This window comes from Heterocephalus glaber, unplaced genomic scaffold (assembly GCF_053883595.1).
Source record: "Heterocephalus glaber isolate CG9 unplaced genomic scaffold, H.glaber_assembly_v1.0 deba00000896, whole genome shotgun sequence".
In the NCBI taxonomy this organism is placed as follows: domain Eukaryota; kingdom Metazoa; phylum Chordata; class Mammalia; order Rodentia; family Bathyergidae; genus Heterocephalus; species Heterocephalus glaber.
The window spans coordinates 3,405,894-3,477,982 of NW_028258170.1; the positions used below are offsets into that span (position 1 = coordinate 3,405,894).

At 36.2% G+C, this 72,089-nt stretch overlaps 3 protein-coding genes and 3 pseudogenes across 3 annotated transcripts; 2 read left to right on the forward strand and 4 right to left on the reverse strand.

Moving 5' to 3' along the window:
• Positions 1 to 2,905: 2,905 nt before the first annotated feature.
• Positions 2,906 to 3,853, reverse strand: LOC101699214 (olfactory receptor 10AG1). Its single transcript, XM_087207875.1, has one exon. It carries the CDS (start codon positions 3,851 to 3,853, stop codon positions 2,906 to 2,908), a length of 948 nt encoding a protein of 315 aa, XP_087064001.1.
• Positions 3,854 to 7,667: 3,814 nt separating this feature from the next.
• LOC147828892 (olfactory receptor 10AG1-like) lies at positions 7,668 to 9,628 on the reverse strand (annotated as a pseudogene).
• A 155-nt stretch (positions 9,629 to 9,783) lies between these two features.
• On the reverse strand, positions 9,784 to 10,543 carry LOC101698611 (BCL2/adenovirus E1B 19 kDa protein-interacting protein 3). The gene has a single exon (XM_087207860.1). It carries the CDS (start codon positions 10,501 to 10,503, stop codon positions 9,919 to 9,921), a length of 585 nt encoding a protein of 194 aa, XP_087063986.1. The 5' UTR covers positions 10,504 to 10,543; the 3' UTR covers positions 9,784 to 9,918.
• An 11,238-nt stretch (positions 10,544 to 21,781) lies between these two features.
• Positions 21,782 to 22,687, reverse strand: LOC101698977 (olfactory receptor 10AG1-like; annotated as a pseudogene).
• Positions 22,688 to 46,820: 24,133 nt separating this feature from the next.
• Positions 46,821 to 47,789, forward strand: LOC101699337 (olfactory receptor 5AS1). The gene has a single exon (XM_004869090.2). It carries the CDS (start codon positions 46,821 to 46,823, stop codon positions 47,787 to 47,789), a length of 969 nt encoding a protein of 322 aa, XP_004869147.2.
• A 15,962-nt stretch (positions 47,790 to 63,751) lies between these two features.
• On the forward strand, positions 63,752 to 64,679 carry LOC101699699 (olfactory receptor 5J3-like; annotated as a pseudogene).
• The last annotated feature ends 7,410 nt before the right edge of the window (positions 64,680 to 72,089 follow it).

Sequence of the window (72,089 nt, forward strand, 5' to 3'; positions counted from 1 at the left end):
TAGTTACACTTGGAGGCTTTTTAGTAGTTAGGAAAATTTATATTATAAATCCCTTTGTAGCATACTATAGCATTGCATCACTTCAGTTTGTTTCTAGCCCCAAATTTAAATACATTTCTTCCTTATTGCCACTGACACATACTGTGCCCTCTAAAATCTTTGTACAGAAACCTTTCTGTGGAGGTTCCATGTGTAATCTTTCCATGTGTAATCTTTCTTCGGATTAAAAAATAGATAATAAAGTTAAGATTTCAATCATAAGGAAGAAAAATCCATGTACAGATGCCTTCAACATATAAAAGTTCTATAGTTATTCAATGAATATGGCCCAAGACCTGGTCATTCTTATTACTCTATTTTTCCCAGGAGAAGTTATCCAACCCTGATGTACTTACCACTGAACTCCATCCACAGCCAGCCCTCGCTCTTTCTGAGTTTAAAATGGGCTCTCTATGGTACCCAAGCTGGCATGAAAGATAAGGTCCTCCTTCCTCAGATATAAGTAGCTAAGATTAGAGCAGTATGCCAGCAATCCCACCAGACACATGGATTACTCTTTAATATCTGGTGTCTTATTTTTAAAATGATAATAAGAAAAGAACAATATCCTGTGATATTTAGGGGAAATATAATGACATAACTAACTAGACCACGTATCCTGCATTTTTTTAGTAAAGACTCAAATGCCATTAGTGACTATTGGAGTAATTAGAGTAATCTGATATACACAAGATTTGCTGAAAAGTTAATTCCTTATTTTGAATGGAACCTTTCCTAGTATCACTCTGATTTCAAAAAATCTAGTATAAAGTTAAAAAATATATAAGTACAGTCAATTTCAATTAAGATAGAAATTAAACTAGTAGCTGTATTTCTGACTAAGTAATGCCAAGATTTGATGGAGAAAATAAATCATTATATGTTGTGCAATAGCATTTTTTTCAAGGCCATAATGAGATCTTTATTTCTTTTTTAAAAATTATTTTATTGGTACATTTTAGGTATACAATATGTTTGCATTTATCATCGGGTGCTTGTACCTGTACTTGATGTATCTTTGTTCTTATTTTTTTCCCCATTACCTGTGTGCCCTTCACCCCCCTCCACCCTTCCCTACTTTTTTTTTAGTTCTTTTATTGGTACATTTTAGGTATACAATTCATTTACATTTATCATTGGGTGTTTGCACCTGTACATGATATATCTTGGTTCTTATTTTTTCCCCATTACCTGTGTGCCCTTCACCCCCTCTGCCCTTCCCTATTTACATAGATTTCATTTCCATTTTTTTTCTTTTCTCATAGTTTTTCCTTTCCCTCTTTTCCTTTCCCCTTCCCCTCCCTTCACTGCTTTGTCTTTGGACCTTTTTTCCTATTTTGTTTCCATTCTTTTTCTTTCTCATAATTTTTCCTTTCCTTTCTTTCCTTTCCCCTTCCCCTCCCACCACCCGTACACCTAGATTTTTATTTCTAAGAATATATAACTCCATGTCAAAGGTTAGGGTAACAAAGTTATAGAAAAATTAGAAAAATGTGTTTCTTCCAGGAGCACATTTGGGTTTGCGTCATAATCGTAATTTAAAAAGTCACCACTGAGATAGACCCATGGAGGAGGTTCTGATTTGTCCCAGTGTTGAGGATAACTTGAGGATGATGGGATTTTTTTTTTCCTGTAGGTGTCAAGCATCATCACAGAAGGCATCAGCAAAAACAGCATGACACTTGTGCTGACCAGTGTCTCGCTCACAAAAGTACCTTGCCAGCATAGCCTTAGTATTCAGAGAATGTCGCACAGGAAGGCATTGATTTTCATAGATCCATCAAACAACATGGGCAAAATCCGCAATTTACTCCATATCTGATGTCAAACTCTGCTGACCCCAGGGTCCATAGTTAGCTGGACACAAATCTTGAGGTCCCTAATGGAAGGCACGGGGCATGGATACCAGTGGTGCCCTGGCTGTCACAGGCTTCACTGTCCAGAGAAAACCCTTGTCTTTCAAGGACAAGGACAGAGTATGAGTGCACAGCACAGACAAGGAAACAAAATGCTTGCTGAGTCCATCAGGTCATGAATTTCTAAGAATATGAAATATAAAAGACACTCAATGAGAAAAATGCATGGAGTATGAACTGCCCGGCTGAACCTGGGTATGAAAACAGTTACAGTAAGTCCTGTTCTTCCCAGGATTCTGACATAGATTAGAAAATATTTTTAAACATCAGAGATTGAAAATATCAGAAAATCACCAAAGAATAAATTTCTTTATTGAAGTAAGTTTTATTTCTTCTCAGATTTGATGTATAAAAAGAGAAAAATAGGCATTTATTCCTTTTGGCTTATTTTCTATCAACTAGAGATGTTTGAGTAATTAGCATATAAAATTTATTCTCTGCATTGGTATTCTACCATTTTGAATTCTAGGTCAAATAGTACACTGGAAGTCTAGCAGTGAATAAGTGATGAATTTTGAACATATTGAAATAATTGTAACAGTGAAATATTAAAACCTTTTTGTATTATTATACACTTTAGAGATATAAGATAATATATAAAACTATATATATATATATATATATTTTTTTTTTCTGTACCAGGGGATAAAACAGAGGACCTTGCTGTTTCAGCTTGTAGATCAATATTCAGATAAGAGAAAAAGGACTGACCTGCAAAACGAGATCAATGATCGTCAAAAGTGTTAAAATTTTACACTGACCATATCAAGGTTTTAAGAAAAATATCTAAAACCAAGATCATTTTACATAATATTATTTGATAATCATGTTATAAATTAGCAATTTAGAGTTATTTAGGAAACATCTGAATATTTCTGAATACATCTGGAATGCTGCACAATCACCAAATTATTTCTAATGCAGCACATCAGCAAATTATTTCTGAGTTTTCAAGTCTTTACCCCATGCTGATGACATAGTAGCTTTCTCAGGGCCAACATGATGTCCTTGTTCCTCAGCGAGTAGATGATGGGATTCAGACTTGGGATCAAAATGGTGTAGAAAAGGGAGAGGAGCTTTCCCATGTCTTCACCCTGCCTTGGTTTGGGCTGTAAATAAGTGATGCTGGCTGTTCCATAGAATAAGACCACAACTGTCAGGTGAGAGGAGCAGGTGGAGAAGGCTTTGGCCCTCCCACCCGCCAAGGGCATTGTCAGAATGCTGGAGACAATTCTGCCATAGGAGATGATGATCAACAGAAAGGGAAAAGTGACAAACACCACCACCACCACATAGACTGCTGTCTCATTCGCAAATGTGTCCCCACAAGCCAGCTTGAGTAGTGGGGGGAGGTCACAGAAGAAGTGATCAATTTTGTTAGACCCACAAAAGGGCAAAGAGAAAATCCAGCATATTTGCCCAATCACAACGGGAACTGTACTGATCCAGGAGGCGGCCACGAGCTGCACGCAGAATTTGCGGTTCATAATCAGGGTGTAATGCAGGGGATGGCAGATGGCTATGTACCGGTCATAGGCCATCGCAGTCAGCAGGAGGCACTCTGTGCCTCCCAGGATGAGGACAAAGCACATTTGTGTAGCACAGGCAACCATGGAAATATTTCCTTTTTGGGTACAAATGTCCATGAGCATTCTCGGGATCGTGACTGTTACATAACAGATTTCCAAAAAGGAAAAATTGCTAAGGAAAAAATACATAGGCATCTGAAGAGCAGGGTCAACTATTGTTATTAGTATTATAAGGCTATTGCAGATCAGAATTGTCAGATACATGAGTAAAAATGTTCCAAAGAGGATCCACTGAAGGTTGGGAATATCAGAAAACCCCAAGAGAACAAATTCCACCAGTGTAGTGCTATTTGATATTTCTGTTCCCATTTGCATATCATCTGTAGATATGGTGTATTCAGGCTGGTCAATTCATTTGTATTTGAAAGGGCATGCCTTGTCATGTTACCTTACTTGGGTCTGTAGATATACTTACTTGATCTCTTATGCTATTTCTAATTTTCACTGCTTCTTCTATGACATGAGATTTGAAACTTCAAAGGTGAAGTGGCATGCAGTTAACTTTCATTCAAGAGATAAACTCTAACACTTTATTACACTTGGCTGTAATGATACTCAAGAGTATTGAGAAATGCACATTATTACCGATCTTGAGAGCACATAAGAGCGTTATCATCTCCTTCTTCTGCCCTTAATTAGAATTAGTTTACAGGTTTTTTTCTCTTGTTTGCCAAGGTTATTGTTTTTCTCTTTATTGATAATTGTATTACATCTTCTTTACTTTCAAGGCCATTCTCTGGAAGCTTTTAATTCTTAGTAAAAATTGGGTTTTACATCCTCCTTTAGCAGTGCAGTGGAAGCAATTTTCCTAAATCCGTTCTTCATTACAAGGCAAATAAGTGCATGATTACTGTTTTTCTATGTGTATCTCTCTCATCCAATATACAAAATATCAAATCTATTAAAGTCAGAATAATAGTAACTTTCTCTATTAACACCTATTTTCCCCTGAATTATAAATATTAACTAAGCTTGAACTTAATGAAAAATATGACTAATTCTCCATCATATTCTTCTATGTCCTGTCGTCTTTTATTGTTTCCATTATTATATACTTTCCTTTTAATCAAATGCAACTTCTTTTCTCTATATTCTTTTGCTAATATAGTCCTCTTACAATGTAAGTTTGATTAAATTTGATTATAAATAGTGACATACCCTGGCCATAGTAGTTCCAAAGTACAGAAATGGAACTAGAAATCGAAGCATATCTTCATTGTACTCTTTCCCTTTCCTCTATCCAAATTCTCTCATCCAAGTTCTCTTCGATCCCTTCCCATTTGCAAGATAACTATGTCTTTGGCTTGCAATGTGCATACTTTATTGTGCTACTCATTTGTGCTTTGCCTTGCTCAAGAGAGAGATACTGTAAATTAATAATATCAATATGAATAAATGAGGGAGAGAATTTATAGAAGAAGAAAGGGAGGTGGGATAGAAGAAGGGGATTAATAAATGAATCCAGCTGTACTGTGTACATGTACACACTCTCAAGAAGGTTGTAAAATGCATGTACTTCAAACACATGCTAATTAAAAATTAAAAATCAAGTAAAAATCTAAGCAAAGTTAAAACAAAACAGTCTTGCTGTTTTATATTAACATTACTCAATATGAGGCATTCTACACTGCTTTAAAATTTCTTAATTAATCCATTTTCTTAATGTTTCTTCTCCAAATTTGCAAAACTCTGTATTTTCCTTTCTTCTCAAATCCACTATACCTGTCTGTCCATTTGACTCCATCAAGCTTGTCTCATATAAATTATTTCAATTATTAATATAATTAACAATATCTGACACACACCTAATTTTATTTAACTTTATAAATAAGAAATTTTATAGATTCATGATTATATAAAATAACATATTTTCAGATAAAGAATTCAAATTTTCGTGCTTTTTTGTTTTATTAATTTGAAACCATCCTTAACAAAAACAGTCTCATATTTCTACCACAGCTCATCTTCACAAATTCACATTAAGCAGTCTAAGAAGGTGTAAGTAATATTTTACCTATAAATTTGCATGCTCTTTTTCTCAGGAAGTTGCGTGTAGGCTACAATACTTGTGCTTATTTTAAGAACTATTCCTATTCCTAATACCCTTAAATAGGAATAGTCCCTCTTACCCTGGGGACCATCTACTCTTTTGCATAAGTGTAACTTCTGGAAGCCAATTTCTATTTGGTAATTGTTCTGATTCATTATCAAGAGCTATTTTTTTAATAGAACCTTCATTGCCTTCTTCCTCTCTTTGCTGTCAAGCTCCCCCAATGTACGGAGAGTTTGCTGGGAGTGAAAAAGCACTTGATTACATTTCAGGGAAAATTTGAAATTTCTCGCTATTGCATTCAGGACCTTTAATAAGTGATATGTAGTTACCTCATTTACTTTTATTCTCACAATTCATGCAGATCCAAGTGTCAACCATATTTGTAATGGTGAAAGCCTACTGTTCTCATGGTAGGGTCATGAAGATAACACACATTACATTTGTGAAGATTTATTATGTTGAACTTAATACTCAGGTTTCCAAATTACCTAGAATTATTTTGTAGATAAATTAGGTAAACAAGAATCTACTTTTCTTTCTTGTCACATATTTACATCAACTTTAGGGTAGGGTATTTTATTAAATGGAAAAATTTATTAAAAACTAACTCTATTCTGTGGTTCTAATTTTTCTCATGTTCAACTGTGTTCACATGTTCAGTATGTCCAGTGTGGCACTCTCTGTTATATGTCACTGTCCCTGTGTCTATTATAGAATTTAGCTATTTTTCTGAATATTCTCTTCTCAGCAATGACTCACCCACCCTGTTCATGTTTTTAAGACCATTTAATATTTCCCCAATGCCCATTAGAAAACTAGCAGAGTGGTACATTATGACTATGCATAAAATAAGCTGTTTAAATCAATGTTGTGCTGATGGAGAAACAGACTTTAAAACAAAGCAGATTTTAAAAACTGACAAAGAGCCAAAAACTCAGATTAATCCTTTCTTAGGTTGATTGACAAATAGCGCAAATTGGATGATAGGCTTTAAGACATTTATTTGTTCCTTATGAATATTTTTTGTTTCTTTGGACAGTTTAATGATTTCAGTTATGTTTCCTGGGTTATTAGACTTTGCAAGCAGGACTATATTACAAATGAATTGAATTGCAGTGAATTCACCAATATTTCAGTTTTAATTTCCATTGATATTCTCACCCAAAAAATAAAAAGTCAATTTTAGAGCATGGTGAATATTTATATATGGTGTAAAAAATGCTGTAATCCAGTGCAGACTGCGTCTGCATAGAGCAAAGATGCACCCATTCTTTTCTTTAGTGAAAAACAAGATAAACACATTTCTGCAGTGTCACTATTAATGATTTTGTCAGAAACCATGTCTACAATGAGAGAAACAGGATGATATACACAGAAAATAGATGGGAGAAATGTGCAAAGCATCCTGCGTTTGCTCAGGCATTCAGCTGTAGTTGCTTTTAAGGTTTGTCTCTATCCCTGCTGTCACATTTTAGGGAATGGAAACACTTTGAAGATTCATTACCATACTTTCCAATCCACACAGTGTCATCTGTGGAGTCTAAATTTTTAAACTTTTCCTAGGTATTCTCTAACTAAGTAATGAAGAGGAATTTTCTTTCTTAAAAAAGGTAAAACATCTAAAAATATAAGAAATAGTTATATAGTTTTTCAACCAATGTTTTCCAAGTACCATATCTAGTACTTTTGACTGCAGTGATAACTTTAGGAAAGTAATAGCCATATAATGAAAACAACAAAGCATACATTTTCGTTTGTAGAGAAAAATATATGAGACACCAACTAGGAGGTAAGCAATTGCACAGTTTTTCACACATTCTCAAATCACTAATTAATTTGCGAGTAGACTAGACCACAAAATATGAGATTTGTTCCAAACTTGTCTTTTATTGGCAAAATTCTGGTAAATACAACCTTAGCATGAGAAGCCCAGCATAAGAGAATAACCTCAGAAAAGAGGAAAAGGAATCATTAGTAGGTCAGGAAAGTAAACCACAGGAAAGTTTCTTACATACAATTGCAGAATTAAATAAGAAACCAGTAAGTAAGATCAAATCCTCAGCACATGTATTAAACTTTAGTTAGCAGTTTCCTCAAGGCCATCATGACATCTTTATTCCTCAGCCTGTAGATCATAGGCTTGAACATTGGGATGAGAATAAGGTAGAAAAGAGCAAGAAGTTTATCTGTGCTGGAGAACTGTTCATGTCTGGGTCAGAAATAGGTAATGATTCCAGATCCAAAGAACAAAGCTACAACTACGATGTGAGAGGAGCAAGTGGAGAAGGTTTTGACTTGCCCTGTGGCTCAGGGCAACTTCAGGATGGTGGAGATGATTTTACTGTAGGAACCGAGTATGAACAGAAAAGGGGCCATGATAAACACCATGGCAACTGAAAAGAGCAACATCTCCTTTATGAAAGCTTCTACACAGGCCAGCTTGAGTAAGGGATGTAGCAGAAGAAGTGATTGATTTGCTTGGATCTACAAAACGGCAGGGAGAAAATCAGAAATGTCTATCTTATGTGGACCAGGATTCCCATGAGCCAGGAGGTGGCCACCAGCTTCCTACAGCTTGGGATTCATGATGAGGGGTTACTGCAGAGGGTGGCAGATGGCCACATAGCAGTCATAGGCCATCACAATCAGGAGGAGGCACTCAGTTCCTCCAAGCACAAGGAAAAAATACATCTGTGTAGCACAGGCAAACAAGAAATATTCCCTTTCAGTGTCCACATGTCAGTCAGCATTCTAGGCAGGGAGTCAGACACATAGCAAATTTATAAGAAAGAAAAAATTCTGAGAAAAAAAATCACATGGGAGTGTGAAGGGCTGGGTCCACTTTGGTTATGAGAATGATGATCCCATTTCCTGAAAGGATGATCACATAGATAAAGAAAAGTATCACAAAAAGAAACTTTTGTAGACCGGGAATATTAGAAAACCCCCTAAAAACAAACTATCATTGAAGTGCAATTTACTTCTTGTGGCATTCTTTAGCTTTTCACCTGTGAAAGTAGAAAGATATGTCACTTATACTCTTTGACCAATTTTTGAATTCTGCTGGACTCAGTGATGCTTGGACAATTAGAATATTGGTTTTCTAATCTACATTTAAATTCCAGTTTTTTATAGTAGAGATTCAAAATGCACAACTGAGGCATACTGAGGAATGTCTTCAATTTCTAAAAATATAACATTTATATCTATTGCAAGGTTTAATTTGAATGATAGTTATATGACATAATTATACCATTTCCTTTTTTTCTGTTTGAACATGGAACCAAACTTCTCTTTTCTACTCATAGTGATAGAATTTTTTTTTAAAGTTAAAATGTTACATTTATTTTAACACACCTGAATTAAGGGTGGAAAGGTGAAACCAATACAGTATAATAGACACAGCATTGTATCAAAGATGCAGCCTTTCTGAAAATCATACTGTAGAAAAGATAAAAGAATGACATAATGGGGAACAGGCCTGACTTAATCAAGAAATTTTCATATTTGATTCTTAAACTTATGTAAGTACAATAATCTCCAAAGTATTTGGCAATAATTTATTTTTTCTACTTCCAGACTTCTAAAGTAGACAGATTTGCTTACAATAAAGCTAATTTTAAGAGCACACAAAAGTTGAGCACAAACAGTAAAATTAAATCCAGCAATCCAGAGTAATGAAGGGTAAGAGACTGAATAACTGCCTTTGTCAGAAAACTGACCCCTAAGGTGACTACCTGGAGTCCTGACACTGGAAAGCAACAATTGCTTAGTGTACCAACTCACAGTGGAATTTCTAACTACCTTGTTCTCTATTAAAAACAATGTATATAATTAAGTGGTCTTTACAGACAATCTGCATCCATCTAAATTAAACATATTCTACAATAGTGTAATTATAAGGCCACAATATTTCTTTTGGGCAAACCCCTTAATATAGTGATTTTAATATCAATGTTATTCATTCTTTGAAATATTAAAGTGTTTTAACTGAATTAAAATTACATATTTTTAAATACTACATACATCATGACTAGTATATTAAAATTATTTATATTATTTATATCTAATAGCCAAAGAAAATTTACTACCAAATTCATACAGTAGATATTAGTCTGCCATGCTTATTAATTGATCCCATAGGTATAATTATAGATCAGCATGATTTTAGTGTCTATTCACTTTACTAATCAGGAATGCAGCGTGTACAGAGTAAACAAGTGGTGCAGCCACCCAAGGATCATGATAGCTCTTCACATCAGCTGTCACAAGCTCAGATACAAATCCCCACCACGTGAACAAAGCTGGATCCAATTCTTCATCAAAAAGTGCTGGTGGAGGTTGTCAGACGCCTTCCAATGTAAATCCCCAATCCAATGGGTAGTAGATGAGACAGGAGCAGAGATGGAAGAAAAACCTTCAGAAATTCTGCTGAGAAAATGCCCCCTTTCTTCATAACACTTGTGTTTCTCATGCTGAGAGTAGCTGTGTGCTTCAAGTGTTTAAAGAGGAACTCCTTAGGGGGTATATTTTCTGGCCAACTTGACCAATCCCATATCCAGTCTGAGTTTTTCTTCAAGATGCTTTCAACTTCTTTCTTTCTCTCAATATAATCCTCCTCAGACTGAGAGCAGTTTTTTTCTCCAATGCTATGTGTATCTATTTCAGAAGTTCTATTAGTATCTTGTGGTGTCTGTGAGCAAGGTGGGCTGTCACAGTGAGAACTCTTCGAGCTACTCCATCCAGATTCATGCTGGGCATCTAGCAGTATTTTTTCCATGTCACCATTATAAATAGAAACTGAGGCTGGAACACCGCTCCCATTCCCATTATTGCTGAAGTGCAATTCTACCCAGGAGCCCTGCAGGTTCTCCTCCTGCAACCCGGAGACCCCACTCTGCGACATGACACGAGGGGCTGCTGAACCGTGGAGCTCAGTGTCCAGCTGCGACAACACCTCAGCAGTGGTTGCACAAGAGCAGGCATGCGACGGACCCGCAGCTCTGCATTCCATAGTGATAGAATTTTGAGGCAGAATCATTTACATCATATTTTCCCAGAACTATGTCCACTTTCAAATATGTAGGTGTCATTCTGATAATGATTTACTGCTCCACAGGCTTTTTACAAGCATCATTTACAAGTAAGAACCCTGTAACACAGCTATAGCTCTACCATCCCCACTTTGGCATCAAGTTGAAACTGGATCTCCCTTTTATTTATGTACCAGAAAAACACAAGCAATATTGTAATTGTGCATTCCACTCCCAACACTTTTAATTACTACATTCTGTCAGGCAGTGGATATTCGATAGTTTTTTCTTTTACCTATCAGCTGGACAATAAAACCAACATGTCAAAAGGTCGGCACTGGTTGACCTGATTTCAGCAACTCTGCTTAGTTGATCTATGTCCATGGGTTTTGCCATCTGCCATGAGTTATTCTGCTTTTATCAATCAGGGGCATCTCTGGCACAGCCTCTCCACATCCCTGGGCTCACAGCACTGAGCAGAGGCCTTGGGAGGCTGGGAGAGGATGGGCATAGAGGGCAGCTCTCGGGCACAGCTCTGTCTGGCCTGGCTTTGTCTCTCTGCCCAGCCCTGCCTGCTCCTGGGGGGTCTTCTCCCCTCCTTCCACCTGGCTTCCTTGATGCTCCATGTGACCCTGCAGGTTCATGGTGATGTCCACTGACTGCCAAACCCACCAGGCACAGAGTCACCCATGGCTCACACTGCCAAGCACACAGAGCATGAGGGACCAGGTGAGGAGGGAGGCAACAACCATCCAGGCAGACTGCTCAAGTCACTTCTGAGACGTAAAAACCTAATTTGGAAAAGTAAAACTTAATCCTGATCTCATTCTGCCATTTTGGGGAAACAGAAACTCAACTCTGAAAAAACAGAACTGAGCTCAACATATCAGGCAGCCCTGCTTCATTCCCTCCCTTGTGTCACCCTTACCCATGTCTCAGGTCTCATAAACTCAAAGCCCCTCACCCAGAACCTAGCACCCCAGGCCCTGGGTGGCTCCTGGATGTAGGTCTGGGACCCTGGGCACGTTCCTAGCCAAGCCCACGGGAGAGGGAGGAGAGGCCTGGGACATTCTGTCCTGCAGCATCAAGAGGAACAAAGAGGGGGCCATTTCCCCTTCCTGGAAGAATAGGACTGGTGCTAACACAGATGGAATTGCTCAGAGCAAAGTTATCCTGGGAGATGGAAACAGTCTGAGCAGCCTGGCCTCTCTCCTCCCCCTGGCAACAGGGTGCTTTTGTATGAGAAGGAAGCACTGGATAGTGGAAATCCAGCCCTGGCCAAGGTTCCTGGAAAGGCTTTGGGCCTGTCTCCTGGCCCCTCAGGAGAGTCCTTTGCTGTGATGTTGAGACATCAGGCAGGCTCTGGAGGGGAGCCGGCCAGGAAGAGGACTCAGAGCCCAGACAGCACAAGGCACAGCACTCCAGAGAGCCCGGGGTCAGGATGCCCGGACACTCACACTGTGGGACAGGGGTGTTTCCAAGGCTGATTCTTTCAGGCCTTTTCCAGAATGGGATCCCTTTGACTCTGAGTTAAAGCCTGTGTTTTCAGAGCCAATGATAGAACACAAGAACCTGCTTTCAGGTATGAAATGAACTTCAAATGGCCTGCAGAGAACACTGGAGTCATGGGCTTTCTGACCTTTGAAATTAGGGAATCCCTTAAACCATAAAGAAGGTGCCAGCAGAACAATAAAAATAGAAGCTTACTTTTAAAAGTTGTCTTAGAATGATTTCTTTGGAATTAAGTATGTGCAATCAAAAAGTGCTGCCATTCAGCTCCTGCTGTGAGTTGTAGGGCCAAATTAAGGTAAGTCTACTGTAGACAGCTAGGTTAGGTGGAAATAGTTTAGGTGGTCAGACAGGACTGGGTCCTCCAGGGAGTCAGTGCAGAGGCTGAGAACTGATACCAACTGTGGATGGAGGCACATCTGTTGGAGGCCAGGCCTCATATAAAACAGAATTATCAGGCCTATGTCCCTCCTGAGGGATAAGCAATAAATTGAAGATTAGGCTGTAATTGGAATCACCTGGTCCAATAAAGTCCAGCGAGACATCAGTCACCCAGATGGGTCACCAGGACCTCCAGATCCATCCTGTCCTGAAAATGTCCTTGTTCTTTCTATGCACACTTGCTACGTGACCACCTGTTTTCCCACTGGATCAATGTTACCTAAGCAGCTAAATTTTTCCTGCTCTTATCTTTCATTGTTCCTTAGAAGTCAGTCTTTAGAAAACATGAGCTCAGGGTATCTGACATCTAGCAGGGTGAGAGCTACATTTATTTCCCCTATATTAAGTCTGTTTAAAGTCCCTAAAACCTGGGTTACACACCAGGAAATTTGTGAACATGTTTTAAATTGTGCTTGGAAGCCAATCAAGAATGGGGAAACTGATTCGGGAGATCATTGATGTATCCAGTACAACGTCAGCTGAGAACATAGTGGCTGACCAGGAAGTTCTTTGTGTGTCTCCGGCTCCCTCTCTGAAGTGCTGCTGTCTCACACATTGTCTTCTCATCTGTCCCTGTTCCCACATGGAACTGGATATTTGTAAAGTTTTCCTGCACTACTTTTATAAACCCTTGCTGAGTTCACTCTGAGCTGTTGCCATTTCTGCATTTTGTAGAAAAATTTTGGTCTGCAGCAGAATTTAATTTCTCTCACTGCTTTCCTTCCACCTGAAATGCATTTTCAATGGAGACCCGGTGGTTAATGTTGCAATATGAAATTTAGAATAACCTTCTCATATTAGGAATCTTACCAGAGTTACCCTTAGTAAAAAGGAGCTTGAGTCTGCTTTAACTCGGCTATATTGATGCAAATCTAGTGTTTTCCCTTACAAAAGTTCCCAAGTCCACACAGTTGAGGTCTCTTTTACTCTAAGATTTTTCTGAAGTAACTTGTTTGATGATAACTTTAATAAAGCTCACTTAAAAGTGTAAGATTTGGGCCAGGGATTTAGCTCAGTGGTTCTGTCACCTGCCTCACAAGCACAAGGTTACTGAGTTTGATCCCCAGTACCAAAAAAAAAAAGTGTAAGTTTTGAGGACTCTAGAAGTGTAACTTAAAACAGTCATTTTGGGAATGATTTCATATATCACTTAATCTTGTCTGTTAAATTACTATGCTGTGTGCTACTTTAGCATTTTGGGAAAGGGGAAACAAAATCTGTCCTTTACAATACTAAATATATTTCATTTTAATGTTATAAAATAAAAACCCCTCAATTTGAATAATATATCTAACAAAAGTATGTGTAAATGTCAAAATTTTATTATAATACATGATTACTAGACAGTTCCCCAAAAGACCAAAAACAGAGCATATCTATTTTTGGTAGAGAATATCTGAGCATGTTTCATAGTATGTAATTTATTTCTAAATAGCAAAGCATTGATTGGTACATTTTAGGTATGCATAATGATAACACTCATCATAGGGAATTTGTACCTGTACATGATACATCACACTCCTTCATTCAATAAACTTCTGTCTAATTATTGAGATGTGAGGTTATGTCAGAGTTATTGTTATGTACATCAAGTATTTACTGTAATAATTTCTGTCTTATTTCTGGAATTACCTTCCTAAATTGAGTGTTGTTAAAGCCCATGTGATAGTTTGCCCATATACTATTTTATGGATGATAAAATAGTTTCAAAAAGCTTACATAACTTTTTTAACATTTCATATATACACGAGATTTCAACTCAGTAGTCATATTTGCTGCCTAGACCTGGGTTTTAATTATCATCCCACCCTTTTTTATTTGCTGCATTGCACAATTGTATGAACTTTCAGAGTTTACTGTAAAGAATTTTTGTGCAAGGTGATGAGTTCTAAAGAGCTCATTTATCATTTATTCACTTTTAGTTTATTATATGGGGCTGACACACTCTCTAGTGATCATTCCTATTTGAGGAAGAGTCCTCCAAATTGAGCCCCATAAGTCAACAGTCACTGCTGATTGAGTTTATTCAGTGCCGGCACTGGTCCTTTTGTCTTTACACTAAACATCACCTCCATCTTTATTACATTTGACAATGAGTCTTGAAAATACGTTTTTGGGTTTAAGGCAAGCACTATAAGAAATGCTGTCACCTTCTATAAGCACTGTGCTCAAACAAGAAAAATATCCTGATGTAACTGACTGTTACATTATAAAGTGCACAAAGATACCTATTGACATAAGACAAATAAAACATGTTGAGTACTAATTTATTACAGAAAAAGATGACAGACCCTTGCTTATGTGCTGTCATTTTTTCTTTATGTGTAATAATTGGTCAATATTTCTCATGAAGTATTGTCTTAAAATTTTAGCACCCCATTTTTAAAAATTTAAATAATTTCAATGTAAACTTATTTTGAAAATACAAACAGTATTTAATAAAAGTCTTTCAAGCATGAAATATATTTCCTTAGGATAAAATCTAAGAACACACCAAATAGAAGGGTGATTTTTAGAAGAACACAAACTATGTATAAGTACTGAATGTTAGAGAAAAAAGAAGTGTGACTCTGCATTTTCTGTAAATGTATGTTTGCAGCCACCACAGTGGCCCATGTGTGATCCCAGCACTTGGGAGCCCATACGATTGCTGCAAGTTCAAGGCCAGTGTGGGCTACAGAGTGGGTCAAGGCCAGGCTGGAAAACTATGAGACTCCATCTAAAAAAAAGGCATTAAAAGTAAATTAAAAAATAAAATCACGTTTGTACATGACCTGCAGCCAGGGTGTTATTAGGATACATTTAAAAATTGATGCAACATTTTTCAAAAAACATGAACAATTACAATATGCTGGAACAAATATTAATACTAATTCAAATATTCCAAATGTTAAGAAAATTTAGATTTTTATAGCTTCTTTATAGTCATTATTAAATTCATACTCTTGCTTTTTTAAATTAAGTAGACAATCCGTGAGAGAAGAAATTGAAAAATGACTATGAAATGCAAACTTTTTTGAGAATTATTATTGTAATTACCTCTAACAGTTTTAGTAACAAAGTGTCTTCTTCAAAATTATATAGACAAGGCCCAGGGATTTAGCTCAGTGGTTCCGCCGCCTGCCTCACAAACGTAAGGTCCCAAGTTCGATCCCCAGTACCCAAAAAAAAAAAAAAATTATATAGACAAAAATCACATATTTAGCTTCCTTTAAAGTAACATGTATCATTGTTTATAATAAACTCTAGAAGCTAATAAAAAGAAAGAAAAAAGTATCATTAAAGAGGATTTACTGCAAATAAAAGTTTTAGTTGTTTACACGGAAGATTGTTAAATTGTTAACAATAAATGTGAGATATATATGTAGGTTTATGTGTCCTTCAGAATTCATCAATTTTATTTTAGTTTATTCCCACCATGTGAGAGTGAGAAAACCAAATTTACAAAGTGTGAGTATTAATTTTGAGCTTAATATTTACATTTTGCTTATTTGTCAAATATTGATGGTTAGTTTTATATCACGCTAACATTTATAGAGAATATCAACACAAATCATAGCAGCATAAAATAATCCATACTTACTCTTTGGATTTAGATAAAATTCCTTTTTTCCCTTCAACCTGAAGCATTGAAGTATATAAATTCATAACAAGCCATAAGGATTTTTTAAAATTCTTTTATTGGTACATTTTAGGTATACAATACGTTTACATTTATCATTGGGTGCTTGTACCTGTACATGATGCATCTTGGTTCTCATTTTTTTCCCCATTCCCTGTGCTCCCTTCACCCCCTCCACCCTTCTGTATTTACATAGATTTTGTTTCCATTTTTTTTCTTTTCTCATAATTTTTCCTTTCCCTTTCCTTTCCCCTTCCCCTCCCACCACCCCTACACCTTTGGACCTTTTCCTATTTCAAATTATCAATTATTCATTTTAATCATTTTAATCCTTAATTACACTTTCAGTTTCTCACACTAGAGAAACTATTCAGTATTTACACATGTGTGTCCTATTTGTTTCACTTGAGTATGGCCTCAGTATGCATCAATTTAGCTGTAAATGTCTCTCGTTTCTCTTTCTTTATGGCTGGGTAGTACACCATTTTATAAAAAAACCACATCTTCTTTATTCCAGTTGATGGGCACTTGGGCTGTTTCCAAGCTTTAGCTATTACAAACTGTGCCGCTATAAACATGGATGCACATATATCACTGTGCTATGACTCTTTTAATTCTTTGGGGATGATACCCAGCAGGGGAATAACTGGGTCAAATGGGACTTCCAGTCCTAGTTCTCTGAGGTATCTCCATACTGATTTCCACAGTGGTTGCACTAGTCTGCACACCCACCATGAGGTTTTAAAACACTAACTTCCCTTTAAATAACAGTTTCACATTTTTCTGCTTTAATTGCTTTCAAGTAAGTCATTTTAATACTTCACTCACTGTTTCTGTGATTCCATCCTTCTAATTTGGATCATGTCTCTTGCCCAAGTCTGGGCTCCCCCGGTCCCCCTATGGAATCCGGGTCCCTTGACCCCTCACTCAGCTAACCAGTGGGATCTTAGCAGGAGGTGAGAGTGTTATTGACACCTCACTTCCGCTTCAAGCTACCAGTATTCACCCGGGAACTCATTCCACATGGAGCCTTTGAGGCCCTTTTCTCAATGTTTCTGCCTGCACTCACCTAACCGGTCCTTGGAATATAGCATTGGAAGGATTTGGTAGTTATTTCACATGCATGCTTCACATACTGATATTTATTTATTGCCAGGGATTGAACTCAGGACCTTGTGCTTTCGAGGCAGGCACCGGAACTACTGAACTAAATCTGCAGCCCTGATATTTAGTTTTTAACCTAACAGTATTCTGGCTAAGGTACTAATGATTTTTATCATGAACAGCATGCCGACCATTGCTCTGCAGTGTGGGCTAAATACAAACACTCCTGATTTGGAACATAGGAAAGGCACTGACATCTCCACAGAGCCTGTTCTCATTTCCAGGCTACCACCTTCATCTTTTGCAAGCAGTTTCTTCAGGGTCACTGAACTGCTGAGCGATTTCAGCACTCACTCCACGGTCGCATTCCAATTTTAACCCAGTTTGTTTGATCCAGACTCCCCCATCCTTCTCTCTCTCTTTCTCTATCTTCTTATTTGGTCACAAGACAAAATTCTCATATTTGCTTCAGTTTATAAGATTTTAAATGAATATAAAACAAATTTTCTAATTACATTTAGAATTTGCCAAAAACCAAATTGCCTTTTTTATTAACATTATTGGTACATTTTAGGTATACATTATGACCAAATTGCCCATTGAATTTGAATTATTATTGTGATAAATTATATCGTTTCACTCCAGTGATATTGGGTTCAGCAAGACCATTCAAAATTGAATTGATTAATATATTTTAAAGTAATGGACAACACAAACTAGGCTTAGTCCAGGTTACACGTAGGGGCTTTCTACTAGTCATGAATGTGTGTATTGTGGATATATATGTAAGTGTAGAATCCATATTGCTTTTGAATACTAGGTATATTTTTCTGCTACTTACTTGTGCTAGCAATAAATCTCTCCTAATTTAATTCAATAACTTCTGCTGCTGGGGTCAATTTTGTCTCTTATTTCTAGTAGTTATACATGGGCTCTGTCCTTCACCAGATCCATTTTTAAAGTTTCCTTTGTGTTATACACATTGCAGTGCATGGTCACACTCATCCACAGAGGCCCCTGTGTGCTTCACCATCACACACCTTTCCCTGTCCCTGCGCAACCCCTCCCACCCTCCCTGTCCATTTCTTAGCCTCCTTCCCTGCTGGGAAAGATCTCTCGCTCTGCTGCCTCTTAGCCCTTATGTTCTATTCTGTTTTGCGTTTATTTTATTGGTACATTTTAGGTCTACATAATGATCCCATTCATCATAGGGAATTTGTACCTGTACAAGATTTATTTGCTTTCCTTTTTTTCCCCCATTCCCATCTCTTCCCTTCAACTCCTCTTCCCCACCTTATTTACAAAGGCTTTGTTTCCATTTTTTTCCTTTTATTCTTTGTTCTTTGTCCCTTCTTTCATTCCCTATCCCTCTCCCTTGTTCCTCTTCTAGTTTGAACATTTTTTTCCCATAATTTATGTATATTTTGGGTTTCTTATATAAAGCCAATCATGCTATATTTATTTTTTATATATAATGTAGTACTACTCAGCCATAAAAATGAGAAACTAGAGATATTTGTAGCTAAATGGATGCACATTGAGGCCATACTCTTACATGAAATAAATCGGACACACATATGGAAATACTGAATAGTTTCTCTGGTGTGAGAAACTGAAAGTGTAAATAAGGGTCAAAATACATAATAGATAAGAATAGGAAGTAAAGGTCCAATCATTCTATATTTAATCATGTGTGTCTCTAATTTATTACTTTCACCAGAATTTACAACAGATTGCTTAGTTCAATTTTTCATAAAATTGCTCCATTAAATCTTATGGATTCTTTTTTTTTTTTTTTTTTTGGACTGGGGATTGAACCTAGGACTTTGTGCTTGCAAGGCAGTCATGGTGCAACTGAGATAAATCCCTGGCCCTTACTGTTTCTATTTTTAATATGCTGTTCTTTTTTTTCTTCTGTTTTTCTTATCATTGTCTCCTGCTCTTATTTGTCAGTGTGGTAGTCAGAATTGTGAGATGTTCCCCAGGTTTATAGTTCCTGGTATATGTACATCTTCTCCCCATTATCCAATGGAATTCTGATCTACATGTGAGTATGATGAGATCATACAAATATAACCAGTTTTCTACTCAATTCCCTCAATTTTCCATGTAGTTCTGATTGAATCACAGGGGTCTTCTCAGTTTTTATCTAGTAGTCAGAGGAAATCAGCGATTGAGGTTGGTCAAAGTTGGAGGAACATAGGAAGGGATTGGACTTGTATTCTAGAAGCCGATTGTAGGGCCATGTCTATTGTGGTATTATAGACAACAGTCAATATCTAGTTTGGATCTTAAATTTCCCCCTCAGGACAGTGCTTTAAGGCTTCATCTCAAGTTCAGCACTATGAGAGCAGGTAGACTTAGGACAGGTTTCCAGGGAGGTCTTCTGATCACTGAGTGGGCTGATCTCAATGGGCCTTGTGCATCCTCCTTTCCTTATCTCCTTTTTGTGTGTTCCAGCCATGACCTGAATGATTTTGCTATGCCATGTGCTGTGCTACCTTGATACATGTAAAAAAGCCATGGGATCAACACATCATGAACTAAGACTTCTGAACTGTGAGAAAAATTAAGCCTTTTCTACTGATTAGTTGATTATCTCAGGGAAGATGAAGAACAAAGTGAAGATATGAAAAATACATAAATATCAGAGAGAGAAGATCTCACTATGTAGTTCACATTGGCCTTGAACTCAGCCATCCCCTTGCCTCAGCCTCCTGACTTAAATATCTTTTGCAAATCAGCCTGGTTTTCTTTTCCAGAATGCAGAGTCTGCCTATGATCAGAGACCTCCCTCGAAGCCCTACCTTAAGTTTCCATGGCCTCCTTCTTGTGCTGAGCTAGACACTAAGCCTTTAAAGCACTGTTTTGTGGTGGACTTTAGGATCCACACTATAGGATGGACTGTAGTGTAGAATGGGACAATAAACATGAGTAGGGGAGAAGCTCTCTCTGAGATCCTGATTTTATTTCCTCTTAATACATACTCATCAGGGGGACTGCTGGATTATATGGTAGCTCCATTTTTCTTTTTTTGAGGAAAACTCCCACTGTTTTCCACAAGATATGCACCAATTCACATTCCCATAAATATGTACAAAATCCTTTTTTCTTAATAGCCTTGCCAACATCTTTGATGTCTTATAAATAGCATACAGTCATTTCTTTCAAAGAAAATGTTTTATTTTATGAAAGAAAAGTTCAGATAGACAAGGGGTCAGCAAACTTCCAATGGTAATTATCCCCCAAAATAACCAATTAAATTAAACACTGCATTATAGGAAAAGATTGACAGAGGGTTTTTGTTTTTGTTGTTCTTGTTGTTGTTGTTGTTGTTGTTATTGTTTTGGTTTTCTAGTTTGTTTTTGGCTTTTAGTTTTCCTTGTGTGTTTGTTTGTTTTTGAGACAGGGGTTTAATGTGTAGTTCAGGCTGGCCTTGAACTCACTGTGTAGCTCAGGCTGGTCTCAGACTCAAAGTGATCCTCCTGCCTCAGCCTGGAGTCTGGGATTACATGTGTGAGACACCATACCTGATAACCAAGTTTAAATGATAAGAATAATATATAGTTTAAAGAATTACTACACAATGATAAAAATAGTTTTCAAACTTTTATAATAGCATATCATAAGTGTGGTTCAAACCCATCAGTGTATGGTTTAAATATGACCTGTGGCCTCTTCCTGTATAATTTCTCACTCTCTGGGAGGCTAATATGGACTTTTGGATATAGTAAAGGAAAGTTTCCATTGCTAGAGAACATAAGTTCTAATGCCCAATTACTATTCATGTTTGCTATTGCCCCATTGGCCAAAGTTAATAATTTATCTAACTCAGAGTCTGTGCTGAAAGGGAAATCAAAAGGCATGAGTACAAGAAGGAATGGTTTATTGGGGACATTATTATGTATGTATAACATAATTTTTATTGACTACATAACTTAATAAATGTTTTGCATATACATACTATATTTATTAAAATATTTCTCAATGTTAGCATCCACTTTTTCAATTTTTGTTTAGAAAAATAGAACTGCAATACACAATGTTTTGCAATATACTTATATGTATTGTATACTAATTATATGTATTATTTATTGCTATAAAAGTATTTCTCTGCATTCATACTTTTATCTGTAGAAAGTAATTGCTTAATAATAACTGCAAAGTCTAATGTGTGAGGTGTCTTCAATAGTGAATGTTAATGTAAATAGAATTTGAAACAGGCATCGACTTAGAACATACTATGTATCACATCTTTTGTTAAAAACATCTACCAGTTACAGTGAAGAGAAAGACTTACTTTGAATAGAACATTGTTAATTAATCAACACAATTCTCATAACTGGGAGGACATGAAGTCTTTTAAGTTTAAATTACATCATTAGCTTATTTACACACGAGTATAAGATTGAATTAGTTTGTAATTATTTACGTATACAAATTATACATAAAACAATACTGTCATATTCATTGTCTCAGGCTTTGAACAGTTTGGGAAGGAATTTTTGCAGTGCACTGATGACATCTTTGTTCCGAAGGCTGTATGTCATGGGATTGAACATCGGGGTCAAAATAGTGTAGAAAAGAGCAAGCAGCTTGTCCACGCTTTCATACTGACTGGACATGGAATATAAATAAGTGATACTGGCAGATTCATAGAATAAAATCACACCTATGAGGTGGGAAGAGCAGGTGGAGAAGGCTTTGGCCCTTCCTGTGTTTGAGGGCAACCTCAGGATGGTTGAGATTATTCTGCTATAGAACGCAAAGACAAAGGGCACAATGACAATCAAGAAAGCCAGTGTGTAGACCATCAACTCATTCATGAAGATCTTCCTGCAGGCCAACTTGAGCACTGGATGGATGTCACAGAAGAAGTGGTTGATGATGTTAGACTCACAGAAGGGCAGAGTGAAAATTTGCACTGTCTGCCCCATCTGGACTGGGAAGCTGAAGATCTAGCAGCTGGTGACCAGCTGGATACAGACCTTGTGGTTCATGATCAGTGGATACTGCAGAGGGTTACAGATGGCCACGTAGCAGTCATAGGCCATTACCACACCAGAAAGAAGCACGCCATGGCCCCTAGCAAAAGGAAGAAGCCCATCTGTGTGGCACAGGAGTAAAAAGAAATAGTTCCTTTCTGGGTCCAAAGATCCACAAGCATTCTAGGAAGAGTGAAAGACACATAGCAGAGTTCTAGTAAAGAAAAATTACTGATAAAAAGTACATGAGGGTGTGAAGTGTGGGCTCTAGTCTTGTTATTAGGATGATAACCCCATTCCCCAGCAGGATAATCAAATAGATAACTAAGAATATTCCAAGAGCAACCAGTGCAAGTTGGGACTATTAGAAAAGCCCAAGAGAACAAATTCTGTCATGGTAGTGAGATTGGTTTCAGTGATTTTCAATTTGCTTTCTCTCTGTAAATTTGTATTTCTTGACTGGATTGTTTTCCTCCTTGAAAACTGGATTAGGACATGAGTTTCAATCTTCATAAATTTTGTTACTTTGTTACTGAACCTTATTTTCTGTGATTCAGGGAGATTTGATGTGATACAATCACTATTAAAATTATCTGAATAAAAATAAAACCACTTTGATAACTAAACAGTCTGACGATGAACTCATGTTAAATTTACATTCTATTCATATCAATAAATTCATAGTTATGCATTGTATTCAGACTTGCAAAACCAGAAAAGATACAAGCTTTGTCCTACAGGGAAATCATAAATGTCCCAGCTTCTTCTCTCCCTTTTTCTTAATCTCTAGACTGTGAGTAACTTCCATACTTGGCTTTTCTTTCTAAATGTTATTTACCTGTTAAGTTTCAAATGCTGTATTTTTCTTTGAGAGGGGGCTTTTTATTTCCAATTACATATAGAATATCAATCTCTGACATCATGGTATTAAATAAAGACTTAGTTTTCCCTCACTTGTGGCTGGTGGAATGAGGTTTGGCCTCCAGCCCCATATTATGGGGTTGTCTTGTGTCTTCCACTGCATGTGTCAATCACTGGTCCAGGCATTCTTGTCCTATTGCTGTGTCCTCCATAGTGATAAATATGTCTGCTTGTTACTAATCTACAAGTTTAAATCACAAATTGGCCCTCATGGCTGCTATGAGAGTATAGACATTTCTTTTCTGCTTTAACATTATATCACATGACTCATTTGGTAATGACTATAGATAGGTCTCTATCCTACTATGTGACTCCACATGTGGTTTTGAATTAAAAGGAGAAATTGACCTCAGAATTAGTTATTCTCTACAGTACAGTACAAACGGAGAAAGAAAAGCTTGAATTTCCAATGCCAAAGATTACATTACAGCCTGAGCAACTTAGAGAGAACCTATCTCAAGATAAAATCAGAAATATAAAGTGTCAAGCATGTAGCTCAGGGGTAGAGAGTTTGCCCCACATGCACAAGTCTTTAGGTTTAAAGAAAAGATTAAAACAAATGATTGCATTAATTGTATTTGTAGGAATCAAATAGATATTGCTAAAAACTGTAACCATGTAGCATTTCACTCTTTTCAATCTTCATAATATTTTGATATTTTTTTAAAGACTAAAATAAATATTTACATGAAAAAAATCAAAATAATAAGAAAATATTTAGTAAATATAGTGAGATATTGTGTGAAACTTTTGACATGTTTATGATCTCATATGATTTGGGTCACATAAGAAGTAACAGAACATGAGCCAATTAAGTTAAACTAAGTTTGTCCATAAGTTACAGGGGTGGTAATTTGAAAATAAAATAATTGCTTCCTATTTCTCCACCAGAAGGTACTATCTATTCCTTCTTACAGGAATGATTTCACTTATGATGGCAACATTTACTATATTAATAATATAAAAATATATTAAATTAAAATATAATATTTTACTCATATTTTCAAATAGAAATGTTTAACCTTATTATTAACAATGTATAAATGAGAAATTTATATATTTCAGATACTTGAAACATATTAATTTAACTTTGTAACTCAATGTAATAAAACTGCAGATAATTATATATCAAATACATTTAAGACCAATATATATTTTATCACTTCAGATGCTTGATATAATTTTGAATCATTATTCTCAAAATAATAATCCTAAGAGATAGAATACCCACATACAGTGTCAGCAGTTTACCTTTTTGCTTTTGCTAACCTTACATCTTCCACCTTGAAGTTTTGCATTTTTAAATATTTAAATAGGTTAACATCTAGAGCAACTTTCATCGAGCACTCTGCTTACTCTTGAAACCACTAGTGCTCTTTATAAAGGAAATATAATTTCTTTCTAGTGGGGATGCCTTCTCCCTTGTCACTTCTAAATAGCATGCTAACTCCCTGAGTTTGCAGTTAACTTTTATGTTTTAGCAAACAATTCCTCCAAAACAAAGGACAGCTTCCTACAGTCACTCCATGAAATATAATTTCAAGCAATTTTCTTTTTCTGAATACTATCCCAGCACATGAATCTCCTTGAAAAATAATTCTCAGTTATCTCAATTACTCTTCAACTTTTTAGTATCTTACCTGTCTTACTTTTTAGAATTCTCTTGAATTTAACTTTTCAACAAACTGTGTTTCTTGGTACCATCATTAGACACATGCTCAGCCCATTGCCTTACATTTCCTTTATTTTCTCACATTTTTCACTATTGCTTTGAAGTAGAAGATGTTTGTGTTTCTGGGGTGAATGTGATGAAAACAAATCACGTTTATTTCAAAACATTAGATAGACTTCCAACTCTCTTTGAGACTCTGGTCTTTTTTGTTTAATAACTTTAAAATGATGTCTTTGAGGGGTATAATTTCTAGTAATTCTAATTAAAGTTCACTGAATATTTTGATCTCTATTGGCAAAAGAATAAAAACTGAGTTTGGAAAAGAATAAATATACCGTAACTCTGTTTTTTATAGGTAAAAGTGGAAAATGGCATCATTATGTATTTATAAGTAATAGAAGAGAGAAGATTGAATGAATTTTTATTTTGCTATATTAGGCTTTGCTAAGATTATGCAAAATGCAAGTAAGCAATTCATGCTTTCAGATTTTTTTAACTTATTTATTTGACACTCAAATGGACAACTTTGTAAGTCATTGTGTTAAGCTGTTCAGAAGTCACAGAATCTTTTTGTCCACATGGATTGGTCACAGAACATGTGCCCTATGCTGAGGTCACCTTTTAGTGACATCCTATGAAAAGCAATGCATTATTCCTGCAGGCAACATTAAACATTGCTAATGTTTGCTTTCCTCTTGCCAATTCAACTTCCAATTGACCCATAACACATGATTTTACTTTTATTCAACAATTGAAACCTTTCTCCTTGATGTGCAGTCCTTGAGTCCTGCCAGTGTGTTCTGGTATCTGGTGAATGCTCACTTCCAGGTACCAAGCCATGCCCATGGGGTTTTCTTGGTCTCTTCAGCAAATCATACCCATATTCTAAATCTACAAAACTCTAAAGGTTTATACTGTTTGCTTCCGTTATTAGTGGTAAAATGTAGTGAATAGCCATATTAATAAAAAATATAGTTTACTGTGATCAAGTTTGGAACCAGAGAGACTGGTTCGAATGAGATTGCAGTCATCACTGTAGGGGAAGACAGTGGCTAGAAGTAGGATTGAGTAGTGTAAACATTGTAAAAGGAGCCAAAAGATTTACACAGAGCTTGTTCCCAAACATTCTTCTGTTTGAATGTCAACTTTACCACATATAAAATCAGTTGTTTAGGAACTCTGACATAGTAATCCGATTATATTTCTTTTTAACAATCTTCTGTATTTGTTCATCAAATCATGTAGATCCTATTCTCTAAATATTAACCAAGTGAGCAAATGTCTTTGTAATATTTCTTCTAAATCAGAAACATTTTCTAAAAATGATTCACTATTTTCTTTACTATCTAATGTTCATAAATCTGTCTTATTTCAAAGAGGTCTTTTCCTATGATGCATGCTAATCATGCTGTTTTTTTCTTCTTATTTTGTTCACTGGCTCACCTTGGCATCATAATTACATTGTGCAGTATAATATGAGGCTGAAGACAGATAATCATTAAAGAAATTTAGTTATTTTTCATTTCTGTTCATCTCTATAATGCTGGATTGTGTTTCCCACCCCTCCTTCAGCCTGAATGCCTGCCCGAGTTGCTATGTTACAATGAGATGGCAGAGAAAGCAGTATGTGAAGATGCCCTGTCTTGGGGAACCTTCTCCTGCATTTCTCCTTTCAGCTGCTGGTGCAGCAACAGCCACAGCAATCAAAAGAAATGTCGCTGTTTCCTGCCCACAGTGATCCATGATGACCTGTAATGATGCACTCTCCATCTGAATGCAGAACTCCTCTCAGGGACATTTTGGAACTTAGAACTGCAGAGGATTGCTATTCTCCAGGTGTGTTTACTATGTATAAATGCACTGCCTTCCTGTTTGTATTCTTCCTAACTCAGCTAAAAACCTTTCTTCACATTCTTCTGCCTCAACATTGAGCACTTGAGATCGCACACATCTGGCCACAGTAGATTACTAAAGCCATCGATGTTACAGCAGACTTGTTTCAAACAGAATCATTTCCTGCAACATTTTGACCCTGACTAAAGAAAGTCTCCATTTGTGGGGGATGTAGTTATAATTTTTTAAACATGTAAATTTTGGGCCATATTTAGGTCTATACCATGTGACAAAACAATACAACCTGGACCTTAAGGACATAGGGAAAATTACCCAGATAAAAATTCTTAGCATGATGTAGGAGGCAATGTTCAGTCTTGGATGAGCCTTTCCTTCCGGTTGTTCTCTTGATCTGCGCACTGAGCCTGGTATGTGTAGCCTCAATGTCCTGCTTCGGATGAGAATGGGATTGACTTGCATTCTGGATGCTTCAGAAAGCCATCTGTGATGCTATCACTGTATGCCCATCCTCAGGAAGACAGGCGCACAGGTCGATGCGGTATGTGTGAAATTGTATATACACTAACAATTGTGTATAAGTGCAGCAGAGATGGGAGGGCCCTCAGCATGGGCCTCAGTTGCACACACTGGGTGGCAGGGAAATCGCCACCAAAATTTCCTACCCCTTGTGGTATTTTTGTACACACTAGTGAAGATGGATAGTGAGCAATAGAAGAAGCAGTTTGTCACACTGTATGTAATGATAATCAAGCACAAGATGTCCCAGGGAGAGTATGTGAATAGGGGAAATCACACTGAAAAAATGGCTTCCAAAGAAGAGTGGAAAGAACAGTTGGATCAGATGGGTGGGAGTCCATTTGGAGAGCAGTGTGGACAGAGGGGTATGGGAGGGTGAGGAGCAAATCAAAGGCTGAGATCAAAGCTGTTTCCATTCCAAATTTTAAAAATTGAAATATTAATTTTTAATTGCATCAGCTCAAATTTTAATTTTGAAAACAATTCAAATACTTCAAACTCTAGATGTATATTTGTACCACCAGCTTCGTTCATCTGAGGTACTCTAACAAAATACAATGTGGTGGTCATTTTAAAATATCAAATTTTTTAGCATAAGTCTAGAGTTTAAGAAGTCAGTTTTTTTATATTTTATTTTCAATCTATGAAAATGATACCATCACTGCTTACCTCTGAGAGAAAAACATATATATATTTATATATATTTATATATATTTATATATATTTATATATTTATATATATTTATATATATTTATATATTTATATGTATTTTTATATATATTTATATATATTCACATTAGGTGACATATATGAAAATTACATAAATATATGTATAAATGTAGGATGGATTAGAATAGACATTTTCATGAATTAGGGGGCCCTAGGAGTTGACTCCATAATTACTTTTAATTCATCTGGGGAAAGGGAAAGAGAGAGTAAGTGAGAAAGATCTAGGATCAGAAGGACAGGAGTAAAGAACAAAGCCCGACCAAGGGAATCTGAGCCATAGCTACTAAAGCAGAGCATTGCTGGTGGTGACAGCTGCCGAGCTAGATAAAACATATGTGTTTGATTCAAAGGATAACAAATAACCCAGTTTTTTCTGTTTTATGACAGCTGCATTTGTGTATTGAATGTTAATAAAAAGCCACAAGTTCTGCCTGAGGCCTCTGAAATGGTTTTCCATAAGCTGTTTCACATTGTGTGCTGACTCCTTGTACACTGAGGAAGAACCTCAACAAATCAAAAGGGCATCCCCACAAAGGGACACATTTACATGGAGGGCAGAAACCTGCTGGGTCTCCTTCATCAGGCCTTTCTGTTGTCCTCTAAGCACTTTGTGGCCCAATGCTCCCATCTATGAATACACACTGTCAATTTTCCTGGGAAGTTGATCCAGATAGACTGAAAGGACCCGAGAGCTCTCAGAGCTGGCATTGTTACATTGTGCTCCAGGAGAACAGACTTCCAACGGGGCACACACTGCCCTGATAATTTCAGCACTCAGGAGCCCTAGTTTATCACTGACATGGCCTGCGACATTCCCTGAATTAGCTACAGCTCCAGTGCATCTCAGTGATTAAACTTCTCCTTCAAAAATAAGATTTTAGCCTCCTCAGCTCAGCCCAATCATTTACCCTTCAGAACTTTCCCCAAAGAGGATTTATATGGTTTGTTCTCTGCTATGTGTTTAATACTTGATCAGCAAATCTGTGACATATTCCATGATGACTAAAGAGTACAACATTTTTAAGAAATAAATTGATTAGTTTGGTATGATCAAAATTTTATTACCATGGTTTAATTATTATTGTGTACATATCCTGACAAGTGTGAAGCACCTGGCATGGGAACACTGAATTTGAGTGTGAGAAAGTATTTTCATTTAAGGTTTTTCATCCATCAGATGAAAAATGCACTACTGTACAATAAGCAGGGTATAAGAAGTACTTCTTACCTTTTATATATTATGGAGAAATCACTGTATGTGCCCTCTTTTAGAAAGAATAAGGTCTTAGGTCAATTTTTATTTATGTTATTAAAGTGACAAATTTAGCTATTCTTTGCTTTTACTACACATTTCTTAAATCAGTAAAAACACATCTGAAATGCTGAAGCAATATAAAACACTTTGAAACTAATAATGGTGACATAATTATTACCAGCACAAATGCACAACAAGAAATGTTAAGGGAAACTTCTTAGAACAGATGGACAATGATATCAGAGAGAAATTTGGATTTCAGCTAAGTAAGAAAAAGCACTTGAATGAGTGAATAGATGGAAACAGAAATCTGACTTTTAACTCATTTTTTAAATTTCCTCAAAGTAAGGACTGTATAAAGCAATGTAATAATAATTCATTGTGATGTTTAAATTATTTGTAGAATAAAATACATAACAAATTAGAAGAATTATGTGTATGGCAGGACACAAGAAGGAAACTGATTTATGATTTTATTGTTCATGGTAATAAGTTAGATTTAAATATGATTTGAAGGTGGACTATGATGTTATTGATGTATAACATACTCCTACAGCAAAACAAAACAAGACAAAACAAAACATGTTCTGTTCTTTACCTTTTAGTCAGCCATAATGCATTGTAGGAAACACACCTATGCTAGGGCATCTTGGCTTCACTGACATGTTGCCTGGTTAAGTTCGATGTCTGGTCCGTAAGTGACAGCTTCAGAATTAATCAGGGTTTCTGTGAGTGGCTCAAGGCTTCTCTGTGATTTCTGTCTCTGGGTGAGGTCTGAGCACCCAGCCTCCTGGCCACTCCTCCTCCTTGCTTCCTCCTCATCCTCTCTGCATTTAGGGAGCAGCACTCTTCCCGTCATTACTATCCATGTTCATCATTCACCTCTCTCTTATTTCAAATCGAATAACTTTCTTTGTGGTAATTGAATCATGTTATTTTACTCCTCAAATCTTTTACTATTCACCTTGCTCCTTGTGATTTTCGTGTGCAGCATAATCTGACTATGGGGACTGAGAGCCATTAAAGATTCACTTTTTCTTTCTTTCCAATTATGTCTTTAATATTGTGCTATACTTCTCACTTGTTTAACAGCTTGCATATCCATGTGGTTTATGAAGATGAAATAGGAGAGGATACAGTATATGAGTATGTCACCACTCTATCTTAGCAGAACATCTCTCCTTGGAATTCCACTTCTTACTCAGCTGCCTTGGCCAGTGGTGTCAACGCCATCTATCTCTGCATGATTTTATGAATAGACACTTTCTGTCTCTCTCTCTCTCTCTCTCTCTCTCTCTCTCTCTCTCTCTCTCTCTCTCTCTCTCTCCTATATATATATGACAACTCTACAGTAAAAATAATAATAGCCCTATTATAAGTAATAAAGAATGTAAATTATATTTCTTCCAGGAAGACATAAATGGCTGACAGTTACATGAAAAAACATTCAACATTAAGAATCTTCAGGGAAATAACAAAGCCACATCTTCTAATACCTGGGAATATCATCTTTTATAAAATGACACAAAGTGTTGATGAGGATGTAGAGAAAAAAGACCCCTTGTGTATTGCAATTAAGAATGTAAATTGTTAACAAACAAACAAACAAACAAACAAAAGAATGTAAATTTTTTGCCAGGGATTTAGCTCAGTAGATCCCTGGTACAAAAAAACAGAATGTAAATTGTCACAGCCAAAAAGAAAAGTAGAACGCAGACAAAAAAAATCAAAATAGTAATACCAAATTTCTGATGACTGTGGGCTGGATATAGCTTGCATTCAGGAGTTCCTTGGGAATATTTATCCAAAGCAAGAGGCTTTGTGGGGACACAGGGGTACCATAGAAAATCCTGGGGCTATATCTTGAGAGAGCTAGCAGGATCTCCAGCCAGCTACAGAAACCCTGAAATCTTGTTATCTAGAAAGATAACTAAATTAACTGAAGCAACACACTCTGGCACTGATAAATCTGCCTCAGTGAGGGAGGGGAACTGCTCTGCACTGTAACTGTAAAGAGAAAAACTAACATTCCCTCAAGAGCACTAACTGTGCTCCTGTTCAGAGATACAGCCTAAGCAGAATGGAGATCTCAGTACAGCATAGCCACATGAAGAGAGACAGTAATGAAAAGTCCCATCTTGCCTGTCCAGATTTAGACAAGATTTTACTGGGAAGCCATCTTGGAAGCCACAGGTGGAGCAAACAGGAAAAGGAGTAGAGCAGAATGAAGGTAGGAGGCCATTTTAAGTGTCTCTGTCTGTTTAGGTGGAGGGGACTCCTACCTTCTCTATAAGTCCAAGATGGAACTACAACCGTGGTCAGGGAAGAAGCAGACACCAGCCCTAATAGTTAGTGTGGGGCCATGGAAAATTTAACAGGACCGGATTGGGAGAAAGTCCCTAGCTCCAGGCTCATGGAAGGCCAGACTCTGGGCTGAGAGATTCTGCATAGGGTGAATGGATAGCATGAAACAGTGTTTGGTTTGAATATAGTGTCAGGCAACAATGCCTGGGGTTCTGTAGTGGGAAGAAGTCTGAATCTCGGGTTTCACCAAAGTTGTAGATCCTGTGTGCCGTCCCCTTCAGATCTGATCAGAGCGAATGCCACCTCTCCCAGAAACTGGCCAGACAGCCTCTAAAATCACAGTCTGGAGATATAAGGAATCTGGAGCTCCCCAGGGACCACCCAAATTACAGAGTCAGTACATGCCCAGGTCTTCCAGCACCCTCATTCCCAGGTATTGAAGAGATTAAGTTAGTGGGAATGAGCCAGTCCCTCCACTGAAAGACCTACCTGAGAACTTGTCTGCAGTGGCAATAAAAGGGTTAACACTGCCAACCTGGGAATTCTAGTTATAGCCACCCTGCTCTCCATAGGTGGCCCCAAGACTGCAGCAAAATTTTTTATGTCAGGTCCATTCATTCCTCCCAATCTAAAAGGTCGCCTATAGACCACCTTATCACCTTATTGTCTAAAGCTAATGCCCTGTCTTGTTGCTTTGCTGTCTGTCCACCATGAACTGTTGCCCATCTGGCACCCTGCCTCAGGCCCAGCCAATTATGGACTGAAACCTCTATGAACTGTGAACCAAATAAACCTTTCCCCCTTTAACTTTGAGAATCAGTATTTTGTCTCAGCAATGAAAGAAGTAACTAAGACACAGTGCTTGATTTTTCTCTTGGAAACTGGCCCATTGTCTCCCTTAACCATGAACCTTGACCTGAATACACTCTTGTCTTTTTTACAATTGTTTATGGATAAAATTCTATGTCAATGGCCCCCGTGTCTCATCTTGCACAGCTCTGTCTGTAAGCACAGAGGGGCTGAGTTCAGACTCCTTTGTGCCCTAACTATCCTCTCCAATTTGGACCAAAGTGGTGGAGAACTCAGGAGTAAAAAATGAAAAGATTTTGATTGCCCTCTTTTATAAGGCAGCATCCAAGAACTGGCTCCACAAAATCACATCACAAGGAGAAATATAAATTTGTTTTGTTGTTGGTGGTGATGGTGTCTGGTATGTCCCTGGAGGTCATCAGTTAGACATTTGTATGCAACGTTGTACAAGTATGTCACCACTGAAGATAAGCTGGATATGCCACAGCATTAAGTCTGTAAAAATAAAAGCCAAGTATCTTGCCTTAATGTTCATTGATCAAAATCTATGTGGTATACAGACTATATATATGTATATATATATATATATTTAATATATATATTTCTCTAAAGAACTCTTTTAATTCATTAGAGATTTGTTTTATTTTTAAGATGTGTTAGTGTGTAATTTTTGAACCTGGAGAAATAGTAATCTATCTATCTATCCATGCATCCATGCATCTATGTACCTATCATCTATCTGTCTAATTATCATCTATGTATATTTCCTAAAAGTAATACAGGCTTGCCTATTGGATGAGACTTTTAAATTATATAGATACATTGGCTCTAAACTTTAAAGGCTTTGAAGTTAAGAGAATTCTATATTATTTTCTACTCCCAGGATCATCTACCTCTTACAAATAACTAGCATATCTGAGCAGACTGCATTTTTTGTCATGTATCCTGGAAGCTCTTTCTTGGTTGCAAGGAATCAGGGGCTTTTGCTTCTCCCCACATACTTTTTCATCAGAGGCTTTAATCTTCCCTGTGTTCCAAAGATTCTGGTTCTGAACAATATTGATCACCAGTTCCCAAAATATCTGATTCTAGTGCAGACTGTGGCCTCTGACTTCACTTTTGTCATCCAATGAAAAGACCATATGCACATGTGTGTGCACGTGTGCACACACACACACACAGTAATGACTCCATTAGAAATAGGGTAAAGGATCAGTAGCCGTAACAAACAAGGAAGGGGATGTTCATTTTCTGACACTCATACCTGTCCGATGGTATTTTATTACACTGTGGAATAATAAGGAGGAAAAGGACATGTTATTAGTTACAAATATTTTCCTAAAAAAAGAACAAGGACCCATTTCTTTGGGTGGAGACACGACAGTGGATAAGGCTCCTACCTTCTCTGTTATGTTTTTTATTTTTTTGCTTAAATTCTTTTATTGGTACATTTTAGGTATACAATATGTTTACATTTATCATTGGGTGCTTGTGCCTGTACATGATGTATCTTGGTTCTTATTTTTTCCCATTACCTGTGAGCCCTTCACCCCCTCCTCCCTTCCCAATTTATATAGATTTTGTTTCCATTTTTTCCTTTTCTCATAATTTTTCCTTTCTCTTCTTTCCTTTCCCCTTCCCCTCCCACTTCCCCTACTCCCTTGGGCCATTTCCTCCTATTTTAAATTATCAATTAATCATTTTAATCATTTTAATCCTTATTTACATTCTCAGTTTCTTGCACTAGAGAAACTATTAAGTATTTACATATGTGTGTCCTATTTATTTCACTTAAGAGTATGGCCTCAATATGCATCCATTTATCTATAAATGTCTCCAGTTTCTCTGTTATGTCTTTATTACTGAAAACGTTAATCTTCAATATCTTTGCTCCTTTTAAAAATTCAGTACCCTATTATTTAACTTGGTGATATTTCTGAAGCGGTTTGCATGTCTGTGCAACATTTTCTTTGCTTTTCCTTATTTATTTGTAGTTTTTTCTTCTGGTTACCTTATGAAATAGTGTATATAATGACTTTCCTGAAAGGTTCAGAAAGGATAAACTCTAGTCCTGAAAATTATACTCTTGACTGGGCACAACTGAGAAATCTTTCAGAGGACATTCAGGTTATGAGATGTGGGCTATCTTTTTATATTTTCATGGCACTTATTCTAGTACAATTCTTTGTATATAAAGAACTTTGAGCAAACACTTTTTATTTGAATTAAGTTTCTGATAGCATTTGAATTACATATTAAACAGTCTATTTTTGCTTGTGTTTATGTATTTTACACATACATAGTTTTATTGCATGAAATTGTTGCAGTCTCCATTGGTAAAATTTTAAAAAAGAGAACTTTGAGATCAAAGATATATTGAAGCCCAGAATTACTATCTATTTATTTTTATTTACAAGATATATTAATAGTATAATGGGATTTATAATTTCTAGTTACTCATTGTAACTAAAAAATATTGTGCTAATAAAATATTTTAGAACAAAAAGCTTTATCATTATTGGCCTGGCAAATGGAAAAATTTTTGAAATCTTTCACTCAAAAATAATTGAGGAAAAAAACATTTAAAAATGAGTACAATGTCTTGAGTATATTTTAAAATGTTTGTAATGCTTTAGTGTCAATTTTATAAATGAATAGGTCCCTTTTCAGACAAACTGTTTTATGAATATCATTTATGTAACAATGCTAATATTATTCTCTAATAAGCTTTGTGCTGCTAAACATATGTAATTAATTACAAATTAGGAATGTTTGAAAATATATACTTTTTATAGTCATCTGTTGCTAAGACATTTTGTGGACTTTTTATATAACAATAAACAATGTTCTGATTCATTAAATGTCTCTAGTTAATTGATTTCTCTTGAGGGTCAATAATAAATTACATAGTTAGAAAACATTCTTATTAGGAACCTATATTTTCCCCAATGCAAAAAGGAATACATAATTTTCAAAGGAATTCATTACACTAACTACAAAAAATTCCAGAGAGGGCAGGATTTCTTCACCATAGGTTCATCAATTCGTGTCCCTCAGGATAATCATCGTTTATTATTCTTATTCCTTCAATAATACTTGTTCTCTATATTATCTGAGTTCAAATAAAAAAAACATGCCGACTATTATTGTTAACAAGACCCATTGGGTATTAACTTTGGTAAATGTCTCTCAGAAGTAGCGACATTAACACTGGAAATTTGCAGTTGAAAAAAGGTGCAATGATAATGCTTTCAAAAATAGTGGAGAGCCACCTTTAATGTTTTTGTACAATTTAATGGTCAAAGGTCTATCACTGAGATCCTTGTATTTTTGTTCAAAAAGATTTATTACAGCAAACAGATTTTTAATTTGCCTTTTTTTTGTAACTAATGGCTCAAGGCAAGCTAGATAAATTTTATTTAGCAGTTAAAACAAAATCTTAGTTAAGAAAAAATAAATTTACATTTTTTTAAGAATAGGAAAAAGTTATTGAGAGAAAGAAAGCTTCTGTCTTAAGAGAGACAGAAGGGGGACCAGAAAGTGGGTTCCCAATAAATTTACAACTTATAATCAAGGCTGATAAGCAGCAGTTCAGTGGTATTCTCTTTAAATTTACCTAAAATGTCACCAAACCTAAGCAACAGAGTCACAATTCACTGGAGACAGTAGCCAGAAAAATGAGAATGTATATTATATTATATATTATATTATATATGTAATTACTAAAAGACTAGGATATTAAATAGAGCATCAAAATGAGAAAATGGGTGGCATTTGTCATTGCTGCAGAAAATATTTACAGTTAACTCAGGTAACTTTTGGTGAGGAAGTATTTGTGGTACTGTGGATTGAATTCCAGAACCCAAGAACTTCATGCTGAGCTAAATCACAGTCCCCAGTTTTTTGTTTGTTTGGTTATTTGACACAATGTCTTGATAAGTCACTAAACTGCTCAAGCTGGGCTAAACTCCCAATCTTCCTGCCTTAGCCTCCTTGAGGGCTGGAATTATAGACATTTACCACCACCTTGCCTGTGTACAAAGAACAATTTAAAGGAAAGCATATAGAAACAACATCATTGGGAAAATAGATCTAACAACTGAAACCCCATACTTTTATGGAGAAAATTATAAATAAACTATTATTAAAAGATAGTAAATGCACAATGACAGTATGGTTTTTTCTCATAACTATATAATTTACATAAAATCATTCTGAAAATGCAACATAATTCTAACTAAAATTTCAAAAATACTCTCTATTATAGTGATAGACTTGTGAGGTTTTGGAAGAATAACCCAGAACAAAAAAGAGACAAAACTTTGGTGAAGAAGCACAAAATTAGAGTACATTGATGTTGTCTTAAAAAAAGCTCTTTAATGAAGAAAATTTAACATTTATTAATGATTCCAATAGAGTCCAGAAATGTATCCACGGATCTCAAAAAATTTTGAGTCCTTATTAGTTATCATAATTTATTTTACATTTTTTCATTAGTGTATTCCTTGCAATTTTCCTTAAATGATTTTACATTTTAATTAGTGTATTTTGTTACTATTCCTTATAATTTTTTTATATTTTGATTTTGTTTACATCTGTTGCCCACAACCTCAGTGACTGTTACATCCTTGGCAATTGTTGACATTGGGAAATATTATCTTTCTCATAATTTTAAAGTACATATCACTAAAACATTATTTATTTATCAGTATCACTCCACACTTAATTGAAATATTAATATATCATAGGATATTGTTGAAGATACATGGAGAAGATTTGAAAACAAACCAAAATATTCCTGTAAAAAGCTAAAATTCATACTTAATATGATACACAAAAATTGTTTCAGATACAATAAGGTTTAGCAACTTGACCCCTCACTACATTGGCAAAAATGTTTAAATGTTCCTATAGAAAAAGTGTTAGCAAAAATTCCTTATATTTTAATGTTAAAATCTGTGTACTTTATATCTAATGGATACCACATCTGGAGATGTACCTGGGTAAAGTCTTCTACATGAGCAATAGGTGACAGGGAAAGAAATTTTAACAGAAGTATTAGTAGTGATAGAAGTCAAGGGACAATTAAGCTATTATGCACTTAGGTAAATGAATACTACAGATTCTGAGAGAGTGCAGGAAAGTATAGACATGTCTGTATATGCATATGTGTGTATATGGATGCATATATATGTATATGTATATATATATATATATTAGAGACTGAAAAACACAATATTATGGTAAATCACTAACAGTATAGTGACTTACCCTAAAGTCATAATATTTATAATGTTCAAAAACTTTTAAAAATAGATTTATTAACTGTATAGTTTTGGGATGTACATAGTTGAATGTTTTTGAATTAAAGGTATTAACTCTGAAGAGGATCTACTGAGTGAATCAAAATCATAATCATTTACAAGATGAACATAATCTCTAAAATTAGAAGCACCTTATCAATATGTTGCAATATTTTTTTGTTTCTTTGTTTTTTACTGGGGGGATAGAAGAATTTAGAAAAATGTGATTCCATTTTAGCTATCTATCAACATGCTCCCCTCATCTCAAATCAATGGATCCACAGAAACCAGGTACATATGGCCCACAGATTTCTGATTGATCTTATTACTTAGAGCATTAATACTGTGGACAGTTGTATTCTTTCATGAGCCATGAGAATAATAGCTAGTCTTGTTACTTAGAAGTCTGGCACTTAAAAATTTAGAGACAATGTGCTGAACAATCTTTGCAGCAGGCAAAAGATAGTGAAATGCTTCTGTAAGCTTGCTTTGCTTTCTTCCTGGGAGAAAGGCAGAGTAGGCACCATACAGATTGGTGGCTACCTGCTAGGTTCCAGAGGCTGTGCTCTAAGAGACTACATCCAGAATAGTAATGAGAAATTTAGAAATATGGGGTGGAGTTGCATGGGATTAAAAAACCAATGACAGATATTTGGGCTCACATGTCTGCCTCTATAAATTACTCCCATTATGACCCAGACCCAAGTCTTGGTGATGTTCTCTGGTTGACAAAACCTCCTCCGCATCGTGTGACAAAACCACAGGGCTGACTCAGGGCTTTCTGTGTGATTCCACTGAAGACAGCTGGCACCTCATGCCTGCTTTTTCCATACATCTGTTCTCAGCACCCTTTTATCTTTTAATTTCAATCCTTTATGAAGCAGGTTCACTGTATCATGGTTACCGACAGGTCTAAGTCCAGTGAGACACAACATCTATGCACATGACAAAGGACACAGGAGTTCCATTACTTATAGATAAGCACTGAGGCATGACAGGCACTGAGGCTCACTTTGAGCCAGTTTTGTAAGGAAAGCTGTCTGGGGGTAAACAAAGTTTCTTTTGAACATGTCCTGATTGTCCCATGGCTGAGAGACCTAGGAAAACAGCTCATGCTGGTTTCATTAGAAGCTTTTCTAAGAAAAAGAACAATATTTCCTTAACCTGCACAATAGTGGCCTCATACATTGGGAACAGAGAATGCACCGTGCCCTTTGGCCCCATAGGTGTTTCCTGTTTTAAGTCCCTGAAATTGAAGATGTGGGTGTGTGCTCTCCTCTTGCACAATGAGAAAATCCATTCCTGGCTACGAAAAAAAGCAAAATGACCAATTATTAGCAATAATATTGTTGAATATGAAGAAAACTCTTCCTGTGTTGAAATCTTTGCTCCTGTTTGGTTTCCTATAGTTCTTGACAGTTTTTCCACTTGGTTTGATAAATCCTTGTTCTTTCTATGTGTTGTCCATTATCTTTACAGCCAACTTATTGCTTGCCACAAATGAACAAAACTCTCTTACTGTTGTCCTTGCAAACATTGCTTTGTGAAACACAATAGTGCCCTTAATGATTAAAAATGTATAATAGATAATGTGAGATAGGGAGAAAATGTCCAAAGGAGTAAGGAAAGTGGGAGTAGTAGGGGAAAGGAAAGAAGGGAAAAGGAAAAAAAATATGGCAAAAGGAAAAAATGGAAGCATAGTCTTTGTAAACAGGGAAGGGTGGAGGGGTTGAAGGGAGGGAGGAGAATGGGAAAAAAATAAGAACCAAGATATATCATGTAAAGGTACAAATAAAATTCCCAATGATGAATGTCATGATATTGTATACCTAAAATATATCAATAAACTTAATGAATTAAAAAGTGTATCCATCCCACATAGAAAGGGGAATTTTCTCTTTTTTGTTTTCTTTATATATCTTTTTAATTTTTTTTATTAGTACATATCTGCAGTACATAATAGGTTATATTTGTTGCAGAGAGATGGTGCATGTACATAACACATTTTATTTTTTTATCTCTTTTTCTCCACTACCTCTGTCTCTTCATCCCCTTTCTTTTTTGAAAAAAAAAATGTTTCCCTATTTTCTAATATCCTATTTTATTTTGCTCTTTATTTAAAATTTGGTTTTCTCATATCAGAGAATGTATGCAATATTTAAGCTTGCTTTATGATCTTTTCAGTTAGCATTATGGTCTCAAGGTGCATCCATTTCCCTGCAAATGTCTCAAGTTTATCCTTCTTTATGCAAATAGTATTCTATTGTATAAAAATAATTAAACTTGAAATCATGCAAACTGGAAATTGCTCTATTATATTTTTGCTAGACTCCTGGTTTTATTAAGTGAAAAGGGAAAACTGAAAAAAAGAAAACTAATTTGGGCTCCTTCTCTCACTTTGAAAATTTTCAGCAATTAATTTCTGACATGCATTGCTTTTCTGATGGATAGATGATAGCTCTTTTCTCTAAATGCACTGATCTTCCATCTATTAAATAAGAATTGACAAAAATGACTTGTTATTTTTTTCTAACAAGTATTGGGAAAAGACCAATTGTTGGCAGTGAGTTTTTGGTCCTGTTTCAGCCATTCTCCAATCTTCCCACCTTAAGTATCCTAAGGTACATATTATGTCACTGTTGATATTTAATGAAGTTAAAATGTAGACCTGCATTTTAAATTATTAGGAGATACTACCAAAAGCTCCAGTGTAAATGTTAAGGAAGCTACCAGTCACTAAGTGAATACCATTGGTTAAACATTACTGACATATGTTACCTCAGACCCCACAGGAATCTGATGAAGAGGGCTATTATTACTTAAAATTTAAAACTTAACAAAAATTAGATTAAGTAAGCAGCTCAAGGCCTGACAACTGTGAAATGGCAAAATTTTGGTTGCTTGAGAATCAGCATTTACACCTGCAGCTGGACATTCAAGATCGGCCCCTTCTAGCCTCCGATGAACAAACAGGGAGTGCTCCAGAGGAGTCTTCTCAATAGTATGGAGCTATTTTTTGGAATTTTTTCACATGACAAAATGCTGCAAACTATCTGGAAATATTTGAATTCATCAAATTCAAACTTATAGAAACCAAGAAATTGCATTTTTCCCACTTATTGGTAGAATCAAGGTTTTGATGCTATTGTATAATAAAAGATTTTCCCAGTGATAGAAACTTGTAATGCTGTAGATGTCTACACTATATTCAGCTCGTTTTAGTATTCTTCATCTTTATGTATTCAGAAGGAATCCACTCAGCTACAGTACTAGGAAGAGAATAATTACCTACATAAGGTTCTACTGGGGTTGGGTTTATCTTGGGATAAGGTCCCAATTGTCAAAGACAAAAAGATAAATATTCATCCCTTCTAAAACTTATTTCTACAACCTGGAAAGACATGTCATCTTGTGTGTTATAAGTTCTACAATTCAAAATTCTAGATGGTGCAAAAGTAAGTGATTTATTCCCTAAAGCACAAGCAAAGTGCCTGCTGTGAATGGTACCAATATAATGGATTTACAGTAAATAGAATGCATCTTTGCTGAATGCACGAGGTTTTTCTCAATTTGTGTGGTTATTTGGAGTTGGAAAGCAGGCAAAGCTTGATAGTGGTATAAGCTTTTACCTTATCCATAGCAATTATTAAAAAAATTATGGGGCAATTTGTTATTCACTTTATTACCATGAGAAGGAATTTATAGAACTTTGAGAAAATTAAACTGCACATCTTAAGAGCATATAATACATGTTTGTTTCATGTTTATTCTTATCAATATCAATTAGGAATATAAGCATATCAAATTAAAATATTAAATTATTTAATAATAAATTTGTCATTGATAATAATTATGGATAATAAAAAGTAATATATTTATATGCATCTACAATATAATAAGCCTTTTAATTTTCATAAGAAATTTGTTAGTTTAGTCTTCATTTTAACCTTATGATACTTTATTTTGTGAATTATTCACACAAAGCAATTCTAGAAGTTTAGATTTTATACTTGAACTTAAAATCAAGTTTTCCTAACCTCAAGTTCTATGTGTTTACCTGGCAAACACAGTGCCACTTGTAAAAGAGAATGAAATGAATGTCATTGGCTCTAAAGTAATTTGTAACATATGTACCTCCTTCATATAAAGCAAATATTTGGTACAGACACTTTTTAAAAGTGGGTTGTGAATGAGATTTCCCTCAGAATAGGAGGCAGGGGCAGCTCAGTTTAGGAGATGCCCCCGACCTCAAAGGACAGTAGTGAGTCCTGAATGGAAGTTACTTTGGGGCGTTGAGCCTCTTATTCAACAATGACATTCAAAGACTCTCTACACAGCATGGAAGTTAGCATGGAGACCCACGGAAAAACAATCAACCCTCCTTGGTCTTATGAACTAGACAAGGACATAAGCGATCCTCATAAAAATCACGGAACTTGTTGGATGATCTTTTGAATATGATTCAGATATCACATTTGCAAACTAAGATTTTGGATTAGATAATTCATAAACCGCTCTTCAGTAGTAACATTCTACAATTCCATATCCTATTCTGAAATTCCTACATCGCTAGAAAACATTTCAAGATTAGAGGTGAAAACTGGAATCTGACTTACAAACCTGGGCAAGTTTATTACGTCTTTATGTTTCAGGCATTGTTTTAAAAAGAGATATCCATTTCAAAAGATAATTATGAAAATTAAAGAAAATGTTGCATACTAGGTGTTTAGAAAATATCTTGGTCAGTCTCCATTTTTTTTTCTTTTTCAGTACTGGGAATCGAACTCGGGACCTTGGGCTTGAGAGGCACGTGCCAGAACCACTGAGCTAAATCCCTGGCCCAGTCTTCATATATTTATTAATCGTTTATTATTTTCATCACCATGATAATGATTTTTTTTTAGAAAATGAAGTGTTACATGAGAATATATTAAGATCCCAGTTAAAGAAAACAGAAGTAACAGTGATTGAAAGAAAGGAGAGGTTAGTGTACGTCTTCATTGTTATGTTGTTATGAAAGTGGTGATGTACTGATTATAATTTATTTCTACCTACTGAAGTTTTGTGGAATTTAAAATTTTTATTTCTTCATCCATTTCTTTGCTGTTTCAAAGTGAAGAAATAAGGCATATTTGGATAAATAGTTTTTTATTTCCTTTTCAATTTTTATTTTTATTAGTATAATTTTGGAGTACATATTAATTTCATTCCTTCTGGAGAGTTGGTAGATGCACATAACATATTTTAAATCATTTTACATCTTCTTTCTCTACTCTCACTTCCCACAAAATCTGTCTCTTGGTCCACTGTTTTTTTTGTTTTGTTTTGTTTTTGGCAATAGATCCTATTATCTTATTTTCCTCTAAAACTTATTTATACTTGGGCTTTCTCATATAAGAAAATCCATGTATATTTAAGTTTGTGTGTCTGATTTATTCCATGCCACATGATAGTCTCAGGTACATCCATTTTTCTACAAATGGCTCAAGCATATCTTTTATATCAGAGAAACATTATGCTCTAAGAAGTTCAATAATCTCAAAACAAACAAAAGTTTGCTGAAGAAATTGAGAGTTCTTAAGTGTGTGCAGCTGAATTTGCCTCTCAGGACATTGTATAATAGAGTGGGTATGATTTAATAAATACAATGTGTATAATTTTACAAATGAAGAAAAAATAATATAAATGTAAAATTGTTGATAGTATATCACAGAGTTAAAGCCCTGGTCTCTAGATATTTAATTGTTTTCTTCGTGTGCTGCCCTACTGTTGCTCTTTTACACCAGTCATTCATACTCTAAAGCACATAAGCAGAAAATGTGAGAAATCTGGAATGTCAGTGTAGATTGTGCTTAAAGCTAAAATACTGATGCTGGTAGTGATTTGATCAAATAATCTCTGAGAGCCAATTGGAGAATCTCATAAATCAGGTTTGTTTTTGGTACTTTAAAATTCATGAGATTGAACCTTTGGTTAGAGAGTTGACAGGACTAAAAGAGGAACTACGTTTGTTTAAATGGTCTCTAAATAAAATTTAGGATTCTGCTGTATCCTACATTTGATAAAAAAGATAAAACAATTTTATGTCCCTTTGGCTTTTAAGGAAAAAAAATAGATGATGTCTTTGTAGCCTACTTAGTTCACTGCAGATTTTCTTACAGAAACAGTCTGCATTATATGGAGTTTATACTGACTTCCCTGAAAAGTTAACACTGTTAAATTCTGCCCTAAGAATACAGAAATGGTAAATCCAAGCAGAGTTCTGGATGTGATGCAATTCCTAATTTGACCATGGAATAAGACACCAAAAAATTTGTACCAATGTTTGTTTCTGACATGGCTGCCAACTTACTGAATCTCATATTACAAGGTGACTTATTCATGGATGCCAAATACTTTAACAATGTTTAGCTCTGAGCCTTTTTTATGACAGTGTGATGAATAAATAGAAAAATTAACAGAAATAGAAGAGTTCCAGCTTACTTTTGGTTATCAAAATTTTTTTAACAAAAATAAAACACACATATCTTCCAGTTATGACTTACAGAAAAAGCATGTTTCAGAGCCAGTTTGGTGACTAAAAGGTATATATAACTGTGAACAAATTACTTGCTCTCAAAATTATCTATGGGAAAATAAATCCTGATTTCTGTGATTTTGATAAATAATAAATCAATCCCAATAAAATTTCCAAAGTCTCAGGATGGTGATTTTCTTGACATTTTTCAGGGTTTGGTTTTGAAGAATATTCCACTTAAAAATTTATTTTTAATATGAAATTAATAGTCAATATGATTTTTATAAAGCACAGAAAGGTTTCAGGAAATAAATTACAAAATTTCCCATATTTTATGCATAATTGTTTATTAGCAGAAAAGTGCTTTCTTTTTGAGAGTTTAACATTTAATTGCTAATTTTATGTGAATCAAAGTAAGAAGAAAGTGTATATATTTTTCATAGTTTTACCACCTTTACTAGTATTTGAGGACTTACAAATGTTCTCAAATATACCTTAATATTTTTAATAATTCCATAAAGGTATAATTTTAATTAAAATTACCCATGAGTGCATGCAACATTTTGCCCAGAGCTTGATTTATTATAAAAATATTTTTAAATGTGCATGTTTTTAAAAATTTTAATATCAGGCTATTCTTTTTCTCCACAAATTTGAATTTAATTATGTTCTGGCCAGTATTATTACAAGAAATTGAGCTGAAACAGGAGCACCTGAGGCAGGGCTTTATTCGGGGAAAGAGCTGCTGCACTGTGGAACAATGGCGAGAAAGTGAGACTGAGGTGAGGTTTATATAGGGCGGTGCAGTGGGGAGAGTATCATGAAAGTTGAGAATTGGTCAGTTTGTTGGTCAGGCAACAGGACACCAGGTGATTGGAAAGGGAAGATCACGTGGGTAGCAGGGTAGAGCAACAAGTTAGGTTTTGCTTCTCCAGAGGGAGTAGGTTTCACTCCCCAACCCATGCCTCCCCAACCCATGCCACCCCCACCAAGTGGCTCATTTCCCTAAACGGTAACCATTTTAGGTACAGGAGCCATTTTAGAATGTAGGACCTTTGGGGTCATTTCATCTGTGAGAGAACTCTATCAATTATATGAAGAGATGATTGTACAGTTCTTACCCATATTAAAAATATTTCATCCTTTATGAATTTTAAAGCTGAAATATTGAATCATTTAATGTATATGGGCTTTTAATTTTTTTGTTTTATATACTTACATATATATGAGTTTTGATATCATCCTTTCTGAGCTTGCTACTACTTTTGTATGGGGATATACTTCTTTCTGATTGTTAACCTACACAGATTCATCATATAACTTAATATAACTTACAATGTCTCAAGGTTACTCATTTTTAAAAAAAATTACTGGATGCATAGAGAGATATTTTCATAATATTCAGTCATATTTATCATTTTCTGCTTGTTTTACATTTTTATTTAAGACCATCCCTATTCAAGCCTTATACAAATATCTCCATGGACTCTTTTCCCCTTAATTTCTCCATAATATAATCTCAATCACATGAAATTCAGTACTATTATGTCAGTTGAAAAAGAAAAGATAAATCGTGGAGTGGGAATTGGAATGCTGCATAAAGTCTGAAACTGACATCAGCCGTCTTCCCTTGGCGCTTAAGCATTGCAATTCCTTGACCATAGATCCAGGCCCCCACCTATCATTCTTTCCACCAAGTTATTACCTGCAGACCCAATGACTGTCCACCAAAACACTCATCCTTCTAGATTGCCATACCAGATACATCAAGGATAAGAAAGAGAATTCAGATGGGGGAGAGGAAAACAATAGCTACACTGTGGCACTAAAATATTAGCTCCTTTTAAATAATGCATTTGAATCCAAATGCACCCTTACACAAACTCACACATACATACACAAATTATTTCTCCATTCAAGAGAGCCCAGATTATGTGTCCTTGATGCTGAACCCAAAAAGAATATTAGGAACTATCAGGATATTTCAAAGTATTGAGACAACCAGAAAAATAGAAGCAAAATGGGAGTCAATCTATTTATTTGTAACTGATTTTATTTAATGAATATTTGTATAGTCTCTGTCTAGACAGTCGCATATATGATTTAGGGGCTTTTCTTGGGTCACACAAGCAGGAAGTACCAAAGCTAAGCAGGAAGTACCAAAGCTAAACCCCATCATCTCATGCTTAACTGTGACACTCTTCATGATTATATTCATACCACCACCCACGATCATAGAGGTTTTTCTGTGAACCATGCAGTCAGTAAATGCATTTCCAAAATTTTTCACTATCTTTTTTTTACTTGAAAGAAAGTGATTTTCAAATTGTAACAATAGTGCTTTGCCTACAGTGATTTTCCCAATTCTCATTAGTCCAGCAGTCTCCTCACCTGAGCCATGTTCATCATTTAATATCATCCTATAGAACACATAGCTACTGAGTAGTTTATGTTGTCATTATACACCACTTTCCAGACATTTTTAGGTATTTGATAATTTCTAACCACCTCCTTTAAAAATGACCCCCCAAAAAACCCATAAAAAGTCACAGAAATGGTAAAGATTTTTATTTCCATTTACTTCTTTAGAATTAAGAGTAAAGATATTTTTGGTTCATCTGTAACCCAAGTCAAATTGCAACATCGGATGCCACCTATTTTCAGAGAGAAAATTATGAAAACCAAGAAACTGCTGGAGAATAATTACACCAGGCCAGCGGAGTTTCTATTCATTGGATTCACAGATGACCTCCCTCTCAGGATCACCCTGTTTGTGGTGTTTTTTGTAGTGTACACATTAACCGTGGCAGGAAATTTGGGCTTAATAATCCTAGTCCATATAGATTCAAGCCTCCGAAACCCCATGTATTACTTTCTGAGCAACTTGTCTTTCTTAGACTTCTGCTACTCTACAGTAATCACTCCCAAAATGCTGGCGAACTTTGTGGCCTCCAGGAGGAGCATCTCCTTCCAGGGCTGGGCGCTCCAGATGTTCTTCTTCGCCTACATTGCAGATGCTGAGTGCCTCCTCCTGGCTGTCATGGCCTGCGACCGCTATGCAGCCATCTGCCTCCCGCTGCTCTATCCCACACTGATGTCCCCCAGAGTCTGCCTGGGCCTCGCGGTGTTGGCCTGCTTCAGCCGAAGTGTCACCTCGCTGGTGCACGTCTCCCTCACCTTCAGGCTTCCGTATTGTGGCTCCAACGTCATCGATCATTTCTTCTGTGACATCCCTCCTCTTCTGGCTTTGTCTTGTGCAGATACCTACATCAACCAGCTGCTGCCCTTCACCTTGTGTGGCTTCATTCAGACTGGCACCTTTGTGGTGATCTTCATCTCTTACGCCTGCATCCTGGCCACTGTGTTGCGCATCAAGTCTTCTGGCAGCAGAAGTAAAACATTCCCCACCTGTGCCTCCCATCTCGAAGCGGTCACCTTATTCTATGGGACACTCCTGTTCATGTACTTGCACCCCACTGCCAGGTACTACCCAGCCTTGGACAAGGTAGTTGCCCTGTTCTATACCGTTGTCTTTCCCATGTTTAACCCCGTCATCTATAGCTTCAGGAACAAGGACATGAAACATGCACTTACAAAACTATTTAAAAGGCAGTGAGTTTGAAGATGAATGAAATCTGAATCATATAATAATTTTTTCAATACATATTTTTCAGTACTGTTTTTTTCAATACTGCAATACATATGCAACAAAGATGTATCTTGTACATCCTTCTTACATATATATTTGAGGGAAGGATGATTGGATGGTGGCATGGATGGATGATCAGGTAAATGAAATCTTTTTAATTTGGGAAAGACAGAGAATCTAGATTCTGTACTTACAAAACCATTCATTAACACAGAAATTTTATATTATTAATGACAACTGGCAATGGTAGTCATGTGACTCTCAGGAAATCTGAAAGAAGGGAATTTAATTGTCTATTTACTATTGAGTCAGTGTGAAATATCAAATCATCTATTTCTCTTTAGGTTGAGTTAATTACTTCAAGGTGTCTCTTATGCTTTTATTCATAATTAGCACTAATGTAATCCCAACAACTTTGTGAATATTAAAGTGATATATTGTGTAAATTACTAACTATTCATAATGTATCTAATGGACATGTTCCTTGCAGCTGTTTCTCTATGAAGAGGTAAACAATCATTCTGATAATCTTATTCTAAATCAATGCAAATTGATTTTACTGCAAGCAGCTCTTCCCTTGAGATCAAATTTTATCAGCATCATACATTTTCTTTATGCTTTTTTCCCATTAATTCCCCATTTATTTTTTGTGTTACTTTGACAGAGTTAAAGGAGTGAATGTTATACATGTGCATCTACAATATGACATGTTTTATAGTAATTATAAATGACTTGACTACTTAAATTAGATGTTACCATTACATAGAGGTAATAAAATTTGGTTTACTGAAATGAGATGTTTTAAAGATTAAATTTGTACGTAAAATGATTACTATATGTATGATTTGAGCTTTAAATGATTTTGTGTGAATGCCCTGGAATATAGCTAAAGCTTTTAGATAGTGCCTGTTATGCAGTAAGAGTTTATTATTTTACCACAATTTTATTACATTCTGATCTTAAGAGTCCAGTCAAGGTCTGCTTTGCTAGAGAAAATTAGACATTTTTGCCACTTCTGTGAAACCTTCCAAATATTCTGAGTTGTTTCCCAGAGGGAAAAAGAGATAAAATGGAATAGCCAATTCAGTGACTCTTTTTCTTGTTAAAACATGTGCCCTCCTATCAAGACTGTGGGTCTGTGGCCTATAATGCCATTAATTAATTTGTATTAATTTTTTAGTAGTTTTGAAATTTGTGAGCAGTTTTGAATTATTCCTACAATTTTAGGACATCCTGCTTATTAAAACCAATATTGAGGTAGTACCAGAGTATTAGCCAATATATTATCCATGTATTTTGTGAACAGTGATAGGATTGTATAAAAAAGTTTATGTAATATACTCTCAAGGGATATGTATGTCTAATTTTAATAATTCAAATTCCTACTCTAAAATAATTGAATTACAGTGTATTTGAAAACTATTAAACAGTTAACAGCTTATCCAGTTATAAAGGTAGAGGTTGAGAATGATTATGGATTGAAAGAGCCACACTCATACTGTACCTCTGATTCTCTGCACACACTAAGTATGAGGGTGGAGAGTCCCTATTATTCATAAGTAATGCATTCCTATCAGGTCTAATTAAATATGTATATGTTCCATTGCCTTGTAATAAAACCCAGTCATCACTGCACACAAAAACTAGAATTATTCTATATCAAAAGTTATTTCTCTACATGGAAAGATAAAATATTTAATGCTTCCTAAATTCATGATTTTTGTTTCATACTTTCTTGAGTAAACTAAAGAAGAACTATATAACATCACTTTCCTGCCCCTATCCTACCCCAGACAACATATCCTACAGCCTTTTGAAACCATACATTCTGGAGGGCAATTCACAGAAGTGGAATCAATAGCAAGGATTTTTGTTCCTGTAATTCATACTCTTCTGTAGTAATGATCAGTCACCTGGTTTGATTTACCTTCATTACTCAGTAGCAGAAATATATAATTTTTACCATCAGTTAAGCATCATTCCCTCCTAAGCCTAATTAGAGGATGGGACCCAATAGTCATATGATATGGATAAATGGTGGCCTTGAAGCCTTGTATGAAAGTCAAAATTCATTAATTTGGAGAGTTCCAGTTTTTTCTGCAGCTTTTCCTGGAGACTAAAAAACAAATCTCATGAATTATTCCATTCAGGGGACAGAATCCTGGCATTGCCACCAAGGAGTACAATGTAAATTTGATGGAAGCAAAGGCAGACATCCAGGCCCTGTAGCTGCAGCGACAGTGACTACCAGAGCATGTGACGGGAGCTGCTAACCCCACACTTGCTCTGGTTGTATATTACTCTGCTATAAAACGCCATGACTAAATCTCACCACACTCACTCATTTCTCTCAGCAAGCCATAGCTTCAGTAGGAATGTATAAGGAGGAAATCTCCTGCTTTTTAACATCGAGTGCATCATTTGAACATCAAGGGCTGGAACAGCTGCCCATTCGGTGAGTATCTTTTTCATTAAGTCTTATGGCATCTCTCTTTGCTGTCCCCAAGTGTTGTCTTAAACAAGATGGCCACAGGGCATGAGTTTGAAAAATTCAAAGCAAAGACCACGAATTTCTAATGACTTACCCTCAGAAGTCCAAGTGTATCACACCCATTGCTTTCTATGGGAAAAACATTGTTTAATGGCACCCTAGATTCAAGAGGAGGAGAATAAACTCCACCCCCTCTTCCATAAGAAGAGGTAAGGAATTTACAACCATCTTTATTCCATCACAATATTTTACCACAATTGATTTTCTCAACCTCTATGTAGCTTTCATGCAAGTTTACAGAAAGACAATAAGGAATTAGTTTAGAATAAATTTGCTGTTAATTCAATCCTTCTTTCTTATACAAAATGGTGGCTTCCATAGTGATTTATATACCTCATTAGGTCAGTGAACCATATTGTTGTAATTAAAATGTTCTATGAGCATGATGCTTCATATTGCTGTAGAAATCCACATCTTTAAGATGATGAACACAGCAAAGAATAGTGTGGCAACACTTGAAGCCTTCTGCTAAAGCAAGATCCACACCATCTGACACTCTTCCACAGAAGATGTCCAAGTGAATGATGGTTGAAACGGTCATCTGGCTCACTCTGAAATGGAGGGCACTGATGTCATTGTTATACAGACGGTGTCAAGCTTCACCAAGGTGCATATACACTCTACCTCTTTGACTCCTAACAGAGTCACTTTGAAGAATAAAGTACTTCCCATACCCAGGTCAAGAATACTAGGCTAATTCATTCACCTCCAGAACTGGCTATTCTTTCTGGCTATTTGTTACAGCATGGTTGGTAGAATCTAAATTGTTTCTTTCAGTTTGGTTATGCTACTCAGTAAAAATAACACTGCCGTGTTGCAGTTAGATGTTCTTCTACTCCTCTAGTACCTGCTTTTTAGCATCCTATACAAAATATTATTGGGAACCAACAGAGACAACAACTAAAAAAATTAGCTTAACTGAGAGGACTACCCCAGAACTCAGGCCACTTTCAAGTGTGATTGTCAGGTGTAGATATTTGTCTACAAAGAAAGACTGAAGAAACATATGGTCCAGCCCAGAGGTGACTTGTAAACCAACCAGTCAGTAGCTGTTTTCTCCATCAGGAAAATAAACGTTGTGTAAGCAAAAATGACATCTGGGGCTACAGAGTGAGGACCTCCAGGATTGCACAAAAGCCTCTTCCAGTGAGTTGGGAACTTGTCTTCAAGTATCCGGTGGGCCGAAAAACAATATCCCTGTGATCCACCTCAAGATTCACTAGAAGAGAAGCTTAAGGCCCTGCAATGGTCTGACTGTGATTGAGGTTGTGTGGCCCAAATCTTTTAGTTAAATGACATGACTTCTGGCAAGGATCTTATACAGGAATCTCAGCCCTCACAGAGAAGAAAATGGTCTTCCTTGGTTTATACAAGGCATTGATTCCCAGTGAGGGGTGAAAATCTTGTGACATTGAGAACATGTGGCCTGACCACAGTGTATCACTGCAACACTTCTCAAATATTTCCTGCATTTAATGTTCATATGCCATCAGTTTCCTAATTTTGTCATGTCATGTTAAATCTGAAGTTCTTAAGGGTCACGGAAACTTTTAGAGAACAATGAAACCATTGAAGAAAACCGGCAATGTCTTGATAGAATACTGTAATTATATAACAATAGAGATTTTTAAGTAGCACACAGGATTTTCTACTTGCCATTGACACTGACTTGTTTGTTTGACTTCATTACTTTAAAAAATAAACCTTGGTGTATGCATGTTCGTTGATTTAGCAGTGATTAATCATACTGGTTTTCCTGCTTAGAATCCTCAACCCTATTCACATTATGTACTTAACGCCATTCATTCACTAACTTTTTGCTGGATTTTGAATTTCCTTCCTTGTTTTGTCTTTCATTTTGTATCCAAAGCTAGTCTAATAATGTCTTGTTTATTCTTTCAGTACTGTATGCAATGTAATTACAATTCTTAGAATTTTGAAAATTTGTATTGACAGAAACCTTCATTATTTATTTTCTGTGCAGAGATTTTCCACTTTTATGTTACAATACCCAAGACAAGCTATTGAATTAAAAGTAGAAGTTAAAATCATCTTCCACTCCCTCCCTCACAAATAATTGGTATATTTTAAATATTAACAGTAACCAAAAAGTGAATTTAAAACCCCATAAACAAATGTGAAATTATGAAAATCACCACAGTTTCTTATTGTTATTAGTACATGTTTGCAAAACCTAATTTACATTCTTTGTGTAGCATTGTCATAAAGAAAGATAAATGAGTACTTTGTAAGAAAATCCATGCACTTTGTGTTCACACTGTTTTATGTGTTCACTGCAGCTTTAGTAGAATGGAATTTTAAAGGAATGATGAGATGTTATCTGTAGATATGTAGGACCTACTGAACTAGTAGAAGATAACCATGAATTTTAATTATTCATTAGCTAGAAGGAGGTACTTCATTTCAATTAATTTTGCAAGTGTTTATTTTGGGTGTAATCCATTATAAAATTCAGTGAGTAATTCATCAATAAAAGTTTTAAAGTTTTACAGTGTCATGTGATATACTCATTTCTATCTACTTCATAATGAACCAATTATGCAGTTAGATCATGTGTGAAAGAAACAACTTCAGCTGTTTTTCCATTGGAGCATTTGAAGATGTATCCAAATGGCATTTATATCTTTGTGTTCTAGTTCCTTCAATTTTATTTACCATCACTATCATACCTTTATCCCAAGATGCTTTAATTGTTAGAAACCATGTAATTTTTTAACTGACCTATTTATAGAAGGATGACATTTAATTTTTTTTTTCTGTGAAACCAAAGGCATCTATGGACACAGGTTTAGAGGGCCCAGGCTCTGTGATTAGCACCAGTCTCAAAAGACAATTGGGCCACTAAGGATCCAACACGTGGACAACTGAGATTCACATCTAAGCAAAGAGCCAAAATCCCTGTCCTCAAAAGAACAGAAACTAAACCGAAAACTTCTCTACTCCCAAAAATATATCCTTTAAGGATTATGGACACCTGGTAGTGAAAAACCTATCCTCCAGGCATTCTGCTCACTCAGAAGTTTGCTTAACTGTGAGTATGCTTAGAAAATACTAATGTAGATTCTTCTCAAACTTCTTATATTTCCAGTTGTCTCTTCAAACTATTATCACTTAATATGATTTAGTGTAGTTCTCAAACAGAAAAATGCTTCCTAACCTCTCATTTATCTCTCAATAGAATTCTCATTTTGCAGAAAAGGAAAATATTTACATACTATTTACATCAAGTATTTCTTTGTGTGTGGATGAGCGTATGTATGTCAATATTATTTAATACTTAGTTCATAGTACCTTGAAGTTACTTACATATTTATGAAAAGTTTATTTGAATATATTATTTGAGAACAAACTGCATCATAGCTCTGTTACAATGAAAATCATTTCTTTCTAACAATGTAATTATAGCATTTGGAAATCATTTAGGCTTAATTTTATGTTATGATTCCAATAAAAAAATTGAGAATTACTTTCTATTGTCCTTGAATTTGTTCCCCACTTGTCTGTAATGAAACTAGGGCACCTTAACAGTGATGACATCCGCAGAACTCATGCCTCTTTCTTGCTGCAATAAACAACTATTTCTACACACTATAACTTTACTGAGTTTTAATAAAGTAATCTGTACAACACTATGTTTTGTTTTTAAACTACATTATCTAAGCTGTGACTTTTTTTTTGATCTTCAGTACATTACTTTTTATTGGTAGTGGATTTTTAAATTGTAGTTATGATTCTTTTCAAGTTTTATGCTTCATGTGATTTATGTTATTATTTGTTTGTTTTGTCCTGTAAATAACTTTTAATCACAAAATAATCAGTGTATAGCAATTTTGAGTGCAACTAGACGTAAACACATGCATTTATATAATTTTGAATTTACATATGTAAATGTTTAATACAATATTTAATCAAATAAATTGATTTGTATATAATTTTTTGAAATAATATGAATAATACAGAAATAAAATATATGTATATTTACATTCAATTTTTATTTTAGATTCTTTCATTGGTACATTTTAGGTATACAATTCATTTACATTTATCATTGGGTGCTTGTACCTGTACATGATGTATCTTGGTTCTTTTTTTTCACCATTACCTGTGCACCCTTCACCCCTCCACCCTTCCCTATTTACATAGACTTCATTTTCCTTTTTTTTTCTTTTCTCATAATTTTTCCATTCTTTCCTTTCACCATCTCCTCCCACCACCCCTACCCCTTTGGACCTTTTCCTATTTCAAAGTATCAATTATTAGTTATTAATCCTTTTAATCCTTATTTACACTCTCAGTTTCTCACACTAGAGAAACTATTCGGTATTTACACATGTGTCCTATTTATTTCACTTAAGAGTATGGCCTCAATATGCATCCGTTTAGCTATAAATGATTCTAGTTTCTCATTCTTTATGGCTGAGTAGCTCTCCATTTTATAAAAAAAAAACCACATCTTCTTTATCCAGTTTCCAGTTGATGGGCACTTGGGCTATTTCCAAGCTTTAGCTATTACAAACTGTGCTGTTATAAACATGCATACACATATATCTCTGTTCATTTCAGATGCCCAATTTTGAATCGGGTCTTTGAATTTGAGGTGTCTGATTTTTTTCAGTTCCTTATACATTCTAGATAGTAGCACTTTGTCTGAGTTACAGCTGCTAAAAAATTTTTCCCACATTGTAGGTTGTCTCTTAGCTCTGTTGGTGGTTTCTCTTGCAGTGCAGAAGTTTTTAATAAGATGAAATCACAGTTGTTGATTATTTCTGCTAGTTCCCATGCTATTGAGGTTTTGTATATGAAGACTTTTCCTATGCCAATATCTTCAAGAGTTCTACCTAACTTATCTTCCAGCAAGTTTAGTGTTTCTGTTTTAATATTTAGATCTTTAATCCCCTTAGATCTTAGTTTAGTGCATAGTGATAGATATGGGTCCAGTTTTAATCTCTGGCAGGTTGAAATCCAGTTTTTCCAACACCGTTTATTAAATAGGCTATCTTTCCTCCAATGAGGATGGTTGGCTCCTTTGTCAAAGATGAGGTGGCTGAATATGTCTGCAGTTGTTTCTGCATCTTCTAATCTATTCCACTGATCCTTGGGTCTGTTTCTTTGCCAGTACCATGCTGTTTTTATCATAGTAGCTTTGCAGTATAGCTTCAAGTTGGGTATTGTGATACCCCCAGCCGTGTCTCTGTTGCTCAGAATTGCTTTTGCTATTCTAGGTCTCTTCTGGTTCCAAATGAAGTTTTTGATTGTTTTCTCTAGTTCTGTGAAGTATATTGTTGGAATTCCAATCAGCATTGCATTAAATCTATATAGTAGTTTTGGAAGTATGCCCATTTTCACTATATTGGTTCTTCCTACCCAGGAACAAGGGATGTCTATTCATTTTCTTATATCCTCTTCGATTGCCTTTTTCAGAGGGCTATAGTTTTCAGTGTAGAGGTCTTTTGCTTCCTTTGTTAGGTTGATTCCTAGATATTTCATTTTTTTGATGCTATTGTAAAAGGAATTGTTTCCCAAATTTCTTTCTCAGTGAATCTGTTATTTGTGTATAAGAAAGTTATTGCTTTTTGAGTGTTGACCTTATATCCAGTTACTCTACTGAATCTGTTAATTAAGTCTAGAAGTCTTTTGGTAGAATTTTTTTGGGTCTTCTATGTAAAGTATCATGTCATCAGCAAATAATGACAATTTCACTTCTTCCTTTCCTATCTTTATTCCTTTTATTTCTTTCTCTTTTCTAAATGCTATGGCTAATGTTTCCAGAACTATATTGAACAGGAGTGGTGATAGTGGGCATCCTTCTCTTGTTCCTGATTTTAGCTTGAAAGTTTTCAGTTTTTGACCATTTAGTATGATGTTGGCTGTTGGTTTTTCATAGATAGCCTTAATCAGGTTGAGATAAAGACCTTCTATTCCAGTTTTCTGAAGGGATTTTATCATGAATGGGTGTTGGATTTTGTTGAATGCCTTTTCTGCATCTATTGAGATGATCATATGGTTTTTGTCCTTGACTCTGTTAATATAGTGTATTATATTTATTGATTTATGAATATTGAGCCATCCTGGCATCCCTGGGATAAATCCAACTTGGTCAGGGTGTATGATCTTCTTGATGACCCTCTGTATTCTGTTTGCCAGTATCTTGTTGAGAATTTTTACATCTATGTTCATTAGGGAGATTGGCCTGTAGTTCTCTTTTTGGGTTGGGTCTTTCCCTGGTTTTGGAATCAAAGTAACACTTGCTTCCAGGAATGAATTTGGAAGCCTTCCTTCCCTTTCAATTTCCTTGATAAGTTTAAAGAATAATGGTGTTAGTTCTTCTTTAAGTGTCTTGTAGAATTCAGCAGTGAGGCCATCAGGACCTGGGCTTTTCTTTGTTGGTAAATATTTTATTACATTTTTAGTTTCACTCATTGTAATTGAAATGTTTAGAATTTCTGTATCTTCTTCATTTAACTTTGGCAATTCATATGTATCTAGAAATCTGTCCATTTCTGCTGGGTCTGTTGTGACTTTCCCTTTTTCATTCTTAATTGCATGGATTTGAGGCTTTTGTTTCCTTTTTTTGATAAGGTTGGCTAAAAGTTTATCAATTTTATTTATTCTTTCAAAACACCAACTCTTTGATTCATTAATTTTTTGTATCATTCTCTTAGCCTCCATTGCATTAATTTCTGCTCAGATCTTTATAATTTCCTCTCTTGTGTGAGCTTTGGGTTTGTTATTCTCTTCTTTTTCTAGGAGTTTGAGGTTCTGCATTAGGTTATTTATCTGAGTTATCTCTGTTTTCCTAATATGGGCATACACTGCTATGAATTTCCCATGTAGAACTACTTTCTTTGTGTCGATAGATTCTTTTATGTTGTACTGGCATTATCATTTACTTGTAGAAACTGTCTAATTTCTGTTTAATTTCCTCTGTGACCCATTGGTTGTTCAGGAGGGTGTTATTCAATTTCCAGGTGTTTGTTGGAGTTTTGCAGTTTCTCATGTTATTGATCTCCAATTTTATTGCACTATAGTCTGATAATATACAGGGGGTAATTTCAATTCTTTTACATTGACTTAGACATGTCCTATGAGCTAGCATGTGGTCTATTTTGGAGAATGACCCATGTGCAGCTGAAAAGAATGTGTATTCTGATTTTGTGGGGTGGAAATCTGTGAATATCTATTAAGTCCATTTGTTCAATAGCTTGGTTCAGTTCTTGAATTTCATTGTTAAAATTTTTGTCTAGATAATCTAATTGTGATAGTGGGGTATTGGGTTCCCCCACTACAATCGTATTAGTGCTTATTTGGTTTTACATGTCCATTAATATTTGTTTTGTATAGTTGGGGGCATTCATATCTGGTGCATATATATTTAGTATTGTTATCTCTTCCTCTTGGATTGTTCCCTTCACAAGGATGTAGTGACCATCTTTTTCTGTCTTAATTAGTTTTGGTTCGAAATCTACTTTGTCTGCAAATAAGATTGCTACCCCTGCTTTTTTCTGGATTCCTGTGGCTTGGAGAGCCATTTTCCATCCTTTTACTTTCAGTCTATGAATTTCTTTTTGAATTAGGTGTGTTTCTTGTATACAGCATATTGCTGGATTTTGCTTCTTAATCCATTCTGTCATTCTACTTCTTATGATTGGTGAATTGAGTCCATTAACATTGACAGTTATAATTGATAGATACTGACTCATCATTGTCATGATGTTTTACTGTTGTTGGCTCTTATTTCGTTTTCCCCCTTTCCCTTTACTTTCTTACCTTGCCTGGTGGCTTCCCTCTGTGGAGCCTCATGGAGTTGTGACCTTCATTGCCTTTTTCTATGATATTGCTTAGAATTGTTTGGAGTGCTGATTTGGTGTTCATGAAATCTCTCAGGTGTTCTTTGTCATGGAAGTATCTAATTTCCCCATCAATTTTGAAAGATAATTTTGCAGGGTACAACAGTCTAGGTTGGAAGTTATTTTCTTTTGGGGCTCTAAATACTTGACTCCAGTCTCTCTTTCAGTTGAGGGTTTATGTTGAGAAGTCTGCCATGATTCTGATGGGCTTTCCTTTATAGTTGATTTGTTTCTTTTCTCTAACTGCCTGTAGGATTTTGTTCTTCTGTTGACTATTATATGGGATCTTGACTATTATGTGTCTAGGTGTAGATTTTCTTTTTTTTGCTCATGGCTAGGTGGAATTCTATATGCCTTACTTATCTGTATGTCCAATTCTCTACCTCTGTCTAGGAAGTTTTCTACTATTACTTCTGTGAACAGTTTTTTTATGTCATTCATACTTTGTCCTGTTTTTTCATGGACTCCTGTCAGTATTATGTTATTCTCCTTTGCATCATCTAGCAGCTGCTGGATTGATTTCTCATGGTGCCTTACTATTTTTAAGAAATCTCTGTTTTCATGGTCCTTCACTGCAATCTTGTCTTCTATATCTGATATTCTATCTTCAGATTCTCTTAATCTGCCCTGCATGCTTTCAGTGGAGTTTTTAATCTCCTGAATATCTGTTTGAATCTGCTTCTTGGATTCCATTTCTTTCTTATGTTGGGCCATTATGGTTTCCATTTCATTTTTATGCTGGGCATTCATGGCTTCTGGCATGATTCTGAGCTCATCTATTTTTTTTTTATCAGTTTCTCTTCTAGAGCATCTAATCATGTCTTTCACTCTGCTCACCATCTCTGTGGTTACCTGGGAGATTATTTCTGTTTTGAATTTGTCTAGAGCCTCATTCACCTGTTTTTCTACTTCCTGTGCTATCAGTTCAGGGTGTCCATGTGGTTGATTATCAAACTTTTCCACCTCATTTCCCCCAGAATTTGCCTTTTGTGGGGTGGAAGTCTGAGTTCGTGACTTGCTTAAATGTCTTCTCATTTTTGTTTTTGGTACTGTCCTTGGTTTAGTTCCTGGGTTGATATTTTCCAGTTGCTTATTGTAAGTATCTTTGTTGATATATTTAGAACCCTTATGGAATGATTGCTTCTCAGAGGTGTCTTCCAGATATAGCTGGTCTTTAGGTTTGGAGTCTTTAATGACTCTGAGGCTATCTCATTTTCATTATACCAGGAAGGACAACTGATTAGATCAATCACAACACCTTAGCCCAAGTGATACAATCAGCAACACCATAGCATCAAATACATCATTAGAGAATGACAATTTGTGGTAGTTATTAATCTATCATCTTTAAAAATGAAGGGCCTCCTTCAGGGTATGTCTCTGCTGTCACAATAGACAATGTGGGCAGCAGTGTGCAGTTATGAGTCAATGAGTCTCAGTAAGCTAGTCCCAGACCTGTGAGATTCAGGCAGATTTCTGGCTGCTGCAAGTCCCAAGTTGAGTTCCCTGTCTTCCTGCAGGGTTGCACTCTGCAAGGTTCTATTGCAGGTTTCAGCTGCCTTTCCCCTGAAGAAAGTCCAGGTTCCGATGGGAGCTGATGATCCCTCCAACTTACCAAGCACAGTGGTGTGGTGTGCCTTTATTGCAGAGATTCTCTTCACTTTTCCAGTGGGCTTGTTTTCATCATGGAGCCTGAGAGAGGCCCTCTCTCTCTTGTTCACTTCCTCAGCTCAGGACAATAGCTTTTATGCCCCGCTGTGCCTCTGCAGTGTGGAATCAAGTAGCTGCACAGCCAGAAGGCCAGAGGAGGGGGGCAGGGGCTGTAGTTGGAGTTGCCTGCTTGGCTAAGCTTGGGCTAGTGGGTATGCTTGTGGTGGGGGCGTTCCTCCTCATCCTGTCTTGGTCGCAAGCCTGTCATTGTCGCAAGCTGGAGGAGCAAGCCAGAGGAAGCAGGTTCCAGTCAGGCTGCAACCGCTCAGCCCCACTTGGTCCCACTCCTACATTCAATATTTTAAATGAATGTTTTATAAATACTCTGTCAGTCTAATCAGTTCTTGTGGGTAAAAGCAAATGAGAATATATAGGAGTTATTTATATACTAGTAAATAACTATTTCCAAACAATATGAAGATACCATTATTTGATAATCAATAGTTCTTCTGATGCTTTTTGCTGGATTACTTTTTTATTATCTCTAGTTGTATTTTGTTCACTGATGATTATATATTTTCTAGTTTAGATTTTGGAGTCATAAGTCAAAAATAATTACTAGGAAGATATTTTATATTTATTTACAAAAATTTTCTTTATCTTGGCACTCCAAGGTATTGAGCTATAGGTGGAAAAATTGTATTTGAGTATTTCTTTATGCATATAAATGTAATTTTTAGTATTTCCCTAAGAGAGTATTCACAGTTACCAATACGGTAAAGAAGTCTTATGTTAACTATAGGCATGTGATATTAATGCTATTAAGGCTGAAGTAATGGTAGCAAAAGCTCTGCTCTTAGTGGCAGAATGAATGTCTGTTCTAGTTTCAATTCTAACACTACAGGAACACTTCTTATCTTCACCCTTGGTAACTCTTTTCTGCATTTATTATTTCTACTCTGATTTCAACACATAAAGCTAGAACTATTACTGAAAATGTATGACAGTCACATTTGCGTTATTCCATTCTCTCTGTCCTTTATGTGCTTTCTGTGTGTGTGTGTGTGTGTGTGTGTGTGTGTGTTCTCGTGTTGAGACATACTCATCAGTATCGTGAGACTGATCAGTATCATAAGACTGGTCATTGTTACATGCATATCTTGAAATATATACCAGGTAAATTGGAAAGACACCTCTGTTTCTTTAAATGAAAGAAATTAGAAAATTATATGATCTCTGATGTATTTCTTCCATTTTTATTGTTTATCATAGACAAAGAACAGTGCAATCCAAGGCTAGCACTGTACTGGAATTCAAACTTGCTCTGGTTCATCATACTCCAGTGATATGATGGTCTATTTCATGAAGAAAACTTGCAGAAGGAAAAAAAATGTCATTAGCAAAAACCAAATGTCCCTTCACCACAAATTTGCTTGTTGCTTTTTATTAAATTGAGTTTTTTCTAGCAATCAAGCTCTTTGAATCCCTCTTTTGCAAACTGTTTTCATTAATAATAACAAAATATCTTTGCTAAGTCCAGACACACTATTTTCTCTTTTGCTTGCATAAAGTAGTGCTTGGATTCACTGTTCTTCCAAAGAACATTGACATAAAACAGAGGCAGGATCTAATTTATATCTTGTTTTTGAAGAGTGAAACTCTGTTTATAGATCAAAGATTTGTGGTTTGATTTACCAGTACCCAGTCAACTATATCACTGGCTCACCCACACTCTAACCTCATTAAACATTAACTTCCATGAGGACTCAACTCATGCACCCTCCTTAAAAATCACTAATACCTTACATACTACCTTATGTAGAAAGCAGGTTCTCTGGATGATTAAAAAAAAGTAAAAATGTAAATGATATAGACAGTAAGTAAGACAAAAAAATGACATTTATTTGAGCAAAGGGATTTGTCAGATGAGGGTCAATCTAAGATCTCAAGAGATAGGGAGACTGTCTTGGATTGTTTCAATAGAAAAGAAAAGTTCAAGTGCTCTTGCAAAAGCCAGTCACTCAAAGGTGATTCCACTACAGAAGGAGAATGAGGCAGTGTAGTGACTGGTGAAAGAGCTACAGTGCTAACTTTGAAATCGGAAGATAAAAATGCAGCTCTAGAAGCTCAAAAAACAATGAAGTGGATTCTTTCTTTGAGACTCTTGGAAGGAGTGTGGTCACACTGACACCCAGGTTTCAGTCTCCACAAACTGATTTCAAACTTCTGACCTCTGTGCCAAAGTGCATAACGTTACTTTGATGTAAACTGCTATAACAGCCAAGGTAAATCATTTCCCTGCATAACAAAGTACCTGCTATTTCTCTTTGTTCACATTCCATCTTCTCTGTTTTATAGGACTTACCACAATTGTACTTATAAACATAGGTATTTTTTATTTCCCTAAAGGAATGTGAGCACTTTGAAAGCAAGACAAATTATCTCATTCACTGCTTCATCTATAGTGAACAAAATATTTCTTGGCAAAATTGAAAGTCATACACATTTATTGAATCTATAATATATATGCTGATAAACTAATGTGTTGACATTTAATAATGAATATTATTGAATTGGTAACATATGTCAAAAACACATGAAACTAACTGACAACTGATGTTTTTAAAAATAAAATATATTTAATAGATAGTTTTTGGTTCTTCAAACCACACCTTGCTTGTCTACAATTAATTTTCATGTTTATTTCGGGGGGGTAATGTAAAATTTATTCTCTTTTTTGCTTTTTCTTTTTTATGATTTAATTTCAGTTCATCAGTCCATATGTGTAGTGCATAATGGTTACATTTGATGTGAGAAGTTGCTATATGTATCTGACACATCTTAATGCCTTGTTTCTTTCCCTCTCTCACGCCTCCATCCATCTCTTGATCACCCTCAATTTTTGGTACATTTTAGCAGTACTTAATGTTTACTTCACATTTACTGTTCTAATGTTAATTAAAAAACATTCAAAAGCAAAATTACTCAAAGATGAAATGGGACTAGATGGTTGTCAAGTTAATGACATTCCAAATGCTTAGTCAGTCTCAGCAATAAAACACAAATGAAAAAGACTGATTTACATTATTCTCCTCACTCAAATCTGCCTCCAGGCAGAGTCATAGTTCTCCCAAGTGGAACAGCTGGGCAGAACATAAGGCAAAAAAATAAAGTGTGAGTTTTGAGGTTTGGAAAGAAAGAAAAGGCTGCACATTGCAGGAGACAGTGCTTTGAAGTTCACTGGGGGTAAAACTATAGGAACAAGTCTATGGGAAGATGATACAGAACTTCCTAATCATGGTGAGTTAGTCAGTTTGTAGTTCATGGCAGAAATCACTAGCATATGAGACAGACATGTGGTACCTGTCTCTGGATTAGAATATCCATTTTATTTTTTAATAGTTTTATGGGATAAGAGCTTTCTCAGTCTCCCATTTTATGATGTAGAAATTGATTAGCAGGGAATAAAATGTAGTGGTACCTTGATTCATGAACTTCATGTATTCCATGATTCTGGGGAAGATTACTGCTTTCCTATTCATCACCCAATGTGGAGTTCATAAACAGAAGCAAAACTTTGCCAAATGCTTCTGGTTGCAAACCAAATTGTTTGTGAACAGAAATATGTGTGAACTGAGGGATTATTGTATCCACCTCATTACTGAGGTGTTACTGAATCACAATTTTTAAAATTTCTATAGGGCCCACTGCTGAAGTTAATCTCTTTTCTCCATCAGTCTGCAGGAAACTGTAAAAGTCTCATGCTATGATGAATAACAGATCATGGGGAAAATGATATTTTCTTTCCTCTGTCTGGTATCATCTTTTCTGCAATTAAGGAGCTGCATGAACCCAAATATATGGCAGGTTGGACTCATACAGGTGTGAAGGAATTCCTCCTAATAGGCTTAACTGAAAATCTCAATCTGCAGATTCCTCTCTTTCTGCTTTTCACCCTCATTTATCTCCTCACACTTTTAGGTAACTGGGGGGTGATCCTCTTGATCTGCTTTAATGTCCCACTGCATGTCCCAATGTACTTGTTCCTCAGCAATCTCTTTTTTTGTGACATCTGCTACTCTACTGTCTTTACTCCTAAGATGCTGGTCAATTTCTTGTCGAAACATAAGTCCACGACATTCTCTGGCTGTGTTCTACAGAGTTGCTTTTTTCTAGAATATGTATCCACGGAGGGCATTCTACTGTCCATGATGGTTTATGAACACTAAGTGGCCATAGCAAAGCCCTTGTCATATTCAGTCCTTATGACCCAAAGTGTCTGTGTTCAGATGGTTCTTGCATTGTACCTGGGTGGGCTCATTAATGCCCTGACACACACTCTAGGTCTGCTCAAGCTGGACTTCTGTGGCCCCAACATCGTGAATCATTTCTTCTGTGACATCCCCCCTCTTCTGAGGCTGGCATGTTCTGATACCCATGTGAATGAGCTGCTGCTTCTGGTCTTTTCTGGGGTCATTGCAATGTTCACTTTCATTGGTTTTTTACATCTGCATCATCATTGTTATCCAGAGAATCTGTTCAGCAGAAGGAAGGCACAAAGCCTTCACTTGTATCTCACATCTGAGTGCTGTGACCTTATTCTATGGGTCTGTGACCTTTAGTTACCTCCAGCCAAGCTCTCAGTACTCCCTGGAACAGGAAAAGATCTCTGTTGTGTTTTATACTTTGGTGATTCCCATGATAAACCCACTGAATTACAGCCTGAGGAATAATGATATGAAAAATGCAGCAATAAAATCAATATGTTGGAAGAAAATTCCTACTTGAATAAACTCTGTGTACATTTTTGTGAAACTGACATTATTCTGCAAGTATATTTTCCTTACAATTGTATCAATCATAGTAGACTTTAAGGACTGTAATCCTTCCTGAGAAATAGGAGTCAAAAGACAGTTTGGAAGAAAATAAACTTATTTAAAGCCAGCACCAAAGAAAATGCAGGACCTTATTTATTGCTTCAAATCTCTTTTTGTTAGGGCTCAGGGAAGTAAAAGCACTTTCTTGAAAAATTAAATAGGGATACAGTGAAACAATGGCCAGAAAACTCATCCAATGGGAAAGGGTTATCTTCAGAGTTCCCTGTGCTTTGTCTGGAATATTTATCTTGGACATACTTATTCTTCATGGAAATGGAACCACATTTTGAATTCCAGGATCCTTATCACCATGTGCTTCTGAGACAGACAGCTTAATTTCCTGCAAGTTAATTATGATGAGTTGAGGAAAGAAATGTTGTGTTCTAGAAGCTGCTCTTTAGTAGTTAAAATACCACGTGAAGCAATAGGTGGTTACAGATTAGGAAAGAAGTAAATCTATTAGAAGTATCTTTCCCTAGAAAGTACCTGGCATACATCATTATAAACAAAACCATAATCAAGACATTTTTATACAGGATGTAGGTGAAACAATAAATGTGCTTAGAAGCATCCTAGATATTTAGCAAAGCACACTTCTGGGTGTATCTGGGTAGGTCATGAAGGCATGACCTTAAGTACTTTATCTGGTCCCTGGCAGCTTTCTCTCAAGCATTGATCATCTCCTCCATTTTCTTGCCACACTGAATGGAGTAGCTTTGCTTTACCACACACTTCTGCTATGAGGTTTCTGCACTGGAGCCATCTGACCATGGCCTGAAATGGTTGACAATGTCAGCTGAAGTTAAACTTCTCCATTAAGTTAGATATACTTAGTATTTTTTCCAACTTTGGGAAAGCTGGTACCTAGATGGACCCACTTGCTGACTCTATCTGGCCATGTGGCTTACACACCTTTGGATTTGGTTAGCAGGAGATGTTTGGAAAGTTTTGGAGAAGCTGGCTCAAGGAGATTTAAATTGTTAAAATTAGAGATACAGGGGTGATTTAGTCAGAGTGCAGAAGTCCAGAATGCTGATAGGAATGTGTACAGTAATGGCCAGGTTCAAATTTTTTCAGCTGAAAATGAAAGCCTTTATTGGCAATTAGACTAACTCCTTGTGTGTTACACTCTTGCAGAAAAATTGCCTGCATTCTGACCATATCTTGAGACTTTGCAGGAAACTGAGATTAAGTGGATTTGACTAATTGATCTCGTGGAGTTAATTTTGAGGCTGCCTCAAATTCAGGCTGGAGCATGGATCAAAGCAGCTGCTTTAAGCCAAATTTGTAGTGCCAGTCAGGAGCAGAAAGCCAAGTGGAAGTATTTGCAAAACTTAAATTTTGACCTGATAGGAATCACTAGTACAGTTGGGGGCCAAAGGGGATATAATTACTGAGGAAATTAGTGCCATTAAAGGGAAAGTCAGAATAAGAAGAATGAAAAAAAAAAAGAATGATCCCTTGGAAGAATCTCATATATCAGCAAGACCAAAGTAATTGCAGGCTCAAGACTGCAAAAGTGTAAACTTTTTTTGAGAAGAGAGCTTTGTGACCCCTGCTGCAGTAAATCTTAGGGAATTGTTTTATTAAGTTTTATTTCACCCTACTTACCTACTCAGACCTCTATTGCTATGGCCATAGGGAGCCTGGCTACTGCTTATGCTGGCACCAGACATTGGCATCATTCATATAATACTATTGTGCAGGTGTGCAGAAGCCAAGAATTGTTGTATAATGGAGGCTTCCACCCAGATTTCATAGAAATGATTGGCAGTGCAGATGAAAAGTCCCTGAGAGGACAGTGCGTGAATCTGTGGGAAAGAAGCCAGAGGTGGAGTGGTGACTCCATGTTGTCACAGATGCCTGGAACATGAACTGTTTACTGAGGAAATCTGCAGACAATAAGGTGAACTAGCCTAGGGGAGAGGCTGTGTGGTCTGCAACTTACAAAGCCATGGAGATGTGGTTGCAAGTTATAGCTCACTACCATTTGCCCTGGATGGCAGACATACAACTACAGGACTCAATTTTCCCTAGCTAGGTTTTGGTCTTGTTCTGTTCCTATTTTATACCCTCCCTCTTTTTCCTTGGGAATGAGAATGTTTACTCTGTGCTATCATATATTGGGATTGAATAAATTGCTTTTTAGATTTCATCACATTTCATAGTTATGGTTTTGCCTTGATGAAAATCATAAATAGATTTTGAGAAAGGTTTAAAACAAATGTTTGCTTTTGGCATTGAGGGAAAGGGGTTGTAATGATTAGAAGTTTATGTTGCTATTACAACAAGTAGTTTAGGCAAGAAAAACTGAAATGTGAGAAAGCGGGTGCTATTAGGATTTCTGAGGGAAAATTTCTGGGAAGACTTACAGCAAGGAATGAAGTGTAAGAGGTGGAAGATGTCCTGGATTATTCAGGATAAAAGAGATGAGAACTGAGGTAAAGTGAGGAAGGAGGAAAAGTTCAAGAAGTGGAATAGATCATGTGGGGTATATTAAACATGTATAGAGTCTTTGCTTCTGGAAAAAGAAAGGCAAGTTACTCAACTCACATTTTCCCAATTTTAAAGACACTTGACTTAAGAGAAAAAATGAAAACAAAGTCTTTGTATATAAGGAGGGGTGGAGGGGTTCAAGGGAGGGCAGGGGAATGGGGAAAAATAAGAACCAGATGGATTACATAAAGGTGTAAATTTCCAATGATGAATGTCATTATATTGTATACTTTAAATGTAGCAATAAAATAAATTTTTAAAAAGAATAAATGGGCCTTAGAATAGCAAGAAGAGGAAACAGAAGGCCAATCAAGAAGCTGCACAGTGGGCTGTGGATTTAGCATCACTAAATGAAGGGATTAATTACATCAGAGCAGATCTCAAACTGTTACAAAGCAGGCACAAGTTCTATGCACTGGAAAGTAATCTATCACAATTAACATAAAAATTGTACATATGTATCATGTGTGTAAGACAGAATTATGAAGAGGTTGAGATAGGATAAAACAATTATATTCCTTGAAGTTGCTGTTTATATGGGAGAAGTGCATGTGTTATTACTTAACTGTTCTCTCAAAATTTTTATTGAAAATCTCTGTAGTTGTGAAATGTTTCAAAATTAAATGTTAGAAAATGTTTTGGAAAGTGCCTATAAACTGACTGGAACATTTTTACTTCTGAACTTCTGCACTTACTTGTTTTTTGGATTTTTTATTTTGTACCAAGGATCGAACTCAGGACCTTGTGCTTGCCAGGCAGGTGTGGTACCACTGAGCTACATCCCCAGGTCTGTACTTACTCATGACTAAAATATTATCTCTGGGGGAAAAAAATGAGAAAAATGAGATAAGATATATGCACTTTTTTCCTATCATTTCCTTAAAAATTCAGTATAACAAATATTTGAATTTTATAACAAATACCACTTACAACAAATAGCATTTACATTGCATAGGTATTATAAGTAAACTAGAACCAATTTGAAGTACATGGGAGGATGTACACAGATTATATGAAAATTCTGCATCATGTTATATAAAAATCTTGATCATCTGTGGATTTTTACTGTCTATATATGGACCCTGGAGCCAGTCTTCCACAGGTCACAATAGACAGCTGTATTATACAATTTGATGAAACTCTACAAAAACAAATATCCTATAAAAGGATACAGACACAGTTCAACATTTCCTTGGGGTTGGTTGTAAGTGGTAGAGTTTTGGGAGAGGCAAAAAAGGATTGGTGTGTTATGAAAATAAGGCATGTTTCACAATCATTTCCCTGGTGTGTTGATTTGTCAAAAATTATTCAATTATATTCTCACAATCACTGCCACTTTTAAAATGTTAAACCATTTATTTAATTCAAAATCAAACCTATTCAAAACAGTAAAAATAAGTGGGCTTTCAAGGTGTGCTACTCTACATGGTGCCATTTTCTGCTGTGGTCTGGGCCTGATCCTAGATCACCAGGTTAGCAGAAGGGAGGAGGCAGAGAAAATACACACAAGGAAAGGAAAGCAGCCTTGGCAGCAGAACGTGGACCCTGCAGAAGGGCAGGGGGTAGGGGACCCCACTGGGGCTGGGCCAGCAGTTCTGAGCTGGCTCTCCTGCCCCGAGCCTGACATAGGGTGACTGTGGCCCCCTAAAGTTCACAATCAGAGCATATGGCCAATGGGCTTTATGAAAAGCTCCTGGCATGCGTTTGCTGGCGGGCCTCGGCTGGGCTCCATTTCCCTGAATGTTCCCAGTGATTTGTCTTCCTGCCCACAGCTCTTCTTTAGCCTTCTGGGCTCAGCTGGTGAAGTTAACTCTCCCTCCACACGTCGGGGGGAGAGTACTGGTGGGTGGGGGTGGGGGGACACCAGGGCAGGGACAGTCCAGGGGCCCTGTGACTTTGGGAAAGAGGCTGAGGGAAAGAGCACACCTGAGGGGGGCCCAAGGATGTTTAAAATCCATGAGGCACCATGTAAAGATGTTGACTTAGTCCTACCAACTGGATTAGCTGAACCAGCCCCCCATTCATTCAATGCTTTCTATATATTTTAAAACACTGAACTCTGGTATTAGCAGGTATGAAGGAAAAGGTTGGAGACCTTGCAGCTGGGGCTGTCTTTCCTTTGTTGGCTATAGCTGGGGGTGAGGCAGGACTAGTGTGGACAGGCAAAGTGATCATGGGGTCCCCAGTAGAAGTCCATCTCCCCTCATTGCGGAGGTCTCCAGAAAGAAGCTGGGTTTCTAGGATGAAGCCTTGCAGGCCAAGCAAGAACCACCCCACAAGGTGAACATTCAATCTGCCTGCCACTGCACTTTTGCAATCAGGATGAAGCTTATAAAATCAAAAAAGAAACCAAGGGCTTGGGAAGAATAACTTCACTTGGGTTCCACAGGAAGGAAGACTGCCAAAGCTGCCTTCCTTTCTTTTGTGTGTTTTCTCTACCTCCACATCCAAGAGATTTTCAAGCTGCTCTCTGGGGCCAAAAACACTGAGCATGGCCAGAGCCAATAAATGATCTTTGGGTTTCTGGTGAATTCATAAAGTGGCTTCAGCTGCTGCAATTATGATCTTCCTGGGAGAGCAATATTTTGTGTCTAAGAAGAGGAAGGGAAAGAAAGAGAACAGAGCAGCACTTCTTTTCTTTACAGTAGAATCCTGCACACTAAAAAGCTTGCCAAAACCCAAATGACAGTAGGCAAAACAAAACTGTGGTTCAGTATGATAATGGGGCCTGAGGACGTGGAAGGGAAACTTCTCTGTGTGAAGAACCCCACTGCAGGAGAAGCCAGTTACCAAGAGGTATTTAAAGAGAAGAAAGGAAGCATCCATAAATAGTATTCGGTTCGTCCTTTGTTTTTGTGACATAAAACTCAGGTGAAATTGTATTCTGATACTTTCTTTCTTCCCAAATCTTCCCTGTGCAGTCAGCACCTGCTGAGTTGGTGGAGTCGATTTCATGGTGCCCTCCATGATGGGATCTCAGCACCAAAACTGGAGGTTACAGAAGGGTGTGTACAGAGTGGGGATGCATGGGGCTCCTTGCCAACTAGGCATGAGTTCCAGAGCTCTGAGGGAGAAGCTAGACTCCTTGAAGTGTTATTGACCCCACTGAATCCTAGGATCAAGGTTAGCCTGGAAGCCAAACACCGGGCTCAAGGGTGGCACATCACCAGTCCAGACATTCCAAGGTAGATGCAGACAGAAGCGCAGCATTGGACAATCAGGGTTAGAACCTGATCTCAAGGGCCACAACAGGAAGAGGCGTAAAAGGAACTGCTCTTCTGCATCCTGGGGTGTCGGTCAGGAGGACAGCTGGAGGGGGCTGCCCACCATTTAGGTCAAATGCTGTGGCCAATATGCCAAAGGAAATGTCCCAATTCCCAAAGATATCTGGAAGCCACCACCTCCACACCCCAAACCTGGAAATCTCGGACTAGCCTCCAGCTCCTGAGCCTGGCCTCGAGGCTGAGGAGTGGTCTTCTCTCTGGGGTGCTGCTGCCCAGTGCTAGCCCTGCCACAGAGTCTGAAGGCCTTGCCTGGGACAGCCCTGCCTGGTGGGTCTGGTCTCTGACCACTGATGTCATCACGGCCAGCTCCCAATGCCACTCTCACCAGAGTGGAGTGTGACACACAGCATGGTGATCTTCACTGGCACCTCCTTCAAAAGCTCTTGTCATTTTCAGTCCTATTGCTCTGCAATGTTTCATTTGAAAAATAATTTTTTCTAAAATTTAATAATTTAGCATATTCACTAACAATTTGCATACCATTTAGTTATATGTAAATATATAGATACTAATCTGAATGACTTTCATACAGACTAATGAAAAAACTGTCCCAAGCACAAGTTAATAATAATTAAATGAAGTTAATATAGCTTTCCATAACTAAATTCAACTGTAACCCAATATAACCTCTAAATATCAATGCTTCTAAAAATTAAAGTCATTTTACTAATAATGAAGTCTCTAGATGTTTCAAAACTTATTTGTCAATGATCATCATAGAACTATTTTCCAGTAATACTTGCATTAAGCATAGTATTGTATGTGATTTCAAGAGATAAACATAAGATTCAGAAGATAGAGAACCTAATTTTGACTACTTAACTTTAATTATTTTGTTGTTGTTCTTGTCAGATGAAGGCCAGCTAATGCAGTCATTTTTGTTTTGCTTTGTGTTTTGAACTCACGGTGACGCTCCTACTTCAGCCTCCCAAATGCTGGGATTACAGACATTGCAGTCATTTTAAAACTATGTTCCAATATTTTGTATAATTTCAAAAGATAATATTGAAAATATATGATATAAAAAGATAATATTGGTCTGATAAACAGAATTTGAATACTCTTACAAAGAGATTGGAAAGGAATTACATTTAAAAAACAGAATTCATGAGGCTTTAAGAATGATGTAGGCCCTTAAAAATAATAGGTTCTCTTCTAACTCAATCTTAGAATATCAGTTTCCAGGCCTATCACCTGAAAGTTAGCTTTTGATTAAGGAGATTAAGAAATTTGTACTTACAAGAAAAAAAAAATGAACTGTTGTAGGATAAAGAATGAGGACAAATTCATTTAAATGCCTAGGAAGCGAACAATGTGAAGCGTCACTAACAAAGTCTGTCATGATGCAGTGTAAGGTAAAGGCAAAGACCATGGGATTGTGTGCCAGTAGCCATGCACTGCACTGGAAAAATAAACATTCAGGAGATGGATGGTGGAATTCGTTTTATCTTAAGTAAAGCCTTTTCCCTTTTTAACAACAAGAAAAGAAGGTTTTAAAGAAGTAGAAGTAAGAGTTTTAGTCTTCTTTGATGTCATTCTTG

Bases quoted from the DNA above. Each gene is read 5' to 3' on its own strand.
- LOC101699214 (XM_087207875.1), bottom strand. From the start codon at position 3,853: ATGGGAACAGAAATATCAAATAGCACTACACTGGTGGAATTTGTTCTC.
- LOC101698611 (XM_087207860.1), bottom strand. From the start codon at position 10,503: ATGTCGCAGAGTGGGGTCTCCGGGTTGCAGGAGGAGAACCTGCAGGGC.
- LOC101699337 (XM_004869090.2), top strand. From the start codon at position 46,821: ATGCCACCTATTTTCAGAGAGAAAATTATGAAAACCAAGAAACTGCTG.